The sequence below is a fragment of the Haliotis cracherodii genome, unplaced genomic scaffold (genome assembly GCF_022045235.1).
Source record: "Haliotis cracherodii isolate W230 unplaced genomic scaffold, xgHalCrac1.p SCAF_8, whole genome shotgun sequence".
NCBI classification, from domain to species: Eukaryota; Metazoa; Mollusca; class Gastropoda; order Lepetellida; family Haliotidae; genus Haliotis; species Haliotis cracherodii.
Window position 1 is genome coordinate 22108028 of NW_027266341.1, and position 60948 is coordinate 22168975.

General features: G+C 39.2%; 2 protein-coding genes across 2 annotated transcripts; both read right to left on the bottom strand.

The window, feature by feature from the left end:
* Positions 1-9388: 9388 nt before the first annotated feature.
* Positions 9389-10195, bottom strand: LOC139450858 (octapeptide-repeat protein T2-like). Its single transcript, XM_071232693.1, has one exon. The coding sequence runs from the start codon at positions 10193-10195 to the stop codon at positions 9389-9391; it is 807 nt and encodes a 268-aa protein (XP_071088794.1).
* Positions 10196-10322: 127 nt separating this feature from the next.
* Positions 10323-59157, bottom strand: LOC139450859 (uncharacterized). Its single transcript, XM_071232694.1, has 4 exons — positions 59033-59157; positions 58486-58883; positions 12207-14672; positions 10323-10339 (listed from the first exon to the last, which is right to left on the bottom strand). The coding sequence occupies exons 1-4, from the start codon at positions 59155-59157 to the stop codon at positions 10323-10325; spliced, it is 3006 nt and encodes a 1001-aa protein (XP_071088795.1).
* Positions 59158-60948: the final 1791 nt, after the last annotated feature.

Here is a 60948-nt window from a genome sequence, read left to right on the forward strand (position 1 = left end):
ATCGCCCATGTCTGATATTTAAACTGATTGATTCGTTCGTTTAACAAACGTTCTAATTCCCCATAGGGTAGTATGTGGAACCGAAACTTGTCATTGACTGTCCGAAGCTACAAAGTAACAGTAAAATCAGGCTAAGGCATGAACACCACAATGAAAAACACTCGAGGATGTTTTAATAAATAACTGGATGGGAATGAAGCTCGTTGTTTAGGTCATGTGCGATTTAGTTGGAGATTTTTTTTACGCCATACCATGCTGCACCGTTTTATTAATAAAATCATGCATGGGAGGCTATAGAATCGTATACGCCTCGAGTCGGTGTAATTTCGCATTGATTTTTTAGCTTTGGGAGATAGCTTCATACGCATGTTTTGCTGAAGGGATTCCGACTGCTGAATTACAACTGTTAGTGGCATTTGGTTTTATACTATGTAGTGCCTTTAAGAGACACGTAATTGATTTTGCTTTCTGCTGTGCCGTTAGGTAAAGTTACTGCCGAGGTTCACACAAGTTATCCATATGAATTACTTCATTTGTTCTGTTTGAAAAGATTTGATGTTTAGAGGGATAACTAGCTGTAAATGCCTGTCCCAAAAAGATGTCTCTAAATGTTTGCCTGTCTAAGCGTCGCCTAATACTGGCTCACATGAAGTCGACCAGTTGAGTGATTTAATTTGCCATCCTCTTAGAGGAGACTTCCGAATCAGGGATATTTGTTTGCTAATTGGGCAGACCTGCATAGCAGACGAAGTGGGTAGATTTACTTCTCTGATTCGTATTGGTGGCCATGTATGGCAGCACGACAGAAGAGTGTATATTCTTTAGCCATGCTGATCTTTAAGCCTTGAAGTGACAGCATACACACTGAATGTAATGGAGAGTTTTAAGATTTCTGTAATTTACGTTTATTTTGTGTCTAACATATTCTCCTTTGCACTACAGTGTATGACTCTTGCATCCATTATGGTTTTTTTAACGGCCACATTATGAGTTCTCTCCCCTGACCTGCTTGTCAAGATTTAATGATCGGAAGATTTTTCAACTGACAGGTGCCAATTTGAAAGATTTGGCATTGGGTGAGAGATTGATTCTTTTCATCAATGTTTAATACTTCAAGTAAGGAGGTTAAGTCTTCGGAGCAATATTTTGTTACGGGGAAAAAGCAAAAACAAGAAAGTGTTGAAAGTATGCATTCATGAAACTGAAAAAAATTAAATTCAACCTTTTTTTCATCTACGTATATAGTGTTTGACAATTTCAAATTGCATTGTTACATGCTTTAGGCCTTGATCTGATGAATGTCATTCTTTAGAAATCATCGGTGCACATATATCCAGTTCGTACACATAAAAACAACAGAAACAAACATTGCATCAACTCTTTTCAGCTAATCTTTCTACTTTTCTAAAATTAGAGATGAAATTTAAACCATTTGCTTTCAAAATTGATTTTTCAGATTCTGACACAGATTCGTAAGAGCTGACTTGATGTATCTGGTTACTTCATTGATTGTGTGTCATCTTTCTCTCATTATATCAATCACTGGTTTGTCTGGTCTTAGCTTGATTATTTACAGGCTACCGTAATATAGCTGGAATTTTGCTGAGTGGGAATTTAAACAACAAACAAACAGTCAAACCACTACTATACATCATGGATGACTCGCACCTATTGTGTCAAAGAAAATACTGATAACTGCAAAGGGATTTAGCCAGTCAGAACCATGTATATATTAGGTATATTGATAGAAAATGATAATCTATTCAATATTCCGATCCGGTTTAACGTTTATTAGTCTTTGAAATGACACAACACTCCATCATCATGATGGAAAGATCAAACAATTTTCACCCCAAACGAATGACCTATTCAGCAGAGTTCAACGACTACTTATTAAGCATAATTAGTCTTATGTGTCTACGCATATTGATAAATTATGTCACATTAGGATCACAAATTGCTACGGCAGACACTTGATGCCATCTGAGGTTCATTTGCTACCAGATTTAGACAGAGTGGTGTCGGGATTTCTGGACTGTGACTTTCTGACTAATTGATTGACACTGGGGGGCTCCCAGTAAGATCATTCATAAAATGGTTGGCACAAAATGGAGTCTGAATATCTGTGTACTGACTGGTATTGTCACTGAACAGTAGCACCAGTGATTGTTGTTCATACTGATAGCCCTGTTATTGTGGATCAGTATTATGCCAGTGTTGTTGGACCGCCTCCGTAGTCTTGTGGATAGAGAGTGTGCTCGGAGTTTGTGGAAAGTCAGTGGTTTGATCCTGGCATGTCTTACCAAATGATGTTAGTTAAAAGATGGTAGTTGTTGTTACCCTGCCTGGTGCTCGCATTAGGAGGATGAAATAAGGACTTGGAGTCCATATACTGTGTCCGAGAGGGGTACCCATGTTAAACTGTGGCATGTTATCACATAGCACTAGCACTATAAAATCAGCATCAGTCCGGACTAGTACAAGCTGACAGACAGACAAACAGACAGACAGAGACAGATATTGCTATTGAATTTAAATTTATTTTGAACGTTATGTAAAACCCTATTTCACCTAACCTCACCAATATATTTTGGTCACCAAATCATTAGCATGTTGTTACACCCTCTGCTAATGGTAAAAGGCATTGATCTTTAATAACTCACGTCATACTACATAGCAGTCTATGGTGCTTCCATTGGAGAGTGAGTGAGTTGCGTTTAATTTGGTTGGTTTTAGTCTTCATTTTCTGGAGTATTCACTTTATACACTAAATCACACACCAAGGCCTGATGGTTAACACAATGAATGCAACAAATTCAGACAGACCTTAAGACTCATGAATCATTGTAAACAATGACACCAGGTGTTCACAAAATGACTGACAATATCCTGCCGTACTCATGAGGATGTGGAATAGGTGCCCTGTATCTTATGCTGGTCTTTATGACTGATGAGTACGTTGCTCATGCTGTCAATCACTGGTTTGCTGGCCTAGATTGAGATATTTACAGGCTAGTGTGATATCACTGTCAATCACTGGTTTGCTGGCCTAGATTGAGATATTTACAGGCTAGTGTGATATCACTGTCAATCACTGGTTTGCTGGCCTAGATTGAGATATTTACAGGCTAGTGTGATATGACTAAAATATTGCTGACTGTCTGAGAAAAACAACACTCGTTCAATTATACAGAGAGTAGACGACTTACCAGGCAAATCGTTGACTGGATGATGAACATTCTTAAGGGACTATAGTGTGTTTGTCCTGTGGCTAGTGTGTTTGCTCATCAAGGTTTTATTCCCACATGGATACATGTGTAATGCATATACTTGTTGGAACCATAGTACCACATTTTCTATGTGATGTGTCTGAGACCTGCATCACTTTAGACTTTCCTCCCACACTAACATGCCGTGATATAACTGGAATAGTATTCAAAGCATGTTAGGGGCAGTGGGGTAGCCTAGTGGTTAAAGCGCTTTCTTGTCTAGTTGAAGACCTGGGTTTGATTCCTGACATGGGTACATTGTGTGAAGCCCATTTCTGATGTCCCCTACCATGATATTGCTGGAATATTGCTAAAAGCGACACACACTCACTCACTCACTCACTCACCCACTCTCAAAGCACGTTAAACCCAACTCACACAAGTCACAACATATTGTTTGAGAAAAGCTAATAACTCCTTTTTGTTTAATCATAACAGGTAATGGCAACTTTGAAGGGTTTTTTTCTTCAGTAAAGACCTCAGGAACGTACTCACGCCATGACACCTCTTATGCACGTTGGTATGGTGGAATCACTGCAAATGCTTCACTGGTTGTTTTACCACCTTAAACATCTCACCTTCAGAAGTTCCTTCAAATATGTCCTTCTGATCCTCACAGGAAGTACTTGAAGGCTTCGCTGGTCTGTCCATGGATTTTATCAATTGAAAACATTTCTGTTTCATTCTCTTCGTAAGTACCATGGGGTACATGTATCAAGATATGGAGGCCTTTTGTGTTCTTCCCACCAAGTCAACTTCGGCCTCACTCGAGATGATGTCATGGATGGGTGAATCTAAATCATGAAAGCTGATATTGAAATGCTGTCCCGATCTTTTGATGTGTGAGACATTATTCTTTGTTCTCCAAATAGTCTGAACTGAAAGAAAAATCTATTTCTTAGTTTGATATTGAGTCCTGTTTGATCTGTGTGATGTTGGATTGCTGTTTAACTGGCCAAGATTTATTTCAGGTAATTTATTTGAAATTCTAGCTGTCATGCAGGTCATGTTGACATGGTTTTAAATATGTCAATTTAAACAAAATTCATTCACTAATCTCTCGGTGCTGTTCAAGGAGATTTAGAACAAATATCTATTGGGGTAAAGTCAAATATTGAAAAATCAATATGGCTGCCAAAATGGCCACTTGTTGTTCATAAGCAGACAACCATAATGACCTATGATTACATTTGGCAGAATATTGTTATTCCTTAAATCAATTATTGCTTTGCTGAAAGAACTGATTTTTTAAGCACAAATTTATTAATAGAAAAACTGATCCAATCCATACTAATTCATCATAACAGTTGGTTGGAGTTTTAAGTAACAAGATATCCCATGTTATAAAATCAATATTTACAAAATAGTGTTAGATATACCAGTTTATAAGATTTATAAATAGACAAACTAATGATGTGTCCGGATCCAAGCAGGTTGCCTGATCTTCTAAAATGGTTTTGCTAGTCGTTGCATGATGCTTATAAGGTGTAAGATCTATGCCTAATAAGGGAAATTGCTGTCTGACCTTCTTGGTGTGAGATATTTCGTAATCTTCTTTGTGCTGTCTACTGAGAAATGAGGGAATCTACTTGCTCTGTCCTCTGCTCTCTTAACAAGCAAAACCCACCAACTTAACATACAAACATTTGACTTTCATTTACCATTTATTTGATTTTGAATCGATCCCTTGTAGAATCTGTCAAACCTTTTCACTCATTTTATAAGCCAAACTGAAATGAAAGTTCATATGAACTTACTATGTCATGGTGCATTTTCATCCATCCATCCATCCATCCATCCATCCATCCATAGCTCTGAAACTAGTCTGGTGAAGCTTAAACTTCGATGGGTGATCACAGAAATGGTTTCGCTTAAAAGTGCTCACAAAGTTTCAATCCAATGTTAAACATGGATACTACATCCCCATGAAAATCTGGGTTAGAATGGGCCTTCATCATACCATGCTTGTCATAAGAGGTGACTAACTGAATCAGGCGGTCATGTTCTCTGACTTGGTTGATGCATGTCAGTGTATCCAAGATGCATAGATCGATGCTCATGATCTCACTCACTGGATTGTCTGCTGTCGTTTTTTTGGAATACTGCTGAGAAACCCCTTCAGCAACAAAAACAAAACAAAACATGGATGCCACGTACTGCAGCCATATTGAAAATGCAGTCTTGACATTTGATTAATTGAAGATGTCTCTTTGAAGAACCATAATTCTTTCAAATACATAACCTCTATTACATCACAACCATAAATCCTGACTGCTCAGAACGTGACAAACCAAGCCACCAGCGTTTTATACTGTAACCAATATATCGTGTTGTTTACACATAGAACATTTGAAAATTGTCACCAAAGAAATGCACTGCAAGTCTCAAGGAGAATAATAAATCTTGTTTGAATCATTGAAACCAATACAAATGCAGCATTCACATTAGATTTGTCTGATATTTCTAGTTTGATAAGAAAATGCAATCAACGTTTGGACTCCCCTGTTAGATTTTCTTCTACCAGTTGGATTAAAACAAGGAAATACCCTTCGAAAATTATCATGTAAAGCTTCACAAGTACTGTATTTTTTATACAGTGATCACCTAGGGATCCCTATTTTCATCCCTAGGACCCCAAAATCATGAACCCGCAAAGATTCAGGGTAGAACAGGTCTTCAGCAACCCATGCTTGCTGTAAAAGGCGACTATGCTTGTCGTAAGGGGACTAACAGGACCTGGTGGTCAGGATCGCTGACTTGGTTGATGCATGTCATCGATCCTAATTCCGTGGATCGATGCTCATGATATCAATCACTGGATTGTCTGGTCCAGAGTCAATTATTTACATAACACCGTCGTATAGCGGGAATATTGCTTAGTGCGGCGTTTAACAACAAACCAACAAACCAACCCAAATCATTACTGAAAGTCCCCAAAACTCACAACTAGAAATTCCATGTCATCCACATATCTGATGCTGTTTCACATATGACAACTCGACATTTGAGAGGGAAACTGGTCTCCTTCATACGGGCAGTGGTTAAAGCGTTTGCTCATCATGCTGCAGACCGGGTTTGATTGCTGACATGGGTACAATCTGTGAAGCCCATTTGTGGTGTTCCCCGTTGTGATATTGCGGGAATATTAGTAAAAGTGGCTTAAAACCATACTCACTCACGCTATTTCATACTGTTAACTAGAGGACAGCATCTGGTTTACTTATAATGTGTACTTACTTTTAGTAACTTTAAATGAAGCTGAACATGTGGCATGTGCTGGACAGGTAGCAGGTGGTCCTGTGCACAGTGCACAGGCCACAAATCAGGTGAAGCAATGTCGGCCTCGGAGATGGGTGACCACGTTATGCAGCTTGAGTCCAGAGAGTTTCTAGGGCTTTGGTCCTGCCCCACACTGTAGCACATGTACCACATGTGGTGTCTCCCTAGGCAAGTGACTTTGTTCGAAATGTGTCTCTGTTTCACCCAGCAGTAAGTGGGTACCCGGTAGGATGAGATGGCTGTTTACCTTCTAGCGCCTCACAGGCAGCTTGGGTTGTATACTCCTCAGGGAGATGAAAATGAAAATTGAGTGCTCACTGATCCATTGACCGGGTTAATAATAGTGTAGCACTATCAGCATCCACTTGGTGAATGGAATCTGCATGGTGTGTTATAAATACATTTATTATTATCATTATTATTATGGCAACGTGGGATACTAAACTGGGAGGCAAAAGAAAGTATAGGTCGAGTTCCATGATCGATAAAAAAATAACAAGAAGAGGTTTTGTTGTGAATTATAATATAATCTAGGGAGGGGTAACAAATGATTGATCAACCACAGTTTGAATGAGATTGTGCAATCACAGGTATTGTTAGCTTAAGGTAAACAATGGTGGGGTAAGCGTGTATGACCTCCAGCTGCCACAATGCATGCTGTGATACGCCGCCTCATCAGTGACGTCAGTCTTCTAATGACGTGGACGGGAATCCGTTGCCACTCGTCTCTCGTGGCCTGCTGCAATTCTTGTCTGTTGACGGGAGGCTGATGGCCTGTCAAGATGGTCCCATGGATGTTCAATAGGATTCATATTGGGTGAGTGGGCAGGCCAGGTCAAAACATCAATGTTCTGCTGGTTTAGAAAGTTCCAAGTCAGTCTTGCAGTATGGGGCCTAGCATTGTCATGTTGAAACAATGTCCCCTGCTGTTGGTTTTGTAAGAACGGAAGCACAACTGGCTGCAACACTTGGTCTCTGTACTGCACAGCGTTCAGGTTTCCCTGTATAATCACCAAATCAGTCATCTGATCTCCACAAATACCACCCCACACCATGACACCTCCCCTGCCAAATGGATGGACATCTTGAATACATGCCGGAGCCAAACGTTCCCCTCTGCGTCGATAAACTCGTTCTCTGCCGTCATTTCGAAACAAGTTAAACTGACTTTCATCAGTAAACAGCACTCGACAACAATTTCTCACTTACCAGCGTCGAACCTGCCTCGCCTATCCCAGTCTCATGCGTCGATGTTGAGCAGTCAGTACCATTCCTCGGAAAGGACGATACGCTCAGATTCCAGCAGCATGAAGTCATCATAGTACTGTAAGTTGGCTAATGGGATGTCCCAATGCTGTTGCTGCCGTTGCCGTCGCTGTTACGAATCTGTTTCGCAGGTGAATGAACCATCTTCCAGTGGTGTTGTCACTCGGGGTCATCCGGTTCTAGGCCTGTCCTGCGTCCTCCCTGTCTGCCTGTACCGTTGAATCAGCCTGGCTACTGTCAATGGTGTACAAGGAAACCCTCCGGCAATTTGGACCTGTGTTGCCCCCATTTCGGACATACCGATGGCTCTCTCTCTCTGCTCCTATTTCTTTTGTGTGCTTTCATCAGGTGTGGTTATACCCTGCAGACGAACGATTTATGCAGCTAACATGCACGTGCAGTTTATGCCATAGGCGGGAATCCTGTTTCACCATTCTTTTGTCACCGCACGAGCACCGTCAAAGGTGGCACGTTCGGGTGAGGTGTTTTTTGGTACCTGTTCCTGGGCAGTCATATTCCCAATACCCACTTTCCACTTGTTATCGCTGTTTTTAGGAAAATTACAAATTGCCAACCTATAGTTTCTTTTGCCGCTTAGTTTATTTGTATTCCACCATCTTCCAGCAGCCAATCACACACATTCACGTCCCACTCAGAGTATTCCTATCAAATGTTTTGAGTAGTGTATCAAAATTCTCTGATCACATCAAGCTGACTTTTTGTAATAGATCTCAAGTGACTGAGGTTTTCTCAAGTTATTTGGCCAGCCAAAAAACGTGCCTGACTGTGAATGATGGATCATGTATCCACCAATGTCAGCTTGTCCTGTAAGCCTAGGAATCAGATGATATTCCATATGCCCTCAAAGATCATCTGTGATTGGGCAGGAGAATCAGATGTGGAATGTGATTAAGGAAGTAGGTGTTTGCATGTTGTCTGATAGATCAGTTTGTACCCAACCTCAGACTGCTTCATAGAGGTAATCAAGGGAACATCAACCCAGTTTGAGGGCACTCCTGATTAAGAAACCTTTTTGCATGTTTTTTTCTAGCTGCTAATCTTCTGATGCGACATTAGGAACAATTTACTGGCACATTCTCACTAATCTGTTTATATGCCCAAACTGCTTATTTTTGTCCAGAACAACAAAAAGTTTTGTTGGAAATCTTTGGAAATGAAGAATAGAGAGAAAAGACTGGCATATTTATGTGTGCTGAAGATTAGATGTTTGATTCATAGGAACAGATGCTTGTATCTTGTTACTTGGAACACAATGTGGTACATAGCCTTTGTTTTAAGAACCTTATTGGAGTGTAAGTAAGGATTTGTTTTGCCAGTCAGCCAGACATCTTTGTGATGAATGTCGCTTATATCAACATGGGTTGATAAATCTATTTACACTCTGTAAGTAATTGTCAGGTTTTAGAGACCAGGCAAAATGTCTAGATGCATAAATGACAACAAGTTTGTAGAAAGTCATTGAAAATGGTTCATGATCATAATAATTCTTCAATATGTTAAATAGGAATAGTTGATGCTAACATGCAATAATAGTATCAAGGCTCTCCACCCACCTATCTCAGGCCTCGCCATGTCTTTCCATGTCTCTCCATGTCTTTCTGTCTCTCCATATGTTTCCATGTCTCTCCATGTCTTTCTGTCTCTCCATATGTTTCCATGTCTCTCCATGTCTTTCTGTCTCTCCATATATTTCCATGTCTCTCCATGTCCTTTTGTCTCTCCATATGTTTCCATGTCTCTCCATGTCTTTCTGTCTCTCCATATGTTTCCTTGTCTCTCCATGTCCTTCTGTCTCTCCATATGTTTCCTTGTCTCTCCATGTCTTTCTGTCTCTCCATGTTTCCATGTCTCTCCATGTCCTTCTGTCTCTCCATATGTTTCCATGTCTCTCCATGTCCTTCTGTCTCTCCATATGTTTCCATGTCTCTCCATGTCTTTCTGCCTCTCCATATATTTCCATGTCCCTCCATGTCTTTCTGCCTCTCCATATATTTCCATGTCTCTCCATGTCTTTCTGTCTCTCCAAATGTTTCCATGTCTCTCCATGTCTTTCTGTCTCTCCATATATTTCCATGTCTCTCCATGTCTTTCTGTCTCTCCATATATTTCCATGTCTCTCTATGCCTCTCCACCCATATATTTCCATGTCTCTCCATGTCTTTCTGTCTCTCCATATACTTCCATGTCTCTCCATGTCTTTCTGTCTCTCCATATGTTTCCATGTCTCTCCATGTATTTCTGTCTCTCCATATATTTCCATGTCTCTCCATGTCCTTCTGTCTCTCCATATATTTCCATGTCTCTCCATGCCTCTCCACCCATATGTTTCCATGTCTCTCCATGTCCTTCTGTCTCTCCATATATTTCCATGTCTCTCATGTCCTTCTGTCTCTCCATATATTTCCATGTCTCTCCATGCTTCTCCACCAATATGTTTCCATGTCTCTCCATATGTTTCCATGTCTCTCCATATATTTCCATGTATCTCTACGTCTGTTTATTATCTGCGGGAGCAAACATATCAGGGTTAATAAAAATCATGTACCCTAGGGTTATATTACGTCACAAGACAACAGTGTATTGTGATGTAAGGTTGGAATGACGTCACACTAGAAACAATGTCATAGCTTAAGATTGTTGACGTCTTTCGACAAATTGTGGTTCCACTGCTGTCCATATAGGTAAACAACAAAATTTGTCGCTGTATTTAGACATCTTCTTTGGTAATAAATAGAACATTATAAAGTGTTCATGTCATACTATGTTTATGACACTCCTGTCCAAATACCAGTATTATACTGGAATTTAGACATTTGTGGAGTAAACATAGTATGACATGAACATGCACATAATATTCTCTATATATGTCTCTCCATGACTCTCCATGTCCTCCCATATCTCTCCTTTCATCTCCATCCATATCTCTCCATGCCTCGCCTTGTCTTTCTATGTCCTCCCACGGCTGTGAATTGGTACCCAGCAACCCATGCTTGTCACAAGAGGCAACTAAGAGGATCGGGAGGTCATGCTCACTGACTTGGACGATGCATGTCATCGTATCCCAATTACGGGGATCGATGCTCATGATGTCAATCACTGGATTGTCGAGACCAGACTTGAATATTTAAAGACCGCCATCCTTTAGCTTGAATGTTGTGCGACGTTCAAATCAATCAAACAAACAAACAAACAAACATTCCCCTATTTGTATGTAATTTCACTTAGATCAGTTGTTTTTACATTCTAATCATCCGTGTGACTAAGTTTGTATACTTCTTGTTAAAAAAGGAGATACACTTATTTATTTGTGATTAATTGCAACTGTCATCATATTGGTTGATAGGTGATTTTTGAAAATGGGAACTGCCCACACCTTTTCAGGTTCAGCATTTGCCCCTGCTTCTTCAGATTCCCCAAGAGATGCTAATGTAATGGAAGGAATCCAGAATTGGTACTTTTACAGCAACCTCAGTGATATTTTTCATGACCTACCAGCAGTTCACTTTGACCAGATACAGCGTTGAAAGGATACAAGTTATGTCTATTGTATCTGCTAGTTTTTGGGTCATGTGAGTCACGGCAATGAACCCTGTAATACTGGAAGTATAATAAAAGAGTATGCTGTCAGTAAAAACAAAACGTTAATTTAGAAACCTTTGAGAATCATAACATTTATTAATTTTGACCATTTTGCTAAAATTCATCTCACATTGAAAATGTGTCAAATTCTATTGTCAAGCTGCCACATTTAATTAATTCTGTGTAATTTTTTAAGTTTTGTTCCGACTTGTAGTGGCAGCCAGGAGTCATTAACTCATTGCCAGTTTGGTTGAGTAATACACTGGAAATATTACTTTTTCCCCAGCCCTCTATTTCGAAAAAAGCTTGGACTGTGAGAAGATAATGTGTGAAAACGACAAGGGTCAAAGGTTAATAGTGATCCGGCCAAAGTCGGACTGAAATATTGTGAACCAGACCTTTTACATCAAACATGGCTGATAAAATATTGGAGATTTCAAGATAAAGTACAGAGTTTGTATAAGGAAGGCAAATCGTGAGAAGACGAGTGAAATGTTATTAGTTTTCAGTGTCCATGGGGTGATTGCACATTATTCAGTATCAGGCCCAGCTAAGGCAGATATTTAGGACGTAACAGGGATGATGAGAGATAATGTTTAAGAACGTTGCTAACGCAATGTGAAGGAAACAAATTGGTTATGTTGAGTCAACATTGTAATTATCAGCATAGGGCATCTATTCAGCAATCTGGAGAAAATTGCTTTAGATGGAATTGAATATGGCATGTTGGTGTTGTATGTGCATGACATGCATGCACTTGGGAAGTATTGACATAGAGCATGCTTGGCTTACTAGGTGTCTTGTTGGTAGTGTGGCAGTCTTGTTGACTGGTGTATTGGTGGTGGTCCTGTTGGTGGGGTGGCGTTCTTGTTGACTGGTGTTTTGGTGGTGGTCCTGTTGGTGTTCTGGCGTTCTTGTTGACTGGTGTATTGGTGGTCTTGTTGACTGGTGTGTTGGTGGTGGTTCTGTTGGTGGTGTGGCGTTCTTGTTGACTTGTGTATTGGTGGTGGTTCTGTTGGTGGTGTGGCGGTCTTGTTGACTTGTGTATTGGTGGTCTTGTTGACTGATGTATTGGTGGTGGTTCTGTTGGTGGTGTGATGGTCTTGTTGACTGGTGTATTGGTGGTCTTGTTGACTGGTGTGTTGGTGGTGGTTCTGTTGGTGGTGTGGCGTTCTTGTTGACTGGTGTATTGGTGGTGGTTCTGTTGGTGGTGTGGCGGTCTTGTTGACTGGTGTTTTGGTGGTGGTCCTGTTGGTGTTGTGGCGTTCTTGTTGACTGGTGTATTGGTGGTCTTGTTGACTGGTGTATTGGTGGTGGTTCTGTTGGTAATGTGGCTTCTTGTTGACTGGTGTATTGGTGGTGGTCCTGTTGGTGGTGTGGCGGTCTTGTTGACTTCTGTATTGGTAGTGGTCCTGTTGGTGGTGTGGCGTTCTTGTTGACTGGTGTATTGGTGGTGGTCCTGTTGGTGGTGTGGCGTTCTTGTTGACTGGTGTATTGGTGGTCCTGTTGACTGATGTGTTGTTGGTCCTGTTGGTGGTGTGGCGGTCTTGTTGACTGGTGTGTTGGTGGTCCTGTTGACTGGAGTGTTGGTGGTCTTGTTGACTGATGTGTTGTTGGTGGTCTTGTTGACTGGAGTGTTGTTGGCGGTCTTGTTGACTGGTGTGTTGTTAATGGTCTTGTTGACTGGTGTGTTGTTAATGGTCTTGTTGACTGGTGTGTTGTAAATGGTCTTGTTGACTGGTGTGTTGGTGGTGGTCCTGTTGGCTGTTGTGTTGGTGGTCCTGTTGACTGGTGTGTTGGTGGTCCTGTTGACTGATGTGTTGGTGGTCTTGTTGACTGGTGTGTTGTTAATGGTCTTGTTGACTGGTGTGTTGTAAATGGTCTTGTTGACTGGTGTGTTGGTGGTCCTGTTGGCTGTTGTGTTGTTGGTCCTGTTGACTGATGTGTTGGTGGTCCTGTTGACTGGTGTGTTGTTGGTCCTGTTGACTGATGTGTTGGTGGTCTTGTTGGCTGTTGTGTTGGTGGTCCTGTTGACTGGTGTGTTGGTGGTCCTGTTGACTGATGTGTTGGTGGTCCTGTTGACTGGTGTGTTGGTGGTCTTGTTGACTGATGTGTTGGTGGTCCTGTTGACTGGTGTGTTGGTGGTCCTGTTGACTGATGTGGTAGTGGTCCCGTTGACTGATGTGTTGGTGGTCCTGTTGACTGATGTGTTGGTGGTCTTGTTGACTGGTGTGTTGGTGGTCTTGTTGACTGGTGTGTTGTTGGTCCTGTTGACTGGAGTTTTGGTGCTGGTCTTGTTGACTGATGTGTTGGTGGTCTTGTTGACTGATGTGTTGGTGGTCCTGTTGACTGGTGTGTTGTTGGTCCTGTTGACTGGAGTTTTGGTGGTGGTCTTGTTGACTGATGTGTTGGTGGTCTTGTTGACTGGTGTGTTGGTGGTCTTGTTGACTGGAGTTTTGGTGGTGGTCTTGTTGACTGGTGTGTTGGTGGTCTTGTTGACTGGTAGGTTGGTGGTCTTGTTGACTGGTGTGTTGTTGGTCCTGTTGACTGGGGTTTTGGTGGTGGTCTTGTTGACTGTTGTGTTGGTGGTCCTGTTGACTGGTGTGTTGTTGGTCCTGTTGACTGGAGTTTTGGTGGTGGTCTTGTTGACTGATGTGTTGGTGGTCCTGTTGACTGATGTGTTGGTGGTCCTGTTGACTGGTTTGTTGGTTGTGGTCTTGTTGACTGATGTGTTGTTGGCGGTCTTGTTGACTGGTGTGTTGTTAATGGTCTTGTTGACTGGTGTGTTGTTAATGGTCTTGTTGGCTGATGTGTTGGTGGTCCTGTTGACTGGTGTGTTGTTGGTCCTGTTGACTGGAGTTTTGGTGGTGGTCTTGTTGACTGATGTGTTGGTGGTCCTGTTGACTGATGTGTTGGTGGTCCTGTTGACTGGTTTGTTGGTTGTGGTCTTGTTGACTGATGTGTTGTTGGCGGTCTTGTTGACTGGTGTGTTGTTAATGGTCTTGTTGACTGGTGTGTTGTTAATGGTCTTGTTGGCTGATGTGTTGGTGGTCCTGTTGACTGGTGTGTTGTTGGTCCTGTTGACTGATGTGTTGGTGGTCTTGTTGACTGATGTGTTGGTGGTCTTGTTGACTGGTGTGTTGGTGGTCCTGTTGACTGATGTGTTGGTGGTCCTGTTGACTGATGTGTTGGTGGCCCTGTTGACTGATGTGCCGTTGGTGGTCTTGTTGACTGGTGTGTCTTTGGTGGTCTTGTTGACTGGTGTAAAACAACATTCTGTCAGTCACCTCTTGTACTTCCTGTCAGATCCTTCTTCTCTTTCCTACACTTATTACTGATAACCCCCTCCATCTTTAATGACTCCTCCACTCTTTTCTTTTCCCCCTTTTCCAACTGTCCTCCCTTTTCATCATCTCTCTTTCCACTTCTTTCTCATTTAATGGTCCAGTATATCTTGATGCCATTCAGCAGCTATGGTTACAAATATCACTTTGTCATTTCTAGTGCTGTAGCTTTGAAAGTTTCATGCAAGAACATAATGTCACTATTAGTTCAACAATTTAAAAGGATTCATTGATTTGTTTTGTTGCTGTCAGGATTCAGTTTCACTGCTATGGACGACATCAAACGCTGCAATATATTTGTCTTGTATCCTTTAACCTTTGACAGCTAAGAGACAAATTTCATTTTGTAAAAGGCAAGCCTTTTTAGGGATAGTGCATGAATTGGTTGGATTCAATTAAAATAGAAAAAGTGTATTCAAGTTGTGTATTTAAAGATATTGAAGCTTTGATATAAAACTGTGATAAATCTGAATCAAACACTACAATGTTGATCTGAAAGAATAAATGTTACAAATTGAACTTCTCGTTGATTGACAAGTAGAAACGTACAGCAAAGTCATTGATCAGACAGCGACCAAGTAGCCAGGCGTGGAGCAACTTGCTAAATACTGGGTGGTGTTGCTTTAACAAGATTATGACCATTCGGAAATCAGATCTAGGGGGATCCATTGATTGATTGACAGGGGAATTGTTAGAGTGACTTGATGGTTGGAATGGTCAGATAGCCAGACAAAATGTTTACAACGCTTTGTTTTTCAAATTAGGGAAACTATACTCGTGGCTTTTCTTGGCAGAGAGACAGACTTACGATACTGGAATTGATCTTATTTGAGTTTCGTGTTTGATCAGGGACCTTAGACCTCCAAAGAGGACTCTTAAATTCTTGGAAATTATGCAAGTAAGATGTTTGCGCTCTTCAGAAATGACAGAAAAAAATGACGTTTGAATGGACTTTGTGACCTTCAATGAGTTCCTTCTCTGCCTTTTTGTTGGTTTATTGAATGTTCTCATAACTGAGATGTGATAGAAATGGATAATCCATGTTGTTTTACATACTGACACAAATATTTCTAACACCAACAGCATCAGTTCTCAGACTTGATGTCCTACTGGAGGATGTGCATATTCTGCGTTCTAGGGGTCTCAAAATAGAAGACATTGCAGGTAGGTCCGATAATATTTCTTATTAAGTTTCTGTTTTTGACCTTGAAAGGATTCTGGAACAGAATAGGTCCCCAGTACCTCATGCTTGTGATAATAGCTGACTAAAATGAGGATGAGGTTATTGCATTCTGTGACATGTTATTGTGCTTCAATGGCATCGATCATTACTCCTTCTTTCAGTCATTGGTTTGCCTGAGCCAGATTTGATTACCTACAGGCGGGCATGAAGAAGCTGCAATGTCACTGAGTGCAGCACAACATCCACTCACTCACTTTTCTGGATTTCAAACCAGTAATACTGTTTACCTGTGAAGATCCAGGTTAGAATAGGTCTTCAGCAACCCATGCTTACTGTAAGAGACTCCTTTAGACATTATAATAGAACAGATTATTTACATACAATATAATAAGATATAAGGGAAGGATGCTGATTTGTACAGTCAGTCACCAACTTCTAGCGACAACACAGAGACCTGCCAATAATCTGATTGGCTAATTATGTGTGTCATGTGACCCCAAGGACGATCCTATCTGTAACAGACTTACTCAATGTCTCCTTTGTAATATGTTAACCATAATCAGTGGGTTAAGCTTTGTAAACTCCAAATGGAACCTTATAGAAATTAGTTAACAATCGTAGCATTAAGATCATTTTGCGGAATGGGATCCAATTGTAGCACTAGCTGTTGTAAATGAATGTTAAGGCATGGAAGTTACGATTGTCTCACTACAATTGGTGATCTTTTATTTTTGAGTCTGGGACCTGTTCCACAAAGCAATTTTAACATTGAGACAATTGTAACCCCATACCTTTACATACTACCATGGTTCTGTGTTTCTGTTCTCAACCTTCCGAATGATGTGCTGGCTTTCATGGGGAATTAGTCAGAAAAGAGCTGGAGTCACAAGAGACTAATTACAATTTTATTTACAAGAAGATTGAACAATGAACAATATCTTAAAAGATAGCTGAGGGTACCACAGAGAGTCTGTACAACTCTCTGGGCCATGGGTGAGAGGTCTCCTTGGTTTGCCCGGAGAATGGAAGGTCAGGAGTTCGATCCCCGGCCACGTCACACCAAAAGAGGTTAAAAGATGGTGCTTGTTGTTACCCTGTCTGGCACTCGGCATTAAGGGGCTAAAACAAGGACTGGTCGGCTCGGAGTCAATATACTGTGTCTGAGTGGGGTATCCATGTTAAACTGCGGCATGGTATCTCGTTGGGCTAGCACTATAACTCGGCATCAGTCTGGACTAGTACAAGCAGCCACACACAGACACATTCACGTGCATGCACATTGCTATATAAGCGCAATAATCTTGGATACGACGTTAAACCCAAATTCACCTCACCTCACCTATTCATATTAAACTTCAGTGGGTTAGCACTATAAATCGGCATCAGTGCGGACTAGTACAGCCACATACATGCTATATAAGTGGAAAAATCTTGGACGCAAAGTTAAACCCAATTTCAGCTCACCTCTGCTTGGTTTGAACGTCAAACCCCTACTGCCTAACATCTTGCTTCTCTCAGTATTTAACTAAAATTTAGAAAAATGAAAGGAATATAATTGGTTGTTGAAACACAATGGGGTGTGCCCTACGGTTAATGAATGGCTAGACAGAGGGGAATACGTAATCCTGTTGGACTGGCACATTTATGACAGTCGTAGTGCTGGGGTTGTTTTGTGGAATGTGGCCGAACCCAAACTTACTCCCCCACCAAGTGTTGTTTGGTTGTCTGGGGTAAATAACAGTTTACGAAGCTGAAGTTCAGTAGCAATGTTTGAATACCAAGATCTTCCTGCCACAAAACTATCTTAGCGGTATGACTGTAATGGAACTCCGTCATGAAGTTTTAACACAGCTTGACGGTTGTCATGAGCGGAAGACATGACTTTGTAGAACGGACGACGACACACAAGCTGGTGTTGTCTCAGGGATCTCAGGAAGTGGAGATTAAATATTCATGGAGTTACACAACTTCAGCTCCCCATGCAGGCATCATGCCTCCCAGCTGATCTCATCCCACATCAGAACACTTCCTTCTGTACTGTGCAGGTATGTGCAGGAATTGCTGATGTTGAAGGAAAACCAGGCTCCAGCCAGTTGCCAACTGGAGCTAGTTTGGCTCAAGTTATTTTAAAAAATCACTGTTTTTCTGCCTGCTAAATCATTTTTATGATGTACTGGTAGATCAATCTAGCAGTTGATGAGTACCTATATCTTGATAAATGACATTAATTACAATGTCTTGGCCTGTACAAGATGGACACCAGACCATGGTGCATTGAACCCCTTAGTCAGTCACACTGGGTGGAATGTGTCATGATCTTTGACTTGGCCTGAACTAGACTGACACCACAACCACGGAGCATTGTACCCCTTAGTCAGTCACACTGGGTAGAATGTGTCATGATCTTTGTCTTGAAGCAGTGAGCTTGATGAACACCAGAGCATTGTACCCCTTTATCAACCAGCGTCACACTTGGTGGAATATGTCATGTTTTTTTCTTGGCCTTTATGGGTCTGTCAGGTAGCCCAGTGGTTAAAGCACTCGCTCGTCTTGCCGAAGACCTGCGTTTGATTCCCGACATGGGTACAATGTGTAAAGCCCATTTCTGGTGTCCCCTGCCCTGATTTTGCAGGAATATTGCTAAAAGTCGCTAAAAACATACTCTTTCACTCACTCACCTGGCCTGTACAAAATGAACACCAGACCATGGAGCATTGTTCTCCTTTAATAGTCAGTCACATTGTGTAGAATATGTCATGATCTTTGTCTTGGCCTGTACAAAATGAACACCAGACCATGGAGCATTGTTCTCCTTTAATAGTCAGTCACATTGTGTAGAATATGTCATGATCTTTGTCTTGGCCTGTACAAAATGAACACCAGACCATGGAGCATTGTTCTCCTTTAATAGTCAGTCACATTGTGTAGAATATGTCATGATCTTTGTCTTGGCGTGTACAAGATGGACACCTGACCGTGGAGCATTGCACTCCTTTAATAGTCAGTCACATTGTGTAGAATATGTCATGATCTTTGTCTTGGCCTGTACAAGATGGACACCTGACCGTGGAGCATTGCACTCCTTTAATAGTCAGTCACATTGTGTAGAATATGTCATGATCTTTGTCTTGGCCTGTACAAGATGGACACCAGACCGTGGAGCATTGCACTCCTTTAATACTCAGTCACATTGTGTAGAATATGTCATGATCTTTGTCTTGGCCTGTACAAGATGGACACCAGACCATGGAGCATTGCACTCCTTTAATACTCAGTCACGGGTCAACACAAGTTTATCACTGTTGAAAACATTGCTTTTTAGAATTATATCAAATTCTTGATTCAATCAGCAAGGTCAAGAATCATAGATTTTATTTGAAGCGCTGATGTAATCCAGAGCTTGAACAATAGGATATAAAGTAGATAAACTCAAAATAAGGTCAATGGTGTCATGTTTTGTTAGAAAAATCAATACTTTATACTTGATCTCACATGGAACTTGGGTTATCATTTGGGAGGCAAATGTTGGACTTCTTATGCAAAAGAAATACCAGTAATTTCATTTACTCATTCCTAGTATTGTGATTTTTTTAGTTATTAAGGGTCAGTTCCATCAATATTTCTTCAGAGGTTTCAAAGAAGGGTTCAGTGCTTGGGAGTATGGTAGCGTCAGTACAGATATATCATGAACATGTCCAAATGAAATTATTAAAATGGGTTCCAAACATCCATCGTTCTTACAGATTTTACCAAATTGGCTCAGGCATATATGATGGTGTGTGTTGAATATTGAATAAGCGTCTAACATGGCAGGTGCTATTTAAACATAGATGTTGTTTTTGTCGAGAATGGAGAGATTTTTAACATTGTTTTGATAAAGACTTGCATCTGCAGACTATGTTTGGAGTGGTATTAGTTGTAAAGGCTTTTAAGATATATGTTCCACAATCCAATTTTCACAATTTCACGCATTAATAAATCAGTGTTATTTAACCTCTAAATTTTTGGTTCCTTTTGTTCTTAAAACATATTTTGGTTATGCGATTTGAAAACATTTGTCTAACATTTTCCTGTCTCAGTTTTGTATTAAAAAACAGTATGAAGGAGCAATTCTATTAGGCCATCTAGACTATTGGTGAATGAGTGAGTGAATTGGGTTTAACACAACTTTTAATGACAGTGTAAGTTCTATCAGCATATGCCAGCTTAAGGTTGGATGATTCCCCAGCATGATGCAGCTAGTCTTCGATGAAACCCACCAGCACAGGTTTAGTGCAAGTGTCGTCAATGGGACAAAGCTGGATGACCAGCAGATCCTGCTAGCTAAGGGATGCAACTCTGCTTTACTTATGGAGGTCCCAACTTGCTGGCTTCAGTGGGCTGGTTGGGTAGCCTAGTGGTTAAAGTGTTTGCTGGTCATGCCGAAGACCCGGGTTCGATTCCCGACATGGGTACAATGTATGAAGCCCATTTCTGGTGTCCCTGCTATGATATTGCTGGAATATTGCTAAAAGTTGCATAAAACCAAACTCACTCACTCACTCACTCACTCACTCACTCACTCACTCACTCACTCACTCACTCACTATGTACTTTGGGTCTCACATCACTTCAAGTAATATTCCAGCCATATTAGCATAAAAACCTTCACACATTTCCCACATGGAAATAAAACCCACTTCTTCTTTGACAAGCAAACACTTTAACCACTAAACTACCCTCCCTTCCCCTTAAGACTTGATTGTTCACGGTACCATATATAAGACCTTCAACCTTTCAGCTTGAAATTAATGAATTATTATCTTTTCTTAATGCTAACAGCTTGGTTATGACAGACTACAAACACAGGCCTTGTCCTGGATAGAGTAAGCAGTGTCTTCCTGACACTCCTGTAGACACATCTCGTCAATTCCACCAGCAGTAATCAGCAATGCACCTGGGACAAGGCTTAATGTTATGTATATGTCCAATCATAACATCATTAGCAAGGTTTAGTAGCCACATGGCCTTGACAAAAAGCGTTAATCAGCGTCTTGAAAACAACTCCTATAGCTATAAGGGCTTCTACGTTGTTATGACATCACTTTGATATTTTTGGTGGGAGTCGACTAGATCGTTTAGCTTGGAGCTTTTCTTGAAATTATTGGCTATGTCATTATTAGATGTTATACATTTCAAGCACCAGAGATCACAAGATGTTGATTGCTCATTGTGAATGGTGTCTTAGATGTTTAGATTTCATGCATTGAAAAGATCAATACGAATATTTTGTCTTCTGGTACTGGATACTGTTGTCAAACTGAAAAGCAAATAATACTTTGAAAATGACTGTGAAATGATTTTCCAGACTTTTTATTGTCATGCATTGACAATTTTTATTTATTTCTTTGTAATCATTATTTACTGATTTTGAAATGTATATTATTATAGATATAAAGTTAATTGATAATTAAAGTTGAACGAAAGGTTTTAATTTTTGACTGAAATAAACTCAGTTGTAATTGAATATTTATTATCAAGAAATTGTTGAATTTAATATTTGTCAGAATTGTAGGTGGTCCAGTGGTTAAAGTGCTTACTGGTCACACTGAACATGTGAGTTTGATGCTCCACATGGTACACTGTGTGCAGCCATTTTGTGTTGTTCTCTGATGTGTTTTAGCAAGATTAGTGCTATAAGTCATGTTAAATCTCACTTTCATTTACTTAAACTTGGATGAATATATTAAATTTAAGTGGATATATGATTTGAGATTTTAAACAAAACTATTTTGACCGGAAATTTGATCTGTAAGTTCTACAGATCAAATTATTAGATTCCAATATTTCTCAATCATCATCTTCTGTGTGTCGATTGTTTAAGTCATATATAGTGTATCCCCATACATTTCTGTCTTTTAGAAAAGTTGCTTTGAAACATAAATATTTCCAAATGTAGCTTTTGTTTCTAATAAGGAGTCATAGGATGAATAGTACATAAGATTGCGAATTAGCTTTGTGAATTTATCAAATAAAGTACTACTCTCTTCAGACATTGCTAAATATCTCTTTGATCTTGTCAATTTCTTAATATGATCTTCCTAATCGTGTGAAGTATTCATATATGATAAGTCCGCAATCCAATTCTTCTGCCTGGTTTCCTACCACCAATCCCTTTAGGTGGCCATGACACGCCAAGTCCTGTCACATTCCGTTTTCAACATCTTTCAACATCTCTATGAGTAGCCAGTGAAAATTAACCTACGCTCTTGTATCACCTAATCATGTAACTGCTAAATAATAAATCGTGGCAAGGTCACCTGGGTCAAGATCAATCCATTTTGAGCATGTCCAGTTACTTCTGAGGTGAAGGTCAGGCTGGACACTTGAGTCTGATGAGACTAAACGGGCCATTGCAGATCTATGACAGTGCTATTGATTGACCAGCCACTGGACACTAGCTTGTTTCCTCTTGAGGAATGTAAAGGATCCTCTACTGGATCATTATTGGCATGAAATAAATCAAGTTTGTTCAAAATTTGGTGCAACTCCACCTTTCTTCAAATGAAGGTGACAAAATTAATACTTGTTTTTTCGTAGACCATACATGGTACTTGTATATTGCAACAAACTTTCGTCTGATTATTCCAGATCCAATACAAAAAATGAGGTTTGTTGAAACATCTGCTTTGTAATTGAATCAGCATCTTTTTTGTTAAAACCCCCAAGGTTGGTGTGGGGTAGCCTTGAGGTTAAAGTGTTAGTTCAACATGCCAAAAAGCTGAGTTTCATCCCTGACATGGGTGCAATGTGTGAAGCCCAATTCTGGTGTCCCCTTCCATGATATAGCTTGAATTTTGCTAAAAGGATCGTAAAACAATACTTACTCACTCAAAGCCCAAAATTTGATGCAATATTTTATCACTATTTAATCAATGTTTTTCACAGCAGCAAAGGGGTGGTCGGGTAGCCTAGTTGTAAAAGCATTCGCTCGTCAAGCCGAAGATCCAGGTAAAAAAGAATCATGTCCCGACATGGGTACAATGTGTGAAGCCCATTTCTGGTGTTCCCACCGTGATATTGCTGGTATATCGCTAAAAGCGGCGAAAAACCATAGTCACTCACTCACAGCAGCAAAATGTCCCCAGTGTATTAATCTAAAATTGGTATTGTATGGTCACAATGAAAGCTGAGTATGGACAGTACATGTGTTATTGACCACAAAGGAAGACCAACCTTGACTTTGACCTTACTGCTTATGTGTCTTGCAACACAGCATCACTGTTATAGCCTCCTGTCCAGGCTCAATCACTGACAAAGAGCTGCAATGAGCTTTATGTTGTATAAAGAGATGGAGATTAATTTTGGCTCATGCACATACAGTGTGGAGTCTACAAATTTAGATTTTGAAATGTTTTTCTCTTTGAGTTGGACAGAGATAAGAAATCAAGACATTTGTGAAATTGTGACGTCGGACCTTTAAAATTTCATTTGTGTACTGATGAAGACTACATGACTCAGCCATCGCTGCAATCAGCTTCTTTCCGGTTCCAAAAAACACCATGAGCAAATATGTAATTTCTTACAACTGAATCCACTCACTGCAGACACTACAATTGCAGACTTCTTTATCTTGTTCCTTTCTCTGCCTTCGTCATTTTTTCTTGTTTAATTTTAGGATTTTGCATGACACAATGTCGGTATACTTTCCTGTAAGCTTCTATTTGTTGCCGTGACTCTGTCAGGGGATTTTGATTGGTTTAAGCCAACGGCAATTCTCTCAATCGACTATGTCCCCTTTGACATTTTCTCAGCATCTCAGTTTGTCGTCAAATGGTGCTAAAAATCTTGAATTTTCCTTTGAGTGAAAAAAAATATCTGAATGTGTTTTTGTTATTATCCCCAAAGGTGTCCAGTATATATATATATGTACTGAATGTTGATTTTTAAAGTTTGCTGATGGTAAATAGCTCCTGTATGATGAGTGAGTTGAGTTTACAGCTGCTTTGAACAGAATTTCAGTTATATCATAGATTGTCAACTTCATGTGCATCTTTGTATGACATGATCATGAGTATTGCATTGTTTTGTTCGTTTGTTTTGTTTTGTTCATTTGTTTGATGTTGTTTTACACTGCACTCAGCAATATTCCAGCTATATGATGGCGGTCTGTAAATAATCGAATCTGGACCAGACAATCCAGTGATTGATATCATGAGCATCGATCCATGCAATTGGGATAGGATGACATGCATCAACCAAGTCAGCGAGCCTGACCACCCGGTTCCGTTAGTTGCCTGTAACGACAAGCATAGTTGTCTTTTATGGCAGAGCATGGGTTGCTGAAGACCTAATCTACGCCGGATCTTCACAAGTCGATTTGATGGTAGCAGGGTGATACTGCCGGCCACACAAAGTACCTCTCACTTATTTTTTTATACCAATAGTATTGTACCATTAGTGGTGTGGAAGTGATGGACAATATTTGTCAGTGGAACAGCCAATTGGTTCATCATGCCGAGGATGCATGTTTGATTCCCCACAGGGTTACAATGTTTGGAACATGTTCTTGACATCTTGATATGTTCCTGCAATGGAGCTACAAGATATGAAAAACATAATATAGATAATGAAACCAGGACAGTGCTCACACTCATGTGTCCAACTATATCCTACTAACTATATATATGTCTTTGTAAGGCATTTAGAAGTGATACCCATGCATACTATCAGGGCTAATTACTGTAAAGTGTTAGCTTCCAATGTCTATTGCTAATTGCCTATCTGCGCCAATTATCTGTTGGCTTCCCTTGTTAAGTTTCCACCTTTTGTTATCTTATTACTTTTGTTGTTCTTACATGTATATATATATGCCCTCTGCCTCATATCATTCATTCACCTGATGAAGGAGTAAGCATTTACTCCGAAACGTTGTGTTCCTCATAATAAAGAAGTTGACATCCATAAATTCTCTTCCTTATTTATGTCCTTTCCAAAATCAGTTTTAATGGCTTTGTGTTTTCATCCTTCTATCTGCGATGTGTTCATGAACACCCAGTGACGACACCAGATGTTCCAATAATGAATGTATTCCTGAATACCAGTTGCACCAGTAATGCAAAACTGTTGCAATCACTGTGCAGTTGACCTTGCCCTAAATGGATTGCCCCAGGAATGCATGAAAGGTAACATCCCCCTTTACAGATTGTGCCAATAATAATGAACGCTGCAGTCACAATTTCAAGGTGTAGCAAGTCTTTGGATAAAATTTAAGTGATTCTTAAAACTGTTTATAGATTCCTTAATCTTTGGTATCAGAAGACTGGGATTCAAACGACACATCCTCCAATAAAGAATCAGATACTTGTCCAAATGCTCTGTTGTCCATATTTGTTCCAGACCAATTTATTTGTCCTTGTTTTTCGCGAAGGGATTATCCCAAATTTTGCAGTTTGTTTTCATCTATGACCTGCATCACTTTGTGATTGTCAAATTTTGCACACCAGCCATCATCTTCCAGAGGCAATGGTGTTACCTGACTATGAAAGTCCAGTTTCCACCCATGCCATAGTAAGCTGGTATTTCTAGGCTCGATCGTAGCGTCGCCAGTAGCTGTTTTGAGTTATGTCCCTTCTATGTCCCTCCTTTTGACCAATCAGGTCCCACCTCCCATATCACTTGCATTTGCTTCAAATAAAATGGCGTCGCCCTGTGTAGACGATCTGATCAATAATCAAGATCTGTTCAGTAACAAAACGGGTCTTATTTCGTGAAGTGCATCATACCCCGTGAGCACCTTGATTAAAAACATGAGAAGGTTTGGAATATATCTGTGGATGCTAAGTTGCCGGTACACATGCTTTGCAAATTCTGCAATTGGCCGAAATCTGTACAGGCGATGTTGATTTCGTTACACGATTTTGATTGGACTCTGCATAGACTCATTAGTCCAGCCAAAATATGACTCCATAATTGCAGCCTTGTTCGGCAAGGGTGGAAACTGGACTTTTACAGTCAGTTAATTCCCTTGCCTTAGAAAGATCACCAGCCATGAACTGACTGAAACAACTGAATTAAGGCAAAGCGATGTGCCTCACTGTTAAACATATCAAGCACCAGGACTATACTTGCATACCTTTAGTTACACAATAGCCATCATGAAGAAAAAGTCTATTATGTGATTTGCTGTGTTCAGATAGATTGTAGCATTTCAAGCCAGAAAACTACATCCGTAGCTGGGCAAACCCTCAGACGCTCTCTGCAAACACTTGAGACCATTGCTTGGTCTGCAAGATGATAGTATGCTCAGCTCAAGTAGCAAGCCAAGTTCAAGAACATCCTTGTGCATCATTAATCCATACTGACCTTGACCAACCAATTGTTGAAGTGTGACCATGCACAAAATAGTGGAAGTTTTGACTATGTCATCAATACTGCCAAAACTAAAATTGATAGTCGATAATTTTGTAAATATCTGTTTTATCAACTGTTGACAGTGATGGTGGCTAAGGCATATTGGGAGCTGTGGAACTGGGGAATGAAATGTTATAAGTTATCAATTAGGAATCAAGTTGATTCTCTGATCACTGTTGGAAGTGCTTCATCCTAAGTACCTGCCCATAATTTGTTAGTTTAGACTGGGGTTATGGTTTATTGGGGGATGTTGTTTGCTTTGGAGATCTGCCATTTCCAGTGCAGAATGGCAGCACATCAATAATGATAGGAACATATGAAATGAGTTATGACGGCAATTTGATTGTGCAGGGAAGATGCGGTTATGGAGACTTGCTTTCTGTCTTGGCTTCTGTCTTGGCAAGAACAACACAGACACTTTTAACAGAAGCAATTTCTTTTCTAGTAAATGCACCATTCATATATTGTAACTGCACACTGATCAATTTTGCTTTCCCCCCATGAAACTGTGACCTTCCCCTTCAACTGACCCTATATGACCTTGAGTAAAATTGATCCCTTAAATTCTTCTTCATGTTCCAGTACATGCGTACTAGTTTCTCTTATGGCCTTGAACAGTGGGATTCAGGGACAATGTACCGCAAGTTAGTCTCTCTGAAACATTCTGGGGCAGAGTAGCCCCAAGTATTCCATGCTAGTCTTCAGGAGGCAATCTGGGACAAAAGAGGACCTGATTTACATTAGTAGAGACTTCAGTGCCATAGCCAACCATGCTTATCTTCCTTTGGGGATTCTTGAGCGATTTCCGGGGTAGTATGGTCCTGTGCATGCTTGTTGCCCCTCGAGAATTCTTGTGAAGGAAAGGGTACCAATACCAGTATATCATGCTTTTATCCCAGTGTGGATTCATGGACAGAACTGTACACCAGTATCCCCAATTTTGTCCCAGTACCTTAAATTTACCCTTGCTGTGCTTGTCCCCCCTTGTGGATTCTGAGACTGATTTTTGTTATAATGGGACGATACAACGATGTATTGTTGAATCGCAACTTTTTACTTCTCGATAAAAGTATCGATCACTAAGTAAAAGGTATCGATTTCTACCTTAAATGTATTCTTTAGTAAATGTTACACCAAACACTAATTACTGGTGAAAATGAGTTATGAAAACGTATCAAAATGATGCATCATACTGACACTGCCAACTGTAAATCTTTAGTGTGCCAGGTATTTCGTCATCCTGTCTATGAAAAAGGTTGCTAATGGACCACAGATTAGAGCACATGTAAGTATCGTGATACATATCGGATCGTGAGCAAGGTATCGGGATACATATCGGATTGTGAGCAAGGTATCGGGATACATATAGGATCGGGAGAAAGGTATCGTGATATGTATCAGATCGCACAATTGGTATATCATCCCAGCCTAAATGATTAGGTCCACAAACGTGACAAATCGGGGTAAGAATAGGTCTTCAGCCACCTATGCATGCTTGCCGTAAAAGGCGACTGTGCTTGTTGTTAGAGGCAACTAACTGGATCGGGTGGTCAGGCTCACTGGCTTGGTTGATGATGCATGTTACTATATCCCAATTGCTTGGATCGATGCTCATGATGTCAATCACTGGATTGTCTGGTCCAGGGTGAATGAGCTGGTTTATTTCTGCTTTACTCAGTGGGAAAGCCCAAAGTTACAAAAGTCATGGAAATTTACCCGTGAGCATGAGTATGATGATGCCAAAACAAGGAACAAATTTGGGATTTATCGTAAAAATCAGTGACATTTCTATTTCCTATGTAATTATTTTCAAGGTCCCAGCATCTGAATCATGGACAGCAGAATCTTAAAAATTTATAGGAAATATGGAACATTGAGTAAGTATGTTTTTTGCCACTTTTAGAAGTATTCCAGCAATATCACGGCAGGGGACCCCAGATATGGGCTTCACTCATCACACCCATGTGGGGAATCAAAACTATGTCTTTGGCAATATGAGCTAATGCTTCAGCCAGATATGGAAGAATGGGTTGCATCTGTATTCTGTTTGATGTATATAAAGAAATTTCTAGCCATTGCTTATGTTTGGCTTTCTTCCCATATTAAAAGTTATAATATTCATGATAATAATTCATTCATTAAGCACCTGACTTCCAACTTGAGCCCTGTTTTCATGCATTCCTTTACCTCTGGGCAGAGGCCATATACCGATGGTCTACCGGTATATGGTCTCTGCTCTGGGGTATTTTTACCCAGTAGGTATATTTGCCCTTCTGATATATAGCTTTGCAGACGTCATGGACGCAGATAGACACTGCTGACCAGGGTGCTGTTGTACAAAACAAACTTAGCACTATGACTGTCATAAGACTATGTTCAGGTAGGGGAGTTACAATCACCTTAGCGCTAAGATCGCTTTGAACAATGGCACCTTGGTGTTTCGAAACAAGATACCTATAGTTCGGTTCTCCACTGTTGTGGCCAAGACATACACAGCTGCTGCATTGGAGTGTAAAGTGGTCAGGGCTTCTCTAACATCTGTTGAAAGACGCAAATTATGCTCCAATTTTAGGCAGATGACTTGAAACACCGCTTGACACGTTGTGATGTTTTTAAGACAAAATCATTCCACCAACTTCTGTATCTTTCCTTCATCCAGATTAATCTTTCTGGGATCAAACGCCTTCCCCTACCCTCAGCATTATGTCAAAACCTCTCCATTGTCTTGACTCAAGTGAGGGGAATTGATAATATGATGAACTACCCCAAGTATATAAGTGCATATAAACACAACCCCTTTTAACCCTTGCCCTGCCGTGTAGGAGAAACCATGTCTCCGAGGGATTACTAGAGATTGTAAACCCTCACATGAGGGAACGAACGTTCCCGAATGTGAGGGTTTACAATCTCTAGTAAATCTCGAGGAGACATGGTTTGTCCAACTTATAAACCGACTCATCGCATAGACAACGTTTTTAATGAAATAACTGTAATAAAAACTCTCAAATGTATAACCTGTATCAGAGATGAAATATCGCCTGCAGTAGTGAACTCGGTTCAATGAAACCGGTGACCTCAGCATGTGGGTAAGCATGATTGTAAGCCCTCTCGTGAGGTGTTACAATCATTTTAATACCTCCTGCGAGGTGTTACAATCATTTTAAAACCTCCTACGAGGTGTTACCACAATTTCAAAAACTCCATATTGAGTTACACAAACAGCCAGTAGGTTTATAAGTGGGTATATTTACCCTTGGGGTATTTTAATCCAGGGGGAAAAGAGGTGCATATAAACAGGGCTTTAGATACCTGATCAGTGGTTCTACACAATATTATTACCCCGGTCAATGGATCAATGTTCACTCAAATTTCATTTTCAGCTCCCAAGGGAGTATACAACCCAAGGTGCCTATGAGGTGCTCAAAGGTTAACAGTCACATTATGATTCTGTCCTACTGCGCACATTTCAAACAAAGTTACCGGCACCACACATAATTTATGCTTCAGTGTGGGGCAGGCCCAAAGCCCTCGAAACGTTTAGGAGTCAAGCTTGTTGAACTTACATCCATCCCCCTACTCTCTGTGACTAACATGCTTGACTTTACCAGATTTGTGAGCTGTGCACTGTACACAAGGCCATGGGCCACCACAATAAAGAAAAATGAACCTACTAGGGCTGGGACGGGTAACTCAGGTACTCAGATCTGGTGGCTACTGAGTTGGACCCGGGTACCCACAGGACTACCCGGACCTGTAGTTAGTCACGTGATATATTGTTTAATGAGAAAAACTGTCTGGAACTCCTGTGTTTGAATAAAGATAAAGCTCTAGTCAACTTCAGCGTAATCATGACCAGATTGTATACGTGTATCTAAATATTTTTTTCCAAGGCTATGGTCAAACTATTCCTGATCAGACATTTTGTACTCATCTCTTGAGACCTACAGCGGATACCCAGGTAGGTAGGGTTGGGTACCCAGGTATTAAAGTTGGACGCATGACCTACTCATTAGTTGAAAGCCCTCGCAGAAGGTGTTACTTTCAACCATTCCTATACACTGGTACACATAAATGTTTGTCTGTTTCATTGATTTGGAGTTTCAATAAATTGAAAGGGTTCCTGTAAAACACTGTAAACTACTGATTAAGAACATGAGTATTTTGTTTATTGTTTTTAGGTGAAAATATGAAGCATACTTATTCCCATGCAGCGGCAAGTTACAGAAATTTAATTAGATCTTGTATATTTGGTAGAATTAGCTCAACTTTTATGGGGCCATGTTTTCATCAGTATGATGCTGGCTCAGTTTGAATTCTGACTTGGAGAACCACATGGGGGGTTCTGGTGTTCGAAGAGATCCGCTCATAACAGAGCTGAACTCATTGCAGATGTTACTGGCGCTGGTAATTTGGACAGAGAATTGCTACTCATGAAAATAATGGGAGTTTTTTTTCAGCTTTGTATGATTGGTGTTTTATTCCTTGTCAGCAATATTCCAGCTTTTGGGTGAGGGAGGCTGTGTGAGTGAGGCCAGCTAGATTACCTTTGAAGAATTTTATCAAGTTGGCGCCGGTCAAGGTGTTTATCACTCTGCTAATTGATGCAACTCTGCACAACCAATTGCACCACATTTGTGAGTTTTATGCCATTTTCTGCAATATTCCAGCAAAGTCCTGCCAGGCAGCACATTACACCACTGTGCCACCCTTCGTCAGAAGATCTAGTTTACACATATATAACCCTTATATAATTATGTCAACAGCTTAACAACTAATATTCCCATGTAGCAGTAACCTTGACTATGTTCTTCTAGCTCAACTGATATAAAGAACAATCCCTTTCATGTATGCTTTCCTTCTTCTTATGTACACTTGCACAATTAAAAGGTCACCATGGAAACCAATATACTGATGAAACTGAAGCACTGAATGTGAAAGATTCTATTGATGTCATCAATGATTTCTTGTAGGTTTCTCTTGGTAGTTTTAGTTAAGTCAACTTTGCCATGGCAACCATCTTGAAAAAAGTTATTTTTGGTTATTGATTTTCCATTTTATTCTGAAATTCAATGAAATGTACCTAAGGTGGAGTGAAATCATATCTCATAATCTATTCTGATATATATATATTTACTTTGATGTATAGAACTTTTGACTAATTTGGCTACCGGTACATTGAAGTCATTTTGTGAATTATATTTCTCCGCTTTCTTCCCAAGAACAAGAGGGAGTGATTGTTGTTTTTACCAATGTTCACCAAATGCTCAGTTTATCATTATGTCTTGTACATGATTAATCATGATCAGCCGACCAGTGGTTGATAACAGGAAGAAGGGTCCATATCATGAGGGTCAAATGACTGTCTGCCACTTCACACAATGTAACCACCTGATTGTCCCTTACACCAGGACCCAGTTATGCAGTTAGTTCTGCAAAAATGCCAGGCATCTCCCTTGGATTGTTTTAAAATGTTTCCATTTCTTTTGGTCATTTTTGGCCATGTTTGCTTATGATATAAACTTAAAACTAGGTTAGCTACAGAACCCATGGTTCTAATTTTAAAACCTTTTTTTATTTATACACGCAAGGGATACAAAAAGTCCTTGTTAGATTACAACTCCTGGTTGGCCCCAGTCATGTTTCTAGGTTTGTCACCACTATATCTGTGCTAATGCGTTTTACCAAAGTGGTAAGCATCCAAGACTGGGATCAGTTCAAGCTTTCCTCCCACTTCAAACTGACCAACTGTGACACTGGAATACTGTTCAAAGTGGCATTGAACCCAAATTCCTCACTTACTCAGAAAGTAGGTCATGTTTTCATACCAGCATGCCTATTCTACAATTACAAATTTATTTACTATTTTGGGACATCAGCTTGTTTATGAAAGCACCAACATCAATTCAATGTTTATTTATTATTTTGATGTTTTGAAAAAGGATGTAATGTTTATTAAAACGTCATCTTCTGCTTCAGTGAATTTTGTGGGATAATGTGATCATTGCCAATTTTCATATTTCTGTTGCAGAGGAAATAAAGATATAAAACTGTCAGTCTTGAAAAATAGATTAATCGTGAATTTCTCGAATTTGCTGTGAATGAGTAATCCATTCTTTTGGTGTCAGTTCTCATTTTATATTTGAAATAAAAAATATGATTAAGATAATACAAGTGCAGTGAAGCAGATATAATTATTCCTGGAGACTGAATCTTGGTCTTGTTTTCCTCATCTCTTTCCTGTAAAAGTTTCTTCAGCACCCCTCACATCACAATTCCAGATAACACTGTTTACACAATGTCCTAACAGCAATAGGCACCTCATCCTACTCGGATTCAAAATCTGTTTATGACCATTTTTAATCAACACTTCAGCTAAGACAAATTCCCTCAAGACAAATATTCACGGTTCAAGATTTTCATATAATCTATTATGCCTAAATGATGATTTTGGTCCTAGAAATTTATTTTTTCTTCATACATTTTCATTCGGAAACGTCAGTTCTGGCCCATACTTGTGCAGCCTCATGTTATTGATGCTTAGACAAGACTGAAAGTCGTCTGAACCCAATGAGGCTTTTACGCCAAAATAAATTCCTGGAGGGGAGAGGAATGAGTGAGAATACTTCATTACCGTGGTATTTTATCGGATGAGCTCTTGAATCGGAATACAGATCCAAGCCCCTGCAACCTCACATTGACTGTTGCCGACGAGAAGATGAAAACTCCTCCTTTGATGGCGCTAAGAACGCTATAAACAGTACAATAAAATGCTGGGACTATTACTCTTACCACTGCAACATTTTGTTGCAAAAGACCCGAGTCCTTTGTTCGTGTGTGTTTCAATTTGCGCAAAATTATCGTTGTCTCCTGTTTAGCTAAGTACGTTGTGTTATTACATCAGTGCCAGGAGATCTGTGAACTCGAGTCCCCCCGGGACCGAGTCTAATGTCTCTTTGGAACACATTCAAAGACTGTAAATGTTCAGATGTGCTTGAATTACAGGAGTCTTGGATATTAGGGGGGTCCTCCTGTTGGGTATATAAATTTAACATAGCGATGAAAAGATGGGCCTTAAAGCTATCTTTAGAAATGAAATACCTTGAGGGAGATTGCAACGAATTTTTTCATTTTCTATTTAGAATTTAAATGACCAAATTCCCAACTGGATCCAAGGAGACTTTCCAAGAACTGTATTTTATGAGACATGTTCAGATTAAGAATAGTGCAGGAATTGTACCACCAATACAGGTTTGAGAAATCCCATGGATTGATGTCTTTATAAATTTATGACAGGTTTGACCTATAACAAACATACTTCTTATGGCATTTCAAATTGAGATATATGGAAAATACACAATTGTATCAGTGTCACATTAACCATTTGGGAGAACGGATTATATGAAACAAGTACATCATGAGCGTCAATCTATGCAACTGGGATATGATCACATGCATCAAGTCAGAGAGTTCTGTTTGTCGCCCACAACAAGCATGGGTTGCTGAAGATCAATTCTAACTCAGGTCTTCAAGTGTGTAAGGTGTATTTCTGTGAGTGGAGGGTGTTTTTGTGTAAGGGAAAGGTGTATTTGTGTGAGTGGAAAGTGTATTTGTGTGAGTAGAAGGTGTATTTGTGTGAGTGGAAGGTGTATTTGTGTGAGTGGAAGGTGTATTTGTGTGAGTGGAAAGTGTATTTGTGTGAGTAGAAGGTGTATTTGTGTGAGTGGAAGGTGTATTTGTGTGAGTGGAAGGTGTATTTGTGTGATTGGAAAGTGTATTTGTGTGAGTAGAAGGTGTATTTGTGTGAGTGGAAGGTGTATTTGTGTGAGTGGAAGGTGTATTTGTGTGAGTGGAAAGTGTATTTGTGTGAGTAGAAGGTGTATTTGTGTGAGTAGAAGGTGTATTTGTGTGTGTGGAAGGTGTATTTGTGTGAGTGGAAAGTGTATTTGTGTGAGTAGAAGGTGTATTTGTGTGAGTGGAAGGTGTATTTGTGTGTGTGGAAGGTGTATTTGTGTGAGTGGAAAGTGTATTTGTGTGAGTGGAAGGTGTATTTGTGTGAGTAGAAGGTGTATTTGTGTGAGTAGAAGGTGTATTTTGTGTAAGGGAAAGGTGTATTTGTGTGAGTGGAAAGTGTATTTGTGTGAGTAGAAGGTGTATTTGTGTGAGTGGAAGGTGTATTTGTGTGAGTGGAAGGTGTATTTGTGTGATTGGAAAGTGTATTTGTGTGAGTAGAAGGTGTATTTGTGTGAGTGGAAGGTGTATTTGTGTGAGTGGAAAGTGTATTTGTGTGAGTGGAAGGTGTATTTGTGTGAGTAGAAGGTGTATTTGTGTGAGTAGAAGGTGTATTTGTGTGAGTAGAAGGTGTATTTGTGTGAGTGGAAGGTGTATTTGTGTGAGTAGAAGGTGTATTTGTGTGAGTAGAAGGTGTATTTGTGTGAGTGGAAGGTGTATTTGTGTGAGTAGAAGGTGTATTTGTGTGAGTGGAAGGTGTATTTGTGTGAGTGGAAGGTGTATTTGTGTGAGTGGAAGGTGTATTTGTGTGAGTAGAAGGTGTATTTGTGTGAGTAGAAGGTGTATTTGTGTGAGTGGAAGGTGTATTTGTGTGAGTAGAAGGTGTATTTGTGTGAGTGGAAGGTGTATTTGTGTGAGTGGAAGGTGTATTTGTGTGAGTGGAAGGTGTATTTGTGTGAGTAGAAGGTGTATTTGTGTGAGTAGAAGGTGTATTTGTGTGAGTGTAAGGTGTATTTGGGTGAGTGGAAGGTGTATTTGTGTGAGTAGAAGGTGTATTTGTGTCAGTGGAAGGTGTATTTGTGTGAGTAGAAGGTGTATTTGTGTGAGTGGAAAGTGTATTTGTGTAAGTGGAGGGTGTATTTGTGTGAGTGGAAAGTGTATTTGTGTGAGTAGAAGGTGTATTTGTGTGAGTGGAAGGTGTATTTGTGTGAGTGGAAGGTGTATTTGTGTGAGTAGAAGGTGTATTTGTGTGAGTAGAAGGTGTATTTGTGTAAGGGAAAGGTGTATTTGTGTGAGTGGAAAGTGTATTTGTGTGAGTGTAAGGTGTATTTGTGTGAGTGTAAGGTGTATTTGTGTGAGTAGAAGGTGTATTTGTGTGAGTGGAAAGTGTATTTGTGTGAGTGGAAGGTGTATTTGTGTGAGTGGAAGGTGTATTTGTGTGAGTGGAAGGTGTATTTGTGTGATTGGAAAGTGTATTTGTGTGAGTAGAAGGTGTATTTGTGTGAGTGGAAGGTGTATTTGTGTGAGTGGAAGGTGTATTTGTGTGAGTGGAAAGTGTATTTGTGTGAGTGGAAGGTGTATTTGTGTGAGTAGAAGGTGTATTTGTGTGAGTAGAAGGTGTATTTGTGTGAGTAGAAGGTGTATTTGTGTGAGTGTAAGGTGTATTTGTGTGAGTGGAGGGTGTATTTGTGTGAGTAGAAGGTGTATTTGTGTGAGTGGAAGGTGTATTTGTGTGAGTAGAAGGTGTATTTGTGTGAGTGGAAAGTGTATTTGTGTAAGTGGAGGGTGTATTTGTGTGAGTGGAAAGTGTATTTGTGTGAGTAGAAGGTGTATTTGTGTGAGTGGAAGGTGTATTTGTGTGAGTGGAAAGTGAATTTGTGTGAGTAGAAGGTGTATTTGTGTGAGTGGAAGGTGTATTTGTGTGAGTAGAAGGTGTATTTGTGTGAGTAGAAGGTGTATTTGTGTGAGTGGAAGGTGTATTTGTGTGATTAAAGGTGTATTTGTGTGAGTGGAGGGTGTATTTGTGTGAGTGTAAGGTGTATTTGTGTGAGTGTAAGGTGTATTTGTGTGAGTGGAAGGTGTATTTGTGTGAGTGTAAGGTGTATTTGTGTGAGTGGAGGGTGTATTTGTGTGAGTGGAGGGTGTATTTGTGTGAGTGTAAGGTGTATTTGTGTGAGTGTAAGGTGTATTTGTGTGAGTGGAAGGTGTATTTGTGTGAGTGTAAGGTGTATTTGTGTGAGTGTAAGGTGTATTTGTGTGAGTGGAAGGTGTATTTGTGTGAGTGGAAGGTGTATTTGTGTGAGTGTAAGGTGTATTTGTGTGAGTGGAAGGTGTATTTGTGTGAGTAGAAGGTGTATTTGTGTGAGTGGAAGGTGTATTTGTGTGAGTAGAAAGTGTATTTGTGTGAGTGGAAGGTGTATTTGTGTGAGTAGAAGGTGTATTTGTGTGAGTGGAAGGTGTATTTGTGTGAGTGGAAGGTGTATTTGTGTGAGTGGAAAGTGTATTTGTGTGAGTAGAAGGTGTATTTGTGTGAGTGTAAGGTGTATTTGTGTGAGTGGAAAGTGTATTTGTGTGAGTAGAAGGTGTATTTGTGTGAGTGGAAGGTGTATTTGTGTGAGTGGAAAGTGTATTTGTGTGAGTGTAAGGTGTATTTGTGTGAGTGTAAGGTGTATTTGTGTGAGTAGAAAGTGTATTTGTGTGAGTGGAAAGTGTATTTGTGTGAGTGGAAAGTGTATTTGTGTGTGTGGAAGGTGTATTTGTGTGAGTGTAAGGTGTATTTGTGTGAGTGTAAGGTGTATTTGTGTGAGTGGAAAGTGTATTTGTGTGAGTAGAAGGTGTATTTGTGTGAGTGGAAAGTGTATTTGTGTGAGTGGAAGGTGTATTTGTGTGATTAAAGATGTATTTGTGTGAGTGGAAGGTGTATTTGTGTGAGTAGAAGGTGTATTTGTGTGAGTAGAAGGTGTATTTGTGTGTGTGGAAGGTGTATTTGTGTGAGTAGAAGGTGTATTTGTGTGAGTGGAAGGTGTATTTGTGTGATTAAAGGTGTATTTGTGTGAGTGTAAGGTGTATTTGTGTGTGTGGAAGGTGTATTTGTGTGAGTGTAAGGTGTATTTGTGTGAGTGGAAAGTGTATTTGTGTAAGTGGAGGGTGTATTTGTGTGAGTGGAAAGTGTATTTGTGTGAGTAGAAGGTGTATTTGTGTGAGTTGAAGGTGTATTTGTGTGAGTGGAAAGTGAATTTGTGTGAGTAGAAGGTGTATTTGTGTGAGTGGAAGGTGTATTTGTGTGAGTGGAAGGTGTATTTGTGTGATTAAAGGTGTATTTGTGTGAGTAGAAAGTGTATTTGTGTGAGTGGAAGGTGTATTTGTGTGAGTGGAAGGTGTATTTGTGTGAGTGGAAGGTGTATTTGTGTGAGTGGAAGGTGTATTTGTGTGAGTGGAGGGTGTATTTGTGTGAGTGGAAGGTGTATTTGTGTGAGTGGAAGGTGTATTTGTGTGAGTGGAAGGTGTATTTGTGTGAGTGGAAGGTGTATTTGTGTGAGTGGAAAGTGTATTTGTGTGAGCTACTGCTTTTTGTTACCTTCTTGTCAATCTTCCTTCTCGATGCAAAACTAACGTTTGCCAATAAAATCACTCAGAGTGAGCATGATATGGAAATCATCATAAACACTCCAAGTATAGGGTGATGTATATTTTAACAGGTTCAAACAAAGTACATTTATGACGTAAGACACTGGTAAACATTTCAAACAGATGTTGACAATAACACCCACTACATGCTTTAATGCTTGTATATAAAATCTAATTATGACATTATCTTTCCAGTAATACATCTACCTTGGGGTTTGTAATTGAAGCCTGGAATGCCATGGAACGATGAATGTTTGTGTCAACATGCTACTTGATTGTGGGGGCTGTAATTGTCATGGGAAATCGATATAGAATTGTGCAAATGAAAAGGATTCACAAAGATTAAATTTGATATTATCAGTCGCCAGCTTGATAAGATAACCATTGTAAAATGACCATAAAGCCAGCAGTTCCATACATCTGGGATTTGAAAAATGAAAGCAATTATTTAAAATGTCTGCCAAAGATTTTCCAGAAATTAATGGACTTTATGTTATAGTTTACATTGGGAAATGAAAGTTTTTCTTTTTGCTCAGGACTGTAATGAATGTTGAGAGATGGTTTCAGGGTTAATTTAATATTGCATTTGCTCATTCGATATTCTGAGGAAGTGCATGCACTCATTCACCTGCTAATATTTTCTTACATTTACACAAATATTATATCCACTTTAACCCTCATTCATTTTGAGATTGTTAGTGCTTTCAAATTATCCTTGCTAATTCATTATGCTATTTATCTTTAAAACTAATTCTTTAATTTAAAACATTCATTCAGACATTGATAAGAACATTGGGCTATGTCATTATCATCAATGCACCCTCCAAGTCACTCACTAACACATCCTCCAAGTCACTCACTAACACATCCACCAAGTCACTCACTAACACATCCTCCAAGTCACTCACTAACACACCCACCAAGTCACTCACTAACACACCCACCAAGTCACTAACACATCCACCAAGTCACTCACTAACACACTCACCAAGTCACTCACTAACATACCCTCCAAGTCACTCACTAACACATCCACCAAGTCACTCACTAACACATCCACCAAGTCACTCACTAACACACCCATCAAGTCACTCACTAACACACCCACCAAGTCACTCACTAACACACCCTCCAAGTCACTCACTAACACACCCACCAAGTCACTCACTAACACATCCTCCAAGTCACTCACTAACACACCCACCAAGTCACTCACTAACACACCCACCAAGTCACTAACACATCCACCAAGTCACTCACTAACACACTCACCAAGTCACTCACTAACATACCCTCCAAGTCACTAACTAACACATCCACCAAGTCACTCACTAACACATCCACCAAGTCACTCACTAACACACCCATCAAGTCACTCACTAACACACCCACCAAGTCACTCACTAACACACCCTCCAAGTCACTCACTAACACACCCACAAAGTCACTCACTAACACACCCTCCAAGTCACTCACTAACACACCCACCAAGTCACTCACTAACACACCCACCAAGTCACTCACTAACACATCCACCAAGTCACTCACTAACACACCCACCAAGTCACTCACTAACACATCCACCATGTCACTCACTAACACACTCACCAAGTCACTCACTAACACACTCACCAAGTCACTCACTAACACACTCACCAAGTCACTCACTAACACACTCACCAAGTCACTCACTAACACACTCATTATGTCACTCACTAACACACTCACCAAGTCACTCACTACACACTCACCAAGTCACTCACTAACACACTCACCAAGTCACTCACTAACACACTCACCAAGTCACTCACTAACACACTCATTATGTCACTCACTAACACACTCACCAAGTCACTCACTACACACTCACCAAGTCACTCACTAACACACTCACCAAGTCACTCACTAACACACTCACCAAGTCACTCACTAACACATACTCATTTCAGTTTAGTTCAGGATTATACACTGACCTGCAGTATAAGCATTGATATAGTGCAGAGCAGTAATGAAAACATGAAGAAAATAGTTTTAATCATCTCATCAGCAGGTACCTTGACAATAAGCACTGAAGCTAATATTGGTTAACAGGACATTACAAGACCTCTATCAACAACATGGCAGCCTTGAGTGTCAGGGGATGAAACACAATTAGCACCTCCTGAAACTCACTCAATACCACCAGCCTGTAGTACCACTACACCAATATTGCTGGTATTTTAAGTAACAGAACAATTTGTTTCCATACTAAAGACAACTTTATTTTCTGTCTCACTTACACATAGTTACAGAAAGTTTGTTTATGTACTGGCCTGAATACTTCGTCACAGACAGACTTTGAGAGATTTATGACCTTTTTCTACACACTTTGAAAGTCAAGTGCAGTTTGAAAAAAACTTGATCAATGTTCCATTGAGAGTTCTCAGTGAATGAATGTTGTTTTATGTAGTCAGAAATATTCAAGAGCATTACAAAATCTCTTTGTTGAACCCAGTTCATTCAGGGAGACCTGTACATCATTGATGTTACTGGAATCTACAGTCCGGCATGTCACCCGTTGTCACCAGCCGATCAGCAGTTTATACTCTTAAGACAGGCATACGGTGCTAGGTATTATTTTGACCAAGATCTTCTTCATCATTTAGGGAACTTGGGATTAGAGAGCCATCCTTGGAATGACTACTGTATTTAAAAAATTACAGTTGTCCAATGAAATTCCACTTTATTCTTTCAGAACGTGATGAAGAAGTTCTTGGTCAGAATAATATCCAGCACCCTATGCCTGTCTTAAGAGTATAAACTGCTGATTGGCTGGTGACAAGGGGTGATTCCAGTAACATCAATCACGTACAGGTCTCCCTAAATGAAACTGGGTTCTACAAAGCGATCTTGTAATGCTCTTGAATATTTCTGACTACATAAAACAACATTCATTCACTGAGAACTCTCAATGGAAAATTAATCAAGTTTTTTTCAAACTGCACTTGATTTTCAAAGTGTGTAGAAAAAAGTTGTAAATCTCTCTGTAAGTCTGCCTGTGACTGCCTGTGACGAAGTACTGACTGCAATGTATAAGTGCTAAATACCTCATGCTTGTTGTCAGATGCTTAGTACCTCATGCTTGATGTGAGGTCCTTAGTACCTCATGCTTGTTATAAGGTGCTTAGTACCTCATGCTTGTTATAAGGTGCTTAGTACCTCATGCTTGTTGTCAGATGCTTAGTACCTCATGCTTGTTGTGAGGTGCTAAGTACCTCATGCTTGTTGTGAGGTGCTAAGTACCTCATACTTGTTGTGAGGTGCTTAGTACCTCATGCTTGTTGTAAGGTCCTTAGTACCTCATGCTTGTTATAAGGTGCTTAGTACCTCATGCTTGTTATAAGGTGCTTAGTACCTCATGCTTGATGTAAGGTCCTTAGTACCTCATGCTTGTTGTGAGGTGCTTATTACCTCATGCTTGTTGTGAGGTGCTTAGTACCTCATGCTTGTTGTGAGGTGCTTAGTACCTCATGCTTGTTGTAAGATGCTTAGTACCTCATGCTTGTTATAAGGTGCTTAGTACCTATTGCTTGTTGTGAGGTGCTTATTACCTCATGCTTGTTGTGAGGTGCTTAGTACCTCATGCTTGTTGTGAGGTGCTTAGTACCTCATGCTTGTTGTAAGGTGCTTAGTACCTCATGCTTGTTATAAGGTGCTTAGTACCTCATGCTTGGTGTAAGGTGCTTAGTACCTCATGCTTGTTGTAAGGTGCTTAGTACCTCATGCTTGTTGTGAGGTCCTTAGTACCTCATGCTTGTTGTGAGGTCCTTAGTACCTCATGCTTGTTGTAAGGTCCTTAGTACCTCATGCTTGTTCTGAGGTGCTTTGTACTTCATGCTTGTTGTCAGATGCTTAGTACCTCATGCTTGTTGTGAGGTGCTTAGTACTTCATGCTTGTTGTAAGATGCTTAGTACCTCATGCTTGTTGTGAGGTGCTTAGTACCTCATGCTTGTTATAAGGTGCTTATTACCTCATGCTTCTTGTGAGGTGCTTAGTACCTCATGCTTGTTGTAAGGTGCTTAGTACCTCATGCTTGTTGTCAGATGCTTAGTACCTCATGCTTGTTGTGAGGTGCTTAGTACCTCATGCTTGTTGTGAGGTGCTTAGTACCTCATGCTTGTTGTGAGGTCCTTAGTACCTCATGCTTGTTGTGAGGTGCTTAGTACCTCATGCTTGTTGTAAGGTGCTTAGTACCTCATGCTTGTTGTGAGGTGCTTATTACCTCATGCTTGTTGTGAGGTGCTTAGTACCTCATGCTTGTTGTAAGGTGCTTAGTACCTCATGCTTGTTGTAAGGTGCTTAGTACCTCATGCTTGTTGTAAGGTGCTTAGTACCTCATGCTTGTTATAAGGTGCTTAGTACCTCATGCTTGGTGTAAGGTGCTTAGTACCTCATGCTTGTTGTAAGGTGCTTAGTACCTCATGCTTGTTGTGAGGTCCTTAGTACCTCATGCTTGTTGTGAGGTCCTTAGTACCTCATGCTTGTTGTAAGGTCCTTAGTACCTCATGCTTGTTCTGAGGTGCTTTGTACTTCATGCTTGTTGTCAGATGCTTAGTACCTCATGCTTGTTGTGAGGTGCTTAGTACTTCATGCTTGTTGTAAGATGCTTAGCACGTACCTCATGATTGTTGTGAGGTGCTAAGTACCTCATAATAAATAAAATAAAATAAAATAAAAATGTTGTCGGGGTTTGTTAAAAATCAATTTTGTTGAAAAAAACTTAAACATTTTACAAGATATTTTATTCATTTTGTACATTATGAAATAATTATGGCAGTTTTAATTTATTATATTTCTTCCATAAAAAGGAAAATATAATGGCATGGCCTTATGTTATTTTTTAACTTTATGCAATTAGATATCATGGTGTTGTGCTCTCCATTCCTGTAAAGCCTTTTTAAAGCCAAGACTAAGAGTATTACATGTGTCATGCAAGATTTTGGAATGTTAATTTTTTTTATAATGTTCAACTATAAGGGCCATTTTCAGTTTAGAGATGCCAAATAATCAATATATTTTTCCAATGTAACACATTTTAAGTTGAAATAATGAACTAGTCTTCATATTAAAAACTTTAAAAAATGTTAATTTCAGGAGAGGGACTTCAATGTTGTCATTATGCCCTAAGCTCTTTCCAACCCCAAGGAATAATTACAATATTGTGAGGTAATATTCGTGACAATACCAGCATTACACTCCACAATTAAAGCCATTAAGCCTCATCCCAAGAATACAAAGCTCAGCTGTTTTAAAATGTCAGATTATTAAAAAAAATAAACTGTGCATAATTACTTAAAAGTTTAAAGGTAGAGTTTGGGGTTTCTGCAAAGCTTTGGTAATTCTTTACATGAATGAAATTTGCCGCTGGAGTTATTGAAACTACCTCTAGGGAAGACAACATGTTTATTACTTAAACGTTTTGCTTGGGTAATCAGTTCCAACCAATTACCTCTCAAGCAGTTGCTCCCTGAGTTCTTGTTACTGTGGCAATCCTTTGGTAATAAGCTATTCATGGTAATTTGATTGAATTTTAAAAAAGAGAAGTTTGATGTTTTAGACCGAATTGAGTAGGTCCATATGTGAAAGCCAACAAAGGCACCATTTGTTCATGAATAATGATGTTATGGCCTGTCATATGGACAGAATCTGAAGCATTGCTTTGATGTTTACATGTTGTTCAACAGACGACAGAATTCATTTTATGATAAATTCTAATATATGACCATTCATTTTGAAGAGCAGAACATTCTGATTAATATGAGTACCCGTTGTCATTCAGTTGTTTAAATATTAATTTCTAATAATGTGGAACCAGGAAAAAGTTCTTGTTTTGTTTTGTTTTGTTAAATGCTGCTCTCGCAATTTTCCGGCTATATGACAGCAGTCTGTAAACAATCTAATAAGGACCGAACCATTTCTTGCCCGGATGTGTGAGCTAATGTCAGACTGTACATGTGACCATTGAAATGACAGCTTAAGTGTGCATGATAAGTGTAACAGTTCCCCAGACAATGAAAAACTGACAGTAAAGGCCATTGATAGAAACGTCTCATGACTAATGATGCAGACAAGTAGTCTGTGTAAGTAATTTGTCTGGGTGTAGTTATATTTCAAAAGATACATAAACAGGTTCAATATGGTATCTTCAAGATGACATCTTTCATCTTTCAAGCAAATATTGCTTAATTACTTGACAGAAACCATCCATGCATAGGAAGACCTTTGCTTTGACCCATGAAGATACGGGTTTGAATTGGTCTTCAGCAACCCATGATTGACGTAAGAGCATCATGGGGGATCGAGTGGTCAGACTTGGTTGATGCGTGTCATCGTATTCCAAATGCGTAGATCAATGCTTATGATGTCAATCACTGGATTGTCCGGTCCAAATTGAGTACAAGCTTCTTGAGGGATTGAAAAGATAAAGCCTTTAAGGAACAATATGTTCAAATTATATTTGTTAGAAGTAATGTTGAATTTGGAAAAGGGAATATTTTTTATATTATTTTTTCATTTTGATTGAACCCGGTATGATGAGCTACCCTGTCGCCTCCATATATCTGAACTTCATGTCATCTAACTTTCTGAAAACTTTCATAACAAGTTTTCCATAAGTTTCAATTTCGATGTTTCCAGTTGGCAAAAACTGCCCTTTTCATACCTGATCTGTTTGATTTTTCTTGAGAGCCTTGCACTCATATATTAAAACATTTTGCAAATGATATAAACAAATTAAGCACATAATCTTATAGAATATTTTCTTCAACACCAAACAATAATAATTCAGTATGAAAAAATCAGATTAAGAATTTGAGTTCAGGCCCCCGAAGATGATTGTTCTGACTAATGTTTGAGACAAGATGAGCACCATGTCATGAAAAGGCCTTCCATGGAACAAGTAATATTCAAACCAACTTATTACAGAGGGTTTGTTGTATGATATGAAGCGTCGCACAGCTGGTGAAATGTACACAGGACATTGACAATGTAATCCCTGTCAGAGCAATAATCACTTACTCCCTTTGGTAGATTTCATAATCTCCCTCAGCTTATAATACAGATATTGATAACTTGAAGATGCTCAAGAGACACTTTTATCTACTTGGCAATTTTCATCGATTGGAGTAGGTTTGATGAGGCATCAAAGACCTGGGATCCTTCAAGATTTGAGGTCTTCAACAATTAACTTGGATAAGGAATCCATTTTTAATATCTTTATCAAACAGTGATGCCTTTTATCCAAAATGAAGTCATATTTGAGTCAAGAATAATGTGTTTTTGGGTGAATTGGGAGTATGGTTTTATGTAGATATCAGGGTTGTTCCCTTCAAGGTATTTGTTTTAGAGGATTTGAAGAATTACTATGTTTATTCTTGATAAAAGCAAGTCGTTCTCATTAACCATCTTATTTATTATATTAAGTCTTCATCATGCCATTCCAAAATTTGTAAATTGTGATGAAAAATGAAGATGGCAAAATGAGGAAAGACCAACTGCCTGTTTTCACCTGTAATTGGATAATACCCAGACAGGTACTAATTTCTGGCAAGACTAGCTGCAATTTATCACCTGTCTGAAACACATGTAGCTGGATAATACACAAACAGGTAACAAATTCCTGGCAAGACCAACTGCAATTTATCACCTGTCTGAAACACATGTAGCTGGATAATACACAAACAGGTAACAAATTCCTGGCAAGACCAACTGCAATTTATCACCTGTCTGAAACACCTTTAGCTGGATAATACACAAACAGGTAACAAATTCCTGGCAAGACCAACTGCAATTTATCACCTGTCTGAAACACATGTAGCTGGATAATACACAAACAGGTAACAAATTCCTGGCAAGACCAACTGCAATTTATCACCTGTCTGAAACACATGTAGCTGGATAATACACAAACAGGTAACAATTTCCTGGCAAGACCATCTGAAATGTATCACCTGTCTGAAACACATGTAGCTGGATAATACACAAACAGGTAACAAATTCCTGGCAAGACCAACTGCAATTTATCACCTGTCTGAAACACCTTTAGCTGGATAATACACAAACAGGTAACAAATTCCTGGCAAGACCAACTGCAATTTATCACCTGTCTGAAACACCTGTAGCTGGATAATACACAAACAGGTAACAAATTTCCTGGCAAGACCATCTGCAATTTATCACCTGTCGGAAACACATGTAGCTTGATAATACACAAACAGGTAACAAATTTCCTGGCAAGACCAACTGCAATTTATCACCTGTCTGAAACACATGTAGCTGGATAATACACAAACAGGTAACAAATTCCTGGCAAGACCAACTGCAATTTATCACCTGTCTGAAACACATGTAGCTGGATAATACACAAACAGGTAACAAATTCCTGGCAAGACCATCTGCAATTTATCACCTGTCTGAAACACATGTAGCTGGATAATACACAAATAGGTAACAAATTCCTGGCAAGACCAACTGCAATTTATCACCTGTCTGAAACACATGTAGCTGGATAATACACAAACAGGTAACAAATTCCTGGCAAGACCAACTGCAATTTATCACCTGTCTGAAACACATGTAGCTGGATAATACACAAACAGGTAACACATTTCCTGGCAAGACCATCTGCAATTTATCACCTGTCTGAAACACATGTAGCTGGATAATACACAAACAGCTAACAAATTTCCTGGCAAGGCCATCTGCAATTTATCACCTGTCTGAAACACATGTAGCTGGATAATACACAAACAGGTAACAATTTCCTGGCAAGACCATCTGCAATTTATCACCTGTCTGAAACACATGTAGCTGGATAATACACAAACAGGTAACAAATTCCTGGCAAGACCATCTGAAATTTATCACCTGTCTGAACACATGTAGCTGGATAATACGCAAACAGGTAACAATTTCCTGGCAAGACCATCTGCAATTTATCACCTGTCTGAAACACATGTAGCTGGATAATACACAAACAGGTAACACATTTCCTGGCAAGACCAACTGCAATTTATCACCTGTCTGAAACACCTGTAATTGTATAATACCCAATCAAGTAACCAACTTCCTGGGAAAGTCATCTGCCAGTTCCCACCTGTATGTGGATAGTACCCACCAACTGCCTGTTCTCACCTGTCTGAAACACCTGTAAGTGGATCTTCCTCAGATAGGTAACCACATGACATGGCTATAACAATCTGTACTCATATTTTTGTATGTGGATAGTACCAAGACAGATTGTATACTTGCTGGTTTTATGTTAAATAATACCCTGAATGTACCTCGATGCTGTGACTGGTGGTTTGATGGCTGTTTGACAAGCTTAAAGAAAACCTGTCAAAACTTTCAGAAACACAAATCCCTAGACTTCACAAGCCTCTAATCCAATAAGTATTAGTTTAAATCATTATTTCTACATAACATAAATAATAAGAAGTTGTCCCTTTAAGAAACTGAAGTCCTATTAGCAGGATAGAATTACAACACATCCATGGACTTATCTTTTAGTACAGCATTGGAGCAAGACTAAAAGGTCCCCTGTGTGTACCTTTCCCCAAAGAAACCAATAACAGTATTTAGTTTTCACTTCTATTTTTAGGTCTGATCTGGTTGTCTCTGTTAGATTCAGGCCTTTTTGAAGACCATATGTCTATCTGTGATCCAGTAGGTATTGACAGATGAGATCCTGAAATACGAAATACTCCTCCATTTGAATGATCCTGGAGCCGTCCTTGCTCATCTTTGCTTTTGACAGACTGAGAGAAACCAGACAGACAGACAAACAGACAGACAGACAGGAATCATTTAAAGAAAATGTTGATATATCAAATCTGAGGACATTATACATAAAATGTCCTAGATTGATTATGACCACTGAGTATATATTTTTGGAAAAAATATGCAATTGATCCATGACATGTTGATGGCTTCATTATTTGAGAGGATGTGGTTTAATAATTCATTTTCACTATTGTGGACATTTACATTTTGTGTGGATTATCCAAATAATATCCAAAGAGCCTGAGTCTTTCTTGACTGTGTCTTGTGGTGAATCCCATTCCCAGCATGTTCTCTCTACCCCTCCCCCAAACACCCCCTCCCCCCAAACACCCCCTCCTCCTCTTCAATCCTCTGTCTACTCGGCTGTTTACCAAACATCCATCCCGTGATCTATGTAAACCATGGCTGCATGTGGCAGCTGCTGGAGGCCATCTTGTCTGCAAGAGGCCATCATGTTTCTCCCACAAACACAACACCAGGAGATATATCTGTCCCACCATCTGTTGTAGTTGGTCAGACAGTTGGAATGACCCCTGTAGAGAGGCTTCTGTGGTCACCATGGTCTCCCATTTCAACAAATGCTGACCTTGGACAAAAAAAACTGTCTGGACAGCCATTGAGATATATCTGACCCGATCACTCAATGGGTGTATATCTACTTGGGTCAAGTCTTCCAGTGTAACTCAAGTGGCGTGTTGGTTTGCGTTGACCACAGGTGACTTGTCCCTCAATAATGACCCCCTGTCTGACCCTGAAGTTGATGAAGGGTGCCTAGTGTTCACAGAGATCCAGCTTATCAGGAACGGTTGATGGAAGGAGAACAGATCGGTAAACATTGAACACCTGATGGGATGTTCCTGAGGACTGTATGGGAATTAATTTTTTGTAATATAACAGGATAGAACATCATAGAGGGAAACCCTAGCTATCATAAATTATCTTGATGAAACATTTTTTTAAAATAATGTATACCCCGCACATCCTTGTTGGTAGGTTGGTAGAAAGAGTAACTTCAACGTTAACTTTTGTAATGCATTTCATTGACACCTTGATCAGACAGTTTGTGAGTATTTCAGATAGTCAGTGCAGATAGGTATTGTTCAAGAATAATAATACAAGCCTTGCTATTTCTGTACAAAACAATAATTAACAGTAACACCTTTGTCATCCAGTTGCTAATCAGTGCTGATTGACGGTGTTCAAGGAGGATATTTCAAGCCTTACGATGGCTGTACAAAGGAGTGATAGTTCAAGCCTCTCGCATATGAGAAAGAGGTTTCAAACTAAGTCTGACATGTATGGTTGACATTTCCATTAGAGAGAAGAGAATTAAAGACTATACATTGCAGTCAAACAAATTCAAACAAATTGACACCTAGTCTCATAGTTCGTTGGAATTTAAGAAATTGTATTTCCAGCTTTCCCTTTTAACCACAGTAAAGAAAACAAAAGATTTGTATCCACTTGTTTTAAGATGGATGTCAGGGGGCATTTAATGTTTCATTTCTTAAAAACAAATATGTTAACCTCAAATGAACAACGTTTTTTATTGTTTTATTTTTCATCTGATCATTTATTTTATAAACAAAATATACAATTGCTCTGGCCTAATCCCTCTATAAAATTCATTTACTGTGAAATACTGTTTTTAAGTTCACCCCCAATCATGGATCGTCTGTAGGATCAACATTGCTGCTCTGACCCAGGTTCAATATAAGACGAGACAAACACCCAGGACGATCTAGGACCCTCATCTGGCAATGACAGCCTGACAAACGATGAGTCCTTTCTGTAATGGTGCTCATTATCCCTGACTCTGTTCATAATGATTCAATAAGCTCGGACCTATCCATTCCACTCAGTGGGCAAATCACTGACCGTTATTGCAAGAAAACAAATACCATCTACCCTAGCCATGGATCACAAACTAGTCAAAACAAAGGCAGTGTACCAATCATCGCTACATCTCGGATGATGTTTGTTATTCCTTCGCTAGAACCCTTGTACGATTCTTCATTGTAGGAGACTATGATTACACAGGAGAACCAATTATGGGATTTCTCTTCCAGGATCTATGGGATTCAGTTGATATAGGTTGACAATTACTTTACATATTACTTTGGTATTTTTAGACCAGACTCCGGTTTGTAATATCTTTATGGATATGATGTGATGACAATGTATATATGTTTTTGATGGTGTAAGCTTTCTTTTATTGTTCTAGTAGTAGTGAGTGTGATTTGAATTAATACTGATTTGAACAGTATTTCTGTCAGTTCATGACAAATCAGCTTAATGATGTCAGAAAATCCAAGTTGATGCAGGCCTTTTGGGAAGACTAATCTGCAACTGAACCCATGATCAGATCCTGATATGACTAAGGGACACAACTCTGTCACAAGGTGAAATAGGGGCAGAGAAAATTAAAGAGGCAGACCAAGGGGAGTGTCATAGATGTATTTTTTTAAAGGGTCTTGAAATAAATGGCAAATTTTGTCACTTATCTGTTTTCTTATTTTGATGACAACAATTATGCTGTCTTTGCATCACGGAGAGGATATGATTAAAAGTGACTACTGATTCTGGAGGTTGCTAAAACAAATGACATGTTTGGGAAGGGTCATCTTTTTAGCACTCTTTTTAATGGAAATTCTCCCATCTTCGACACTAATGTCAACTCTAACAGCCGTGCAAAACCTCCCAACACTCTGTCAACCACCAAGCATGGATACAGCCGATTAGAAAATGGGGAGCACTGTTTTTTGGAAAAGGTGCATGCACTTAAAACTGAAAATGCCACCACATAATTCAGAAAACAATTTGCATTTGTTTGCCAGAAAGTAGTCTGTTAATTGTTATTCTAGTTGAAAACATGTCACCAAATGATTTTGTTGTGTGTTTTTTTATGCATGATTAGTATGCTTTAAAAAGGGGGAAGTACACCGCTGCACCCTCTGTGTGTTTCTTCAGTCACTCTCCGTTTCCTGTATCATGCTGGGGCGGTCGGGTAGCCTAGTGGTTAAAGCGTTCGTTCGTCACGTTGGTTGAATCCCGACATGGGTACAATGTGTGAAGCCCATTTCTGGTGTCCCCTGCCGTGATATTGCTGGATTATTGCTAAAAGCGGCGTAAAAGCAAACTCACTCACTCACTCACTCACTCACTCACTCACTCACTGTATCAGACTTGTTGCTACAATTTCTTTAATATTTTCTGTTTGTTTGTTGTTGAACTCTGCACTCAGCACTATTCCTGCTATATGCCGGCAGCCTGTAAATAATCATATCTAGACCAGACAATCCAGTGATTCATATTGTGGACAAAGATCCACATTTTGGGGGTATAATTTCACACTGTCAGTCAAGTTAATTGCGCCTGACCATTCAATCCATTTGGTAGCCTCCTATGACCAGCATGCTGGGGACCTATTCCAACCCAGAAAATCTCTATGGGATTACGACTAGCATAGGTTGCTGGGGACCTGTTCTAACCCAGAATCCCCCACAGTGTTACGCACAGCATAGGTTGCTTGGAACCTGTTATAACCCAGAATCCCCATGTGGTTACGACCAGCATAGGTTGCTATGAACCTGTTCTAATCCAGAATCCCCACAGTGTTACGCACAGCATAGGTTGCTTGGAACCTATTCTAACCCAGAATCCCCATATGTGGTTATGACCAGCAATGGTTGCTTGGAATCTGTTCTAACTCAGAATTCCCGTATGTGGTTATGACCAGCATAGGTTGCTTGGAACCTGTTCTAACCCAGAATCCCCATGTGGTTATGACCAGCATAGGTTGCTATGAACCTGTTCTAACCCAGAATCCCCATGTGGTTATGACCAGCATAGGTTGCTTGGAACCTGTTCTAACCCAGAATCCCCATGTGGTTATGACCAGCATAGGTTGCTATAAACCTGTTCTAACCCAGAATCCCCATGTGGTTACGACCAGCATAGGTTGCTTGGAATCTGTTCTAACCCGGAATCCCCATGTGGTTACGACCAGCATAGGCTGCTTGGAACCTGTTCTAATCCAGAATCCCCATGTGGTTACGACCAGCATAGGTTGCTTGGAACCTGTTCTAACCCAGAATCCCCATGTGGTTATATGACCAGCATAGGTTACTGTGAATCTGTTCAAACCTGGAATCCCAACCTCGAGGTTCAGTAGTAACAGTCAACATTGTATCAAAACTATATACACAATTTAAGTGTTTTAAGTGTTTCATGACACAATTAAGTTTATATTCACATCCATAACCACTGGTAATCAGTATTTAACCACACAGATTACATCCTCGCCAGAGAGGTAATATTTAAGCAGTCCAACTGGTGATTTGGGCTTACATCAGAAGGTTCCAACAATATAAGCCACACACTATGCCATTGTACATTTTTTTGTTCAACACTGTCTTAAAAAGTTTCATTTTTATCAGTCAAAATGTGAAATGAAAAACACACAATTGAAGTTTAATTCAATTTCTTGCACATTTTAGGAATTTTAATTGCCATTTTAAGCGTGTTTGCTCAAATGAAGTCAGAACAGAGACTTTTTGTGTCGGACCCAGCTGGTCCAGACTTAGGTAATATTGGGAGGTATAAAAACTGGGCATGAGCTGTTGTTCGTGGGATGATGCAGTCAGGTTTATCGAATCAGGAAAACATGCTTGTACAAGAAACTTGGTACTTTCAACACAACAAATTAACTTAAATCCAAGCAGTAGATTATCAAAGTTCAAACTGACTTACAAATTGATTTCCCAAAGCTTTTACATGGTACAAACGTTTTAAGGTTGAACACATTTGGATTTTTTTTCAAATTCTTACTTTTTAAAAGTAAAAAAGGAAAATTGTTGTTTCCATTATTTCATTTCTTCTTCAGAGGGAAACACGGATGCAACATTTATGATGTTTAATGTTGAAAATATTTGCCATGGCCTTGCAAAATTAACGAAACTGTTTTTTGTTGTCAGTATTTGATGTGGCCATGTTAAAGATGTGAATTGTGACCATTTGACATGGCAATGCTAAATTAAAGAAGATGTTTATTGTTGTGACCATTTGACATAGCAATGCTAAATTAATGAAGATGTTTATTGTTGTGAGACTTTGACATGCCAATGCTAAATTGATGAAGATGTTTATTGTTGTGAGACTTTGATATGGCAATGCTAAATTAATGAAGATGTTTATCGATGTAAGACTTTGACATGGCAATGCTACATTTTTTAAGATGTTTATTGATGTAAGACTTTGACATGGCAATGCTTAATTAATGAAGATGTTTATTGATGTTAGACTTTGACATGGCAATGATAAATTTATGAAGATGTTTATTGTTGTGACCATTTGACATGCCAATGCTAAATTTATTGGGATGTGTTTTACATCAACAAAATGTGACACAAGAAATGTGCTTCATGAGAGGTGCCCATGTGGAGAATTAAAGCCAGGTCTTCATGTAGGACCACTCTTTAAAAACTGAACCCTCTAAGCCCTTAGTGGTTTGATGCTTTAATAAATGGGACAACGTTTTCCACTTTTACATGCAACAATTACAGAAATTTGGTTTTGGAAATATTACATTATTGCAACACTGCAATAACATGAATCCCAACGGAGAATTATGTTTTGGACCTTGTAGCAAATGACTGTAGATCATATAATCAAGAACATTGTTTTGTCAGTTTTTGACAATTTTTGTACATTTGTCCAGCGAGGCACATGAAAAGTCACAGAAATGTCATCGATTTCAAAGGGTTCAGCTTTTCAGAGGAATTACCAAATAACTAAAGTCAATATCATCAAGAACCCTGGTTATTTTCTGTTATTCATTACTTTACATGTTTCTTTTTTCCACATCATTTCTTCAAAGTGTTCATCATATACTTTCAAAGGGTTTGTCTTTTAAGAGGAATTACGACATCGGTGTTACCGCAACTGACAGTTGAGGATGTCTTCAGAGACTCATTCAGTGGCCGAGATGGCATTTGTGAAATAAGGAAAACCATATTTATAGTGCTTTTTCAACCCAATACTGTGGTAATACATGATTTTGGAAGATTAAAAGTCAGTTGGAAAAACAATAACAGTATTGGATCGCTGTGGTAGTTCACTTTAAGAGTTATTAATACTTTTTTTCTACATTTAGAATTATTCTGTCCTTTGTTTTTTTTTCAGTATCAGCAGTTATTAGAATGAAGATATGTGGCAGCGATGGGATGTGTCTTTGGGATTTCCATGTGGGCAATATGTTGTCAAAGGCTCCACAAGTAAATATTATTATTTAATCAATTTTTTTATGAAAATATTTTTATTTTGCGAAAACTCTATTTGAAATATTGAAGTGTTTCATGAGGCATTTTAAATGTTTTAAGTTTTAAGGAATAGAAAATGATATTTAAAAAAAATTATATCATGATATTTAGACTATACACGCCATAAGATGGGATTACGTTATTGTTCAGGAATTCCCACTTTATGCGGTTACAAACAGTTAAGCAATATATTTCCATATATGGAATTTATTAAATAGAATTATGTGGGAAATTATCATACACATAATGAATTTGTGTCCTTGTCATTGTTAGTGTATCATACTTTTGCATACTTAATGACATTCAACCCAGAACTTGGAAAATACTCAATTTAGTTTAGTCAAGCAGAGGTTTCAAATCACAAGAACTATCTCTTGATTGAAACAGCTGATTTGACAACTGCATCACTGCAGAAGGGAATATTTATTAAACAAGAACTTTCTTTTCAATCATTGGTGGTATGCATTTTGAAATGATATGAACAAAAACAGTCTTTATTCAGAAAACATAACAGGTTACAAAATGCAGAGTTGCAGTTGCTACAATCTTCAAAGGATGTGTTGGAATACATTTTTGTCAGGAAACACATAAGAAATTTAGTGAATATTTTTCAAGTTTCAAGGAGACTAAGGAGAGCTTGATGTTTTTCTTATTTGAATCATATTTTTGGCATCAAAATGAGAGTGGTGATGTCAGTGGTGACATGACGAGTGACACAGAACATTGCAAGGCTTGCTGAACTTCTGTAGTGGTGCACGCTTCCTGTTGGTTGACCAAATAGCTGTGCTACACACTTTCAGTGCTGTCATATATATGAGTATTGTGTAAAAATTTAAATAACCAATGTTTAGCATATATAGAGCACTATTCATACTTTGTTTTAAGGCAAATATTATTGGCGTTTCCTAAACTCGGATTGACAACCTACTCATCACATTAAACTCAACACATGATCTTCACCCATTACCTTCACAAACACAAAAGAGTGAGTGAGTGAGTGAGTGAGTGAGTTGGGTTTTACGCCGCTTTTAACACTATTCCAGTTATATCACGGCGTGTCAGCTTAATGTGGGAGGAAAGCCCAAAGTGATGCAGGTCTCAGACGTTTACCACTTCGGTGAAACCCACGAGCACGGGTATGGTGCTGACAAACCTAGAAACATAATCGGGGTTGAACTGGGATTTGAACCCACAATCATTTCTGGCGTGCCCAAGGGACGCAACTCTGCACAGCGAATCTCAGCGTCTTAGACGACTGGGCCACCCCTGCCCCCCAAACACAAAAGAAATCATGTCTAGTTTAAAACTGTATTTTCAATGAAGAGCTAGGTAACCTTGCTAAATTTAACATTTAACACCTCATGCTTTGCGTTAAGGTCCAAATTCAATCTTGCATGGTTAAATCTACAGGTAACCTAGCCCTACATTAAAATTATAATCTACATCGTAAATTATCATTATTGTAAATGTATCAAGAAAAAGGACTCTTGCACTGGTATGATATAAAACATTTAATGAATACGTTTCATTTGTTTACAAAATTTAATCCATATGTTCATTGGTGAGTGATCGATCTGTCTGTCTTTATCACCATTGTTTTGTGAGTGCATACCTAAACAATTTATATATATTTGCACAGTCAGTACAGATATCTGATGATGGGTCTTGTTTAATAAATTTCTGTAAGTGTCTGAATGAAGATCAAAAACAAAATACAGAAGTTGCTGCATAAATGATTACTAAAACATCGGAATAAAAGCACATTTAGGTTAATTACCGTTTCTCTAATCCGGTCTCCTTTGACAGCTGAAAATAAACAAACATCAATGTTTTGAAAAGAAAATCCAGTTAGAAATAAATATAAAGCAATTCCTAGTCTACTGGATTACCATAGCCATATGTGAATGTTAGTTCCAGCCAGCAACTTTGGAAACATGGCAAGAATTTGGGGTCAAATTCCACTTTTCACACTCAGGGTAAATAATCCTCTTAAAATGAAATATGCAAATCTGTGGGATGTTTTGACACCATCAGTAAAGTTTGGTAATTAGTAGGTGCCGGTAGTGTTGGTGCTTGATCTTGGTGAGTTTAGGCACAGTGGATCGTGTTGTGTTTGTGGGATAGCTGTGATTTATAATAGCTTTAAGGCTTTTCGCACATTTTCAGGAGAACAGATACTGACGTAGCAGATGTTAGGAAATGGCCTTTCAAATGTGCCACTGAGGTTTTAGAATGTTAATTTGTAATATTTACTGGGGAAAAGTATATAACTGTCAGCTATTTAAAACTGAAAGTGCTCTTTGACATTTTGTGAATGTTTTTCTTTGGCATTGCTATTTCAAGGAACTCAATTTGCTTTTATGAGAAGTAATTTCCGAGTTTCAATATATTTGGTTTGAATCAACAAATGTTTATGTCATTCGTTTGTTTTGTTTTATGGTTTTGTAAAAGTGTGACACAAGATATGCCACTTTCTTTCCTGTCTTATTCCATGGGGGATAGTGGGGTGGGGGGATAGTGGGGTGGGGGTATAGTGGGGTGGGGGGATAGAGGGGTGGGGGATAGTGGGGTGGGGGATTGAGGGGATAGCATGTGTGTGTGGTACGTGGCTAAGGCATCCAGTTTCATTCTCCACTTGGGTACATTTTGGTACCCTGTCTGATGATAGTGGAATATGGCTAAAATTGGTTTTAAAACCACACTGCACAGCTCTATTTACATGTATTTAATATTATATTCTGTTGTTCGATAATTCTACAAGATTGTATTGCGATGTAAAGATAAATTATTTATTATTCATTTCTAATTTATTGAACAAGAAATAACAGACTACTATAGGTGCAGCTGCACAACAATGGACAGCAATATTTATACAATACATGTACCAATATACATATAGATATAACAAAAACATACACTAGTACCTAAATATGTAAAAAAACATATATGTAGAGTAAAAAGTAGGATACTTAAATGAATAAATATGGACAAAGCATGGAGGGGAATTTTATCATTTCTACCTTCCGCGGTGTTGTATAATGAGTAAAACTGAAAATCACATGTTATTTGTGTGTGTACTACTCAACTTTTGTTTGGGATAATCAGATAGAGTGAGTGAGTGAGTGAGTGAGTATGGTTTTACGCCGCGTTTAGCAATATTCCAGCAATATCATGGCGGGTGACACCAGAAATGGGCTTCACACATGGTATCCATACGGGGAATTGAACCCAGACCTTTGGCGTAATGAGCGAATGCTTTAACCACTAGGCTACCTGACCACCCCAATCAGATAGAAGAAAAAGAAGATTTAATGTACATAAACACCAACAATGGGTAGGGCCCAAAGCATGAACATGACTAGTTACAAAGAAAAGTCATAAACCTTTGATATACACAATGTAACAAAAATATTGCTGACATATTCGACGTAATAAGCACCCAGGGCACTCTCAAAATTAGAAATAGGGGGCTCTTATTTGAATATTATTTTGATGAAAAAAATAGAGTTGAAAGAGAAATTTTGTGGTTTATGCTGACAGCCTGAAATGTTTATGTACGACAGATGGATATATTTTTTCAGAATTAAATACCCATGATTAAGTAAAATACTCTGGACATGTTATGAGAATAAGTTTTGTGTATTGTGAAAGGATAAAAAGTCTCCCTACCAAAAGTGAAGTATATTTTATCTCCAAGCCATTATCATATGGTCAGTCTGCATAATCTACTTTCAGCTATTATCATTGCACTGTATAATTTCATCAAATGTGTTGTCTTGATAACATTGTCTCAAATTAATGCTATTATTAAATTTATTTTACAGTTATGTGCATTTAACAGACTCATTTCATCTTTGGTATAAGATTATCAAATTGGCATTTCCCAAGACTCTGTACTCATGTCAATTTTCTATGTTTATTTACTTGTTTACCTATTTAACCAAACAAGAAACCTCAACAACATTTTCATATAACATTATCTTCTACACTCATGTTGCAGTTTTCACCTTTTATAATCCCTGAAGAGTCTATACTCCCTCTGAATTTCTAAACTCCCATCCTTTAGCCAACCTCATCACACAATGAAACCTGTAACAGAAAACCAAATTATGCTGAATCATCAAAATCAAATAAAACCATCGTACCAACACCCACGATCCACTCCCTTGTGATTGGTCTCAAATCCATGTTGCCTTATTCATAAATAACCCCATTGGAATCTCGTAAAACCCCTGAGACCAGCTTCCCCAACCCCCCTAAACTGATCTGATGTACTCCCCCCTCAGTCCTTATCTCATTATGTCTCCATCATGTCCATCACACCTCCTGCTGACATCCATCACCATGTAAATGTCATCGCAGTATATACAGAAAACGCCAACAGAACTTCTCCTGTAGATATTCTTACAATTTATCTCAGCAGATAATACCTTGACAATGAGAAGCCCCAAACCTTCAACCTAATCTAAATACCAGTATAATTTGTTAAATAAGCAGCAGCCGGGTCATGTTACTACCAGCTACACCCTTGGCAAAGAAATCTAAATGTTAACAATCTGATACACAATGCTGATTTGTTTACTCATCTCTTTATCTTCAAACACTTCCTCTTTCCCAAATATACTCCAGTCCAATCCTCTCCCTCAGTCCTCTTTACCTTCCCTGGATCTTCTTTTTTCCCCTGGATCTTCTTTTTCCCACTGGATCCTCTTTTTCCCCTTGGATCGTCTTTCCATCTTTTCTTCTTCCCCTTCCCTCATTCTTTCTCTGGTTCCAATCCTCTTTCCCCCTTCCTTCTCCTCTGGTTCCAATCCTCTTTCTTCTTTCCCCCTTCCTTCTCCTTTGGTTCCAATCCTCTTTCCCCCTTCCTTTCTTCTTTCCCCCTTCCTTCTCCTCTGGTTCCAATCCTCTTTCCCCCTTCCTTCTCCTTTGGTTCCAATCCTCTTTCCCCCTTCCTTTTCCTCTGGTTTCAATCCTCTTTCCCCCTTCCCTTCTTCTTTCTCCTTCCCTGACTCCTTCTCCTCTGGTTCCAATCCTCTTTCCCCCTTCCTTCTCCTCTGGTTTCAATCCTCTTTCCCCCCTTCCTTTCTTCTTTCCCCCTTCCTTCTCCTCTGGTTCTAATCCTCTTTCCCCCTTCCTTTCTTCTTTCCCCCTTCCTTCTCCTCTGGTTCTAATCCTCTTTCCCCCTTCCTTTCTTCTTTCACCCTTCCTTCTCCTCTGGTTCTAATCCTCTTTCCCCCTTCCTTTCTTCTTTCCCCATTCCTTCTCCTCTGGTTCCAATCCTCTTTCCCCCTTCCTTTTCTTCTTCCCCTTCCCTCATTTGCCTCATCCTGAAATTAAACATTTTTGGGGGGTTCATATGGATTATATGAGATAACTTTATTTCCAGTCTGCTGTCTACCCTACCCCTAGAATACTCCCCTGCCCCAGGGCCAGCGCTTCCTTTCACCACCCCCCTTCTGCAGCAGCTGTCCAGCACTCAGATGTTAGCATCTGTACAAGAAAGGGGAGCTAATAAAAAAAACGTTCCAGTAAATGCATTTTGACAAGAGGTACTTACCATACTGCAGTCACTCAGTACAGTGCGGGAATCAAATGGCACATGTTTAATCTACCATACGCTGGGGCATATGGTCAATTAACACAGAAACAACAACTGGATTGTTTTCCACCTGGAGGGGCAACATTATGGGAGCTTTGGGAGGGATGTGTTAAGATGGAAATCTTGGCTTACATGCTTTTTAAACATGTATGACAGTTGTTTTAAAGGCTTTATAAGCAGGGGAATGATGTGAGGGGGTGTATGCATGTGAGTGTTAAGATAGAGCAACAAGGGTTGGAACAGATATAGTGAAATGTATGTGTATGTATGATTGGTGGGGAGAAGGGTGGGAACGTAGGACAAGATAAGATAAGATAAGATAATATTTATTGCAGGAAATATTCCTTTGCGGAACAGATGCAATATTTAGATTACAAAGTTTTGATTCATACATACATTTATCCATAAATACTTTCATAAATACATACATGTAAAAACACAGTAATCATTAAAAGAAAATGTCCATATTTCAAAATCGAATGTTATACATAAAATGTCCTAGATTGATCATGACCAGTGAGTATTTATTGCTTGAATTAAAGATATGAAAATATATGCAATTGATGTTGATGATGTCATTATTTGAGTGGATGTGGATAATTTTCCAAAAAGCATACTTCTTACATGACTGTGTTTGATACAGTGAAAAAGGTAGTGTTTTATGCTTCTTAAAAACTTTAGTGTCTCATGTGTAATATTGGCTGGGCATTGTGCATGTCCACCCACAATATTTAGTATTTTTAATGCTTTACAATGCATGACACTTAAACAAAAATTCTTCTTTTTTATCTTCTTCTTCTGTAAGCACTTTTGAGATAATTGATGGTTGCTGATTGCTAGTGTTTTTATAACAAGATGATAGTTAAAGGTTTCATTTGGAACTGACTTTATGGTTGTTACGTCGCTATATAAGTGCAATAATCTTGGACATGATGTTAAACCCTATTTTACCTCACCTTTATGGTTGTATAGTGTCTAATATCAGGGATTTATCCTGGACTTAAACTGAGTTCCCATGGTGGGCAAATTGGGAAAAATCATTATTTTGTCCAAAATTGGGATTTTGAAAAGTTTTTATGTCCCTTAATTCAGAGGTATTTCAATCTCATTAAAATCAGATCTTAGTTCTCGCTATCGCTAAACAAAGATCTGAAGACATTCCATAACAGGTCATGTCAGAACGACCTTTCATCCGACCAATCAAAGCATCGCTTACCAGATCATGAAAGTGACAGTTGGAATGTGTTTTTTAATCATGCAACCTCGAAACATGGTGTATTCCAAACGAATGACAGTTACGGCCGTATGACTGATTCCGTCAAAATCATCGTCTATCTCTTGATTCTGAGGGAAAAACATTTGACTGGAGGAGGCGTTGCACAGTATGCGGTAGTCACTGCCATACAATCTCAACCATATATATGACATTTCAGAATGTTTGTTTGTTCAGTTTTTAAAATTTTAATCGAGAACTTTGTCAACATACTTTTCAAGCGTCGTCTGAAATTGAAGTCGCCG

Bases quoted from the DNA above. Each gene is read 5' to 3' on its own strand.
- LOC139450858 (XM_071232693.1), bottom strand. From the start codon at position 10,195: ATGGAGAGACAGAAGGACATGGAGAGACATGGAAACATATGGGTGGAG.
- LOC139450859 (XM_071232694.1), bottom strand. From the start codon at position 59,157: ATGAGGCAAATGAGGGAAGGGGAAGAAGAAAAGGAAGGGGGAAAGAGG. The intron at 58,884-59,032 runs GTGAAAGAAGAA...TTGAAACCAGAG, and splicing joins GAACCAGAGGAGAAGGAAGG to GAGAAGGAAGGGGGAAAGAG. The intron at 14,673-58,485 runs GTAAAGAGGACT...GTTTTACACCAG, and splicing joins AAAAAGAAGATCCAGGGAAG to TCAACAAGACCACCAAAGAC.